At 42.1% G+C, this 72,089-nt stretch overlaps 3 protein-coding genes across 4 annotated transcripts in view; 1 reads left to right on the forward strand and 2 right to left on the reverse strand.

Annotated features, from left to right (window-relative positions):
- Positions 1 to 6,576: 6,576 nt before the first annotated feature.
- On the reverse strand, positions 6,577 to 31,727 carry ca9.L (carbonic anhydrase IX L homeolog). Its single transcript, XM_041570985.1, has 12 exons — positions 31,344 to 31,727; positions 22,740 to 22,769; positions 15,781 to 15,951; positions 15,495 to 15,637; positions 15,302 to 15,394; positions 13,735 to 13,801; positions 12,511 to 12,668; positions 11,963 to 12,104; positions 11,571 to 11,633; positions 11,110 to 11,145; positions 9,310 to 9,403; positions 6,577 to 7,211 (listed from the first exon to the last, which is right to left on the reverse strand). The coding sequence occupies exons 1-12, from the start codon at positions 31,459 to 31,461 to the stop codon at positions 7,145 to 7,147; spliced, it is 1,182 nt and encodes a 393-aa protein (XP_041426919.1). The 5' UTR covers positions 31,462 to 31,727; the 3' UTR covers positions 6,577 to 7,144.
- A 20,481-nt stretch (positions 31,728 to 52,208) lies between these two features.
- Positions 52,209 to 66,098, forward strand: LOC108719266 (inter-alpha-trypsin inhibitor). 2 transcript variants are annotated; one of them, XM_018268026.2, is made up of 6 exons: positions 52,209 to 52,512; positions 61,849 to 62,043; positions 62,244 to 62,420; positions 63,384 to 63,437; positions 64,338 to 64,416; positions 65,937 to 66,098. In XM_018268026.2, exons 1-6 carry the CDS (start codon positions 52,449 to 52,451, stop codon positions 65,986 to 65,988), a joined length of 621 nt encoding a protein of 206 aa, XP_018123515.1. In that variant the 5' UTR covers positions 52,209 to 52,448; the 3' UTR covers positions 65,989 to 66,098. The 2 variants fall into 2 exon arrangements, with proteins under 2 accessions (XP_018123515.1, XP_041426932.1); XM_041570998.1 differs by lacking the exon at positions 52,209 to 52,512 and adding an exon at positions 61,631 to 61,729.
- A 121-nt stretch (positions 66,099 to 66,219) lies between these two features.
- XB5900382.L (provisional ortholog of myosin heavy chain 3 L homeolog) overlaps positions 66,220 to 72,089 on the reverse strand; it is a 54,176-nt gene continuing 48,306 nt past the window's right edge. The window contains exons 25-29 of the mRNA XM_018268015.2: positions 70,310 to 70,503; positions 69,772 to 69,861; positions 69,172 to 69,337; positions 66,551 to 66,787; positions 66,220 to 66,457 (exon numbers count right to left, since the gene is read on the reverse strand). Coding sequence (XP_018123504.1) covers positions 66,425 to 66,457; positions 66,551 to 66,787; positions 69,172 to 69,337; positions 69,772 to 69,861; positions 70,310 to 70,503 — 720 coding nt within the window. The 3' untranslated portion in view covers positions 66,220 to 66,424. The remainder of the gene's footprint in view (positions 66,458 to 66,550; positions 66,788 to 69,171; positions 69,338 to 69,771; positions 69,862 to 70,309; positions 70,504 to 72,089) is intronic.

The following is a 72,089-nucleotide window of genomic DNA, read 5'->3' on the forward strand; positions in this document are numbered from 1 at the left end:
CCAATTGTGTGACCGGTTTAAACGGACCTATCAATGTTGGCAGAATGCACGTAATCCCCGTGATTCAATGCTACATTGGTGGGAGGGTGTTAAGCCAAAAATCAAAGCATTTTTTGTCAAAGCGGGTAAGATAGCCGCAAAACGGAAAAAACAATGGTTTTATATTTTAAATTTAAGATTACAAGCGCTTTTAAAAATGCAAAGTGTCGATATTGATGTTGACCATGATATTTTTTCCTTAAAAGCGGAAATCAAGAAGCTGATCGACAAAAAAGGTAAAGAAATAATCTTTAATGCACATGTCCAGCACCTAGAAGAAGGCGAGAAATGTTCTAGGTTTTTCTTTAAAAAAGTTATGGACAAAAAAGAACTCATTTCCTCACTTGATGGTAAAACTAAAATGAGTGAAATTTTAGACATTGCATTTAATTTTTATCAGCTTCTATTTAATGAAAAAAGTATCGATGCCTCTATTTTAAAAGATTGTTTGAATGTTTTAGAGTGTAAATTAAGTGTTTTAGATCAAGAGCTTTTATCCAAAGATATCACCATTGAAGAACTGCTAATGGTTTTTAAAAGCTTTTTATTTGGTAAAACCCCTGGTGAGGATGGCCTACCAGTGGAATTTTATTTACACTTTTGGGACCTTTTAAAAGACGATCTTTTATTATTGTATAAAGAGGTTTTTACTGTTGATATTTTACCCCCTTCCTGGAGAAGAGGGATTGTGTCTTTAATTTTTAAAAAGGGCAACAAGGAGAGCCTAGAAAACTACAGGCCTATTACTCTCCTAAATGTCGATTATAAAATCATGGCCAAACTTATTGCTTTACGTTTAAAACCTTTTGCTGAAAAGTTAATCCATCCAGACCAGGTATGTGGGATTCCTGGAAGAAGCATGTCTGAATCCCTCAATATAATACGTGATGTTATCTGGTACTGTAAAGAAAGAAAGTTAAATCTTGCTATTTTATCCATTGATTTTGAGAAAGCTTTCGATCGCCTTTCTCATTCTTTTCTTTTTAGCATTTTGGAAAAAATGGCAATACCTGATATTCTTTTAAAAAGCATAAAGGTTTTATATAGGTCCTGTTTTAATCAAATTTCTATTAATGGCTTTTTAACCCAGCAGGTAATTTTAAAGTCAGGGGTGAAACAGGGATGTCCCTTATCCCCCTTTCTGTTTATTTGTGCGATTGAACCTCTTTTAATTCTTTTAAGATCTGATAAAGTCATTCGAGGTATTCATGTCCCCGGTGGAGGAGGACGACAAGCTAAAGTGTTAAGCTATATGGATGATGTCACTGTTTTATGCTCTTCCTCCTACTCCTTAAAAAGAGCACTTTTTCAGACGTCCATTTTCTGCTGTGCGTCTGGTTTTAAGTTAAACTTACACAAATGCAATTGTCTGGGTATAGGGGTGTGGGATGAGTCTCTCACCCCTGAAATCAGTGTTAAACAGGATCATATCAAAATTTTAGGAATTGTTTTTAATGCTGCAAATACAAGCACCCCAAATTGGGATTCAGTTTTAATAAAAATGGAAAGGAAGGTTTTAATGTGGAATTTGAGAAAGCTCACAATGGAAGGGAAAGTTTTAATCATAAAAATGATTCTATTACCTATTATGCTCCATGTGGCTCTGGTTTTCCCTCCTTCTTACTTATACATAAGAAAACTCACCAGGGTATGTTTTAAGTTTTTGTGGGGTTCAACAATGGAGAAATTAAAGAGAGATTATATGTATAAAGAGAAGATAAATGGCGGTAAAGATGTTCCCAACCTTCTTTTATTCTTTTATGTTAAATATTTCTGCTTTTGTTTTAAACTTTTAAATACGGATGGAATTTTTAGTTGCTTTCTTAAATATGCAGCAGGTATGATTTTTAAACATTGGTTCCGGGTTCCTTTGAATTCACCTGTATTATTATGTCCCCCAAAGCACTATGTGGTACTTGAAAAGGCAATTAGATCCTTCCGCCTGAAAGAGGTCAACTCTGAAATATTGGGGAATCAAAAACAGGTTACCAAGGTTTTAAAGAAAAATGATGAAATTGTTTTATCTGTTTCAAATTTTTCCCAGCAAAAATCTAAGAAAGTGTGGCGCAATGTGTTTGGGAAGTATCTTGCAAATGTCCACAAAGACCTCTCTTGGGCCATTGTCCACCAGTGCCTCCCCACGCGTGAATTCCAACATAAAAGGGGGATGTTGGCACGGGGGAAATGCCCGAGGAACTCATGCTGCAATGATGAGACCATATTACATGTGTTTTGGAATTGCCCCTATGCGCAAGAGCTCTGGAAAACAGTAGGACCTCTTTTTAAGCAAGTTGGGGATCTTAAGAATTTTAATTATCAAATGGTTTTATATGGTCTTTTTATTTGTCCATCCATAAAACAGTTTGAAATTTGTTGGATGATAATTAATTGTTTGAAAAATGCTATTTGGAAATGCAGAAATATTTTACTTTTTAAAACTGATGTTATCGATGTTAAAACCTGTATTCGAATTGCTTTTAGTCAAATGTATATTTATTTTTTAAGAGATAAAAAATATCTCGGAAATGAAAAAGCAATGTTAATTTGGGGGTTTAAACAATGGAATAATATTGTCAAGTAATTCTGTCAAATTTACTTGTCAAGAAATGTGAAAATATTATTTTCCTGTTTTAGTTCTGTAATTTATTATTATTGATTTTTTCTGATGATGTAATTATTTTTGTTGTTAATAAACTATTTAAAATCGGAAATCGGCAATGGCTAATTTGCCATAGAGCCTAGGCAAAGGGATATGCGACTGACAGCTCTTGTCATAGAAGGCTGTGGGTCTTCCTATTCTTTGTATGGCAAGGAGGAATCTATAGTAGGCAAAAGGCTATGTTGTTTGACAGGCAGTCTTTAACATGGATTGGAAAGTCCTCTTGTGATTGGTCAACTTTGACCGATATGGAAATGAAGAAGACTTTGCCGTTTTTTCTCTCCCTATGGTATTACGGCATAGCGGCAATGTCAAATTGTCATAGAGTCTAGGCAAAGGGCTATGTTGTTTGACAGGCAGTCTTTAACATGGATTGGAAAGTCCTCTTGTGATTGGTCAACTTTGACCGATATGGAAATGAAGAAGAATTTGCCGTTTTTTTCTCTCCCTATGGTTATACGGGATAGGGAAGTTTAGGCATACTAGGCACATGTCAAAACATGGTTATGTGTTGGAATGTTAGATTTTATCATGGGAGTGCTTAGGCAATGGCTAATTTGCCATAGAGCCTAGGCAAAGGGATATGGGGCTGACAGCTCTTGTCATAGAAGGCTGTGGGTCTTCCTATTCTTTGTATGGCAAGGAGGAACCTATAGTAGGCAAAAGGCTATGTTGTTTGACAGGCAGTCTTTAACATGGATTGGAAAGTCCTCTTGTGATTGGTCAACTTTGACCGATATGGAAATGAAGAAGAATTTGCCGTTTTTTCTCTCCCTATGGTATTACGGCATAGGGAAGTTGAGGCTTACTAGGCACAGGTCAACACATGGCTATGTGTTGGAATGTTAGATTTTATCATGGGAGTGCTTAGGCAATGGCTAATTTGCCATAGAGCCTAGGCAAAGGGATGTGGGACAGACAGCTCTTGTCATAGAAGGCTGTGGGTCTTCCTATTCTTTTTATGGCAAGGAGGAATCTATAGTAGGCAAAAGGCTATGTTGTTTGACAGGCAGTCTTTAACATGGATTGGAAAGTCCTCTTGTGATTGGTCAACTTTGACCGATATGGAAATGAAGAAGACTTTGCCGTTTTTTCTCTCCCTATGGTATTACGGCATAGCGGCAATGTCAAATTGTCATAGAGTCTAGGCAAAGGGCTATGTTGTTGACAGGCAGTCTTTAACATGGATTGGAAAGTCCTCTTGTGATTTGTCAACTTTGACCGATATAGAAATGAAGAAGACTTTGCCGTTTTTTTCTCTCCCTATGGTTATACGGGATAGGGAAGTTTAGGCATACTAGGCACATGTCAAAACATGGTTATGTGTTGGAATGTTAGATTTTATCATGGGAGTGCTTAGGCAATGGCTAATTTGCCATAGAGCCTAGGCAAAGGGATATGGGACTGACAGCTCTTGTCATAGAAGGCTGTGGGTCTTCCTATTCTTTGTATGGCAAGGAGGAATCTATAGTAGGCAAAAGGCTATGTTGTTTGACAGGCAGTCTTTAACATGGATTGGAAAGTTCTCTTGTGATTGGTCAACTTTGACCGATATGGAAATGAAGAAGACTTTGCCGTTTTTTTCTCTCCCTATGGTATTACGGGATAGGGAAGTTGAGGCTTACTAGGCACAGGTCAACACATGGTCATGTGTTGGAATGTTAGATTTTATCATGGGAGTGCTTAGGCAATGGCTAATTTGCCATAGAGCCTAGGCAAAGGGATATGGGATTGACAGCTCTTGTCATAGAAGGCTGTGGGTCTTCCTATTCTTTGTATGGCAGGGAGGAATCTATAGTAGGCAAAGGGCTATGTTGTTTGACAGGCAGTCTTTAACATGGTTCGGAAAGTCCTCTTGTGATTGGTCAATTTTGACCAATATGGAAATGAAGGGGATTTGGTGGGTTTTGCTCTCCCTATGGTTATACGGAATAGGGAAGTCGAGGCTTACGTGGCACAGCTCAACACATGGAAATGTGTTGGAATGTTATATCTTATCATGGAAGGGATTGGGTGATGTCAAATTTTCACAGAGTCTAGGCAAAGGGCTATGTGACTGACAGCTCTTGTGATAGAAGTGGTTCTGTCTTTCTGTTTTTTATTGTGTGAGTGGTTAATCTCTAATATGCAAATAGCTATGTAGTTGGCAGCCAGTTAATTTTTTTTTTTAAAAGGATTGGAAATTCCTCTTGTGATTGGTCAACTTTGACTGATATGGAAATGATGAAGACTTGGTGGGTTGTTCTCTTCCTATTGTTCACGGGATGGGAAACGTTCTAAAGATATTTTTTTACCTTGCCTGGAACCTAGGAGTGCAATTTCATGTTTCACATTCCCTGTCCTGCGAAATACCTCAAAAATCCCTTTCTATTTAGACAAGAACTTGCTTTTCAGAGGAAGGGAGGAGTAACAACACTTTATCACTTGGCTGAAATGTCTGAAGACAAGAAAGTGCTGCTCCTCAAATTCTCTCTGGCAAAGTGACCCAGTGATGTAACAAATCTCTTAGACACACTGAACAGTATTTGTGACGGGCTACTCTTCCCAAGACTCCTTTAACAGATGCAGTGCCCCATGAGACCCATGTCTCCCTTACAATAACTTATAGGGGGAGAAGCTTGTAGTGGCTTGTGGGACTTCTTGGACCACAAAGAGCAGAAAAGGACACCATTTTTTTAGTTTCTCTGTTCAAGAGTCTACAAATTTTCTTAACAAATTCTTTAATTTCCGGTTGAATTGTTCAGTTTGTGGTTGATACAATGAGGTTTTTGTAGACTGTAACTTTAAGAGCACCAGCACCACTTTAATGAGTTTGGACATGACTTTGACCCTAATTTTACCACTTTGTCATACAGTTTGGCAAATCCTGGATCCTCTCTTTGTTTCTTTCTAAAGTCAGAAAGCAAGGAATGAGTTAATAATACACCTTTACCCTCCTGTCTGTCACAAGATATTTGAGATCTCAGACCGGTGACTCAGAAAGGATTTTACCTTCAGTGCCATTTGTAAAACCAGCAAACGTCAACAGGCAGGACAAGCAGAAACTGCTCTAGAACAACAGTCTCTATCACCTGATGCCACTGGCCTCACCTGCTGCAAAAGTCCATCAGCCAATGGGCTAAAACTCTGGGCAAGACTGGTGTGGAATTTGGCTCAGACTGGAATCACTGGTGGTATACTTCTGGTGTATGGCCCAATCTGCCCATAATGACAGACTTCACTTCTTGGTTGAGGTGTGGCTTCAACTCCACTTCTGTCACATATACAGTAGGTTCCCCAGTCAGTCTCTTAGCCAGGGCCGTCCTAATTAAGTCTTGTGAGAGATATTGGAATCCTCATAAAGACAGAGAGTGTTTTATGGCATCATTTCTCTTTTTGTCACCACTGATATTGCTATTTTCAATTTCCCCCCCCTCTTTTTTTATGGTTAGGGTTTTATATATATATATATAAATATATCTAAAAACAAAAATTACATTTTGTTGTGAACATTTGCATGAAATATCCCGTCTCTGGGACTTGCTCAGGAAGAAATAATGGTAACAAAAATACATGAAACCAGGATATTATAGTGTATGTCTGTCATGTACACTCTCTGCTACACCAGTCAGACACAGGCAACAACTAGTTAATCACTGGCCCAGGGTAGTTTACTGGCTGCCCATCAGACCCCATTCTAAAGTCCCAGTCCCTGGCAGTGAAATGGCCCTGCTCTATATCAAACACTCCAGCACACACAGGTTAATTACTGTGAGCACACACAGTTAGGGGTTAATTAACATTAACATGTGAGCTACAGTTCCACACATACACAATGACACAACAGCTTAAGGCAAATCTCCAGACAGGCTGGGGTTAAAGCACATAGACACAAGTTATTCAATTGTATATTTAATGTCCCAAAAAGTGGGCAGTGCACATATATATATATAGATATAAATTACAGGTGACCCTTCATTTCACTGTATCACTGGGGAGAAATAGCAGAAACCAATTATTTGGACACATAATAATTATAGTTGAGTTGCCATGGGCTGAACTTCTATTATATCTCTCAATATACAGAGTTGCTTCTGCGCTCAGGTAGGGACTCGTATACAAGAGAAATGTCACCTGTGTGGGGCACAATTAGATTTCGGGTTGATGCAAAACCTGCTCTAATGTCAGTTTATACAAATTAGCACCTTCCCATATGCTCTAATTGTAGCTTCAAAAGAATCATGAAAACGGGATATATAATAAATATATATAAGTGTCATTTTGGGGGAGTAAAATGATATAATGGGATTTAGATTCATTCCGTAGGGTTAAAGGTCCCATTTAATGCCCAGGAAAGGCAGTTCCTTGTAAAACAGAACATTGTCCCTCTCCAGCCAATGAAACGTCTGCCCTTTCACCCCCAATCTGATTCACCAGCCATGCACCCCCCAACAATCACACTCCCCCCTATGCCAGATTGTCCTCTGCTGTGGCCGCTTTATAGATCACATTGGCTTTGTTCTCACTTCCCAACCTGAAAGACACAAGAGACACAGAGCAATGAGCAACTGCCGACTCAAACTGTGACCCCCACTGGTTCCGAGTGAAATGGACCCGGACTCATTAACTCTTTCATATCGTACAATGCAGGGAAATGGCAGAATCCCCCAGTGCTCAGAGGCAGACACATAGAAGGGTGCGGTGGCTCTACATGCAGCACTTCCAAGAGTAACATAGAGCACCCCAAATTATTATTGTGACAAATACTGAGTGTGACCAAAACCCCCTTCTACTGGTCCCATTTTATCCATAGCTAATTGACTAGTACACATCTAATCCAAGATGGTGTTTCTTCTTTGTTCTACTTTGCCGCCAAAAAGCTTGAAACAAAGGAGCTCCCAGGATAGCCCTCCAGAAGAGCTGGACAAACCCCTCCAAGGTATTTCCCCCTCCCCTTATGATGCAGCAGGGCCCCTGCCAATCAGACCTGCTTGGGTGGGGTTAACCAGAAGCAAGGCCGGCCTCCCAGCCAATCAACCCTAGGGGGTGGGGAAAAGGCCAGGTATACCAGAGGGGAGAGCTAGAGAGTTGTTGTTGTTCGTCTGGGGTGTAACCTGGCTGCGGCAGGTCACCCTCCTCTGCGGTTCCTTGGAGTTTATCCTAGCTGAGGCAAGAAGACTCCCTCCAACAGTTTGGATCTCCCTACCTCCCAGAGGACTGTTTATACCTGGATCCCCTTGAGGTATGGTTATTCTGTGGATTCACCCAAAGGCACTTTGCTCCTTACCCCTTTGAAATTGCCCAAAGGAACTCCCTGACTTTGTATTTGGATTTGCCTGGAGGGCGTGTGCATCTTGTTGTGGACGCTCCAAGGGAGGCTCTTTGTTTCGGACCAGGAGTGTTTTGGACTTGGGGATTTCACATGCTAATTCTGTGTTCCTGATCTACTGCTTGTTGTATATCTGAAATAAACTCCTGTGTAAACCCCTCTTAAAGGTGTGGTATTTCCCTGTGTGTGCTAGTTGGTCATACGTCACACGTTACGTGACAATTATTATTATTATTATTATTATAGTGTATAGGAATGTCAGACTAGAAGAGGGCAGGGGTATATAGTGTATAGGAATGTCAGACTAGAGGAGGGGGTATATAGTGTATAGGAATGTCAGACTAGAGGAGGGCAGGGGTATATAGTGTATAGGAATGTCAGACTAGAGGAGGGCAGGGGTATATAGTGTATAGTAATGTCAGACTAGAGGAGGGGGTATATAGTGTATAGGAATGTCAGACTAGAGGAGGGCAGGGGTATATAGTGTATAGGAATGTCAGACTAGAGGAGGGCAGGGGTATATAGTGTATAGGAATGTCAGACTAGAGGAGGGCAGGGGTATATAGTGTATAGGAATGTCAGACTAGAGGAGGGCAGGGGTATATAGTGTATAGGAATGTCAGACTAGAGGAGGGCAGGGGTATATAGTGTATAGGAATGTCAGACTAGAGGAGGGCAGGGGTATATAGTGTATAGGAATGTCAGACTAGAGGAGGGCAGGGGTATATATAGTGTATAGGAATGTCAGACTAGAGGAGGGCAGGGGTATATAGTGTATAGGAATGTCAGACTAGAAGAGGGCAGGGGTATATAGTGTATAGGAATGTCAGACTAGAGGAGGGCAGGGGTATATAGTGTATAGGAATGTCAGACTAGAGGAGGGCAGGGGTATATATAGTGTATAGGAATGTCAGACTAGAGGAGGGCAGGGGTATATAGTGTATAGGAATGTCAGACTAGAAGAGGGCAGGGGTATATAGTGTATAGGAATGTCAGACTAGAGGAGGACAGGGGTATATAGTGTATAGGAATGTCAGACTAGAGGAGGGCAGGGGTATATAGTGTATAGGAATGTCAGACTAGAGGAGGGCAGGGGTATATAGTGTATAGGAATGTCAGACTAGAGGAGGGCAGGGGTATATAGTTTATAGGGAAGGAATGTCAGACTAAATGGTGATAAGTTTCTCTAAAACACAGATTTTTCATTATTGTGAGAGTGAGTCTAATGGAAGGTTGAAAGGCTCTGTATGTGAGGGAGGGACAGAAAGAGACCCCCTTGGGGTAATTAAGGCCAGATTGTTACCTTTTGCTTCTGCTCCGGGTGCGCCTCACATACACAAAGAAAGCTATGGCAGTCACACAGAAGAGAACTCCAAATATAATGGCCAGCATGTCACCTATTGGGGAATATGTATTAGTGAATAGGTACAAATAGAATTCTATGAACATAGTCCCTGTCTCTGTCGGTGTCTGAACCCCTAAACTCAAGGGATTCTGACAGTCACCAGGCATAGTAGCCCTTCCAGCCTCATTGAGTATATAAAAGGTGTCCAATGAATGGGGATCTACCCCACAGACATTACTCACTAGAGTTAGTGCCACAAGGACTGGCAGAAGATGTGACTGAAGGTACAATTAGATGTTGGTGCTGATATAGTTTATGTTCTTATTTGGCCACACAAGTGCCCAGGACATTTGGATTTGAGAAGTGATACCTGAGTTGTTTTGAATGAGAAGCTTAGTGGACATGGAGCCTGGGCATGATATGGGCACTACTAATGCCTCCCTATGGCAGCAAAGCTTCGTCTACCTCATTGACACCACTTGAAGGCTTTACCAGAATCCACAGCATTAGTGGAAATGTAACTCTGTCTATTTATTAAGGAATGAGATCCTTGCAGTCCAACAGTAAATGAGCCCTGGCGTTCTCACAAATCCATCACTTTCAGCCTAATGGTGCAAATGGAACCTGCCCAACTGCTACTGCTTCTCTGCATTACTCCAATAGTCTCCAATAGTCTTAATAGTCTCCAATAGTCTTAATAGTCTCCAATATTCTGCAATAGTCTCCAATAGTTTCCAATAGTGTCTATAGTCTCAATAGTCTCCAATAGTCTCAACAGTCTCAACAGTCTCAATTGTCTCAATAGTCTCAATAGTTTCCATTAGTCTCAATAGTTTCCATTAGTCTCAATAGTCTCCAATAGTCTCAATAGTCTCAATAGTTTCCAATAGTGTCAATAGTCTCCAATAGTGTCAATCATCTCTAATAGTCTCCTATAGTGTCAATCATCTCCAATAGTCTCCAATTGTCTCCAATAGTCTCCAATAGTCTCCAATAGTCTCAATCATATCCAATAGTCTCCAATAGTCTCAATAATCTCCAATAGTCTTAATAGTCTGCAATAGTCTCTAGTAGTCTCAATCATCTCCAATAGTCTCAATAGTCTCCAATAGTCTCAATAGTCTCAATAGTTTCCAATAGAGTCAATAGTGTCAATAGTCTCAATAGTCTCCAATAGTCTCAATAGTCTCCAATAGTGTCAATAGTCTCCATTAGTCTCAATCATCTCCAATAGTCTCAATCATCTCCAATAGTCTCCAATAGTCTCAATCATCTCCAATAGTCTCCAATAGTGTCAATAGTCTCCAATAGTGTCAATAGTCTCCAATAGTCTCAATCATCTCCAATAGTCTCCAATAGTCTCAATCATCTCAAATAGTTTCCAATAGTCTCCAATAGTGTCAATAGTCTCTAATAGTCTCAATAATCTCCAATAGTTTTAATAGTCTGCAATAGTCTCCAATAGTCTCAATTGTCTCCAATAGTCTCCAATAGTCTCCAAGGGCACTGCTTCCACTATAGTTAATAAGAAAACCCCCTTCTCCCCAGCAGCTCTCTTGCCAGCGAGGGAGGAGACACAAGTCAGTGCAGGTCATGGGTGGAGTCAGGGCAGGATGTGGGTGGGACAGGGCATGGGGCAGGAAGTGGGTGGTAGGATGGGGATATGGGGGTAAACTGGGCCCTTCTGAAGGTTTTTTTTGCACACTCTAGTTATGCCACTAAATTGGAGTTTGTTTATATGCAGCATTAGAACCTTACCTGTACTCATAGAGTGATCCACACTTTCCCCAGTACCTACAAGATAAATAGAATGAGACCCCACAGCAAAAACACCTCTATGACAAATACTACTAATGCAGATATGGGACCTGTTATCCAGAATACTATGGACCTGGGGTTTTCCAGATAAGGGATATTTCCATAATTTGGATCTTCACCCCTTAAGTCTACTAGAAAATCATATAAACATTAAATAAACCCAATAGGCTGGTTTTGCTTCCAATAAGTATTCATTATATCTTAGTTGAGATCAAGAACAAGTGGCTGTTATATTATTACACGAAAAAGTAATGAAGTCTATGGGAGATGCCTTCTTGTAATTTGGATCTTTCTGGATAACGGATCCCATATCCCTCATCTCATAATAAGACTGCAGGTTTTATAATAAGCAGCATGATGGATCTGGGGCACAGGGAAATATTGGCTGCAGGGAAACTTACCTTGACTTGAGTGATTTTGGGCAGAATCATCTGGAGCTGGAGAGGCAGCGGCAGGGTTGGGAGCTGTCACATAGAGAGAGAGTGGCATTATTTGTATAGACAGCTGCATTCTATTCTATACTCTTGAGAGTACATTTCTACTTGAACCCTGTGATCCAGGCCAAGTTCTACTCACAGTCTGTCCTCTGGAGAATGGGGTTCTGGACTATTCTCAGTCTTCACTTGCTCCCTACCTTGTATGGTCCCTGTGATTCCTTGTGCACAACTCTATGGTTCCTTCATTATTCTTCATGCCAAGCAAATTATGTTTCATGTAGGATTTGGGTGTCTCCTGTTCTAAATTAGGGTGTCTAATATCAGGATAGATTTGGTTTCTAAATGGTTTGCAATACCTGCCCCAGGAAGCCTCCGGCCTCCCACTTTTGAACTGAAGCTGCTTAGAACTTTTCGGCCATTTAGACTTTGAGGAGCTCGGAAGTTGTTCTGCAGAATGTGATCATGATCGGCATGGACAGTGTCCTCCAGTAGCTCCATCTGAGGGAGGAGAAGAACAGTGAGTGTTGGGTGATGGGCCAGAGATAAGGTGCAGTTATGGATCAAGTAGAAGTTTGAAGACCTGGATTGACCAGCAGGATTCGATCAGAAACTATAATAACCCAGCAGGTCCAGAGCCAGATTTCATTAGAACTGTGAGGGAAAGTTTATCAATTGAGCCGTAACTACTGAGTTGCAATAATTCTCTATAGGCTTCATGGCAAATTTCGGGTGGGGCATGTTAGTAAGGAGTGAGGATCAGAACTAGAACATATGAGACCTGTAAGTCTGACATCTGTAGTGGCTTATACTGTGCTGTATACTGGGAAGGGTGGAGTTCCCCTTGAATTTGCTGTGAGCTCCGGTAACTGCCCCGGTGGATTGTGGGATATTGCTTGGCTCTCACCTGCTCTTGGGACAAGAAGACGGTCTGGTTGAAGAGAGTCCAGTTGACAGTTTGATAGCATGGGGGGGTAGTGAGGGAGCCATTGTAGCGATAATATCTGTCCAGCCTCTGGGGTAATAAGCCTCGTATATCAAATCCTGGGATTTCTGTTCTTTCACCTGCAGAGACAGTGTCATGTCAGAGTTCTGTTCCTCACCTGGTCTAACTCCTCCCCCAGGGACCTCCCATTAGAACTCACATAACCAACCAGAGCAGGTCACTGACACAAACCAAAGCTGGAATCATATCTGTTCTGAATTTGTCCACTCCCTGCACTCACTCCCTGCACTCACTCCCAGCACTCACTCCCTGCACTCACTCCCTGCACTCACTCCCTGCACTCACTCCCTGAACTCACTCCCTGCACTCACCCCCTGACTCACTCCCAGCACTCTCTCCCTGCACTCACTCCCTGCACGCACTCTCTCCCTGCACTCTCTCCCTGCACTCTCTCCCTGCACTCTCTCCCTGCACTCTCTCCCTGAACTCTCTCCCAGCACTCTCTCCCAGCACTCATCTCCTGTCCCCAAACCCAGCACTCACTTCCCTCCCTCACTGCCTGCACTCTCTCCCTGCACTCACTCCCTGCACTCACTCCCCGCACTCACTCCCCGCACTCTCTCCCCGCACTGACTCCCCGCACTGACTCCCCGCACTTGCTTCCCCGCACTTGCTTCCTGTTCCCACTCCCAGCACTCACTTTTTTCCCTCACTCCCAGCACTCATTCCCTGACCCCACTCCCAGCGTTCATTCCTTCATCCTTTGCATTTACTCTCTGCATTCACTGCCCCAGAAGGACTGTTTTTTATCTGTTTTTTATCATTTAGTTTTGCCGAGTTTTCTTTAATATTCAGCTCACAGACTCCCCCTATTGGATCCCGTATGTCCCACAGCTCCCCCTGACACCTGACTGTCCCTGTGGCCCTTTTCTGAGACTGTCTCTGGGCAGGTGACAGTTGGGTCGGTGGTCGGGTCAGTAGGAGCACTGGGGGCACAAGACACAAGAACATTCAATGAGAGCTGCCAATACTCACAATTGTGACAACAACTGAGTTTCACTTCATAAATGAACCTGATATCAATAGTGAATTGTTTGGAAATAAATGAGAGTTTGGCACAGCGTGGCCTTTAATGAATGAGCCGCTATGAGTAGAATGGGAGGAGTCTCCTGAGTGGCCACTTACCCTCCTCCGTTATGTTCTGCAGGAAGGGAAGCAGCTGCTGAAAGGTGGGATTCTCCTCCTCCCCTTCCTGTATGGAGAACCAATCAGATCAATTCTGCAGCTTGACTGGGTCACAAATAAATGTAGAGAAACCCAATGAGAGAATTCCCACCCGGAGCAGTGGGGCCCAAGGGATTTATCAACCGCATTCCTGGAATGAGACTTTCCTAAATGCCCCCTCTCTCCTGTCCCTTATCATCTCCATTAACCCCCCCCCCACTGCACTTGGGACCCCACAATTCTAGTGGCCTGTGACGCTCATTGTCCTGTGGGGGCACCAGAAGGTGGGCGAGTGGGGGCACCTCGTATATCTGACGTGGGTCTCATGGCACTGGGGGTTTATCTGTTCATCTGATGCCCCCGGAGAGCAAACCAGGGCAAGTCATGGAGGAGTTAATTTGCCCTTTAATAAGGAAACTGCACCAGTGGGGCAACTTTATGTGCTAATTGCCCCCCACTATGTTTATACATTGCCCCAGGTACCCCCCGTGACTCTGAATCAGGGGCAGATTCATCTGGGGGTTAGAGCTGGGGGTTAGTGTTTGGGGTGGGAGTTACTGTATTAGGGGGAGCATTGGGGTGAGAGTGACTGTATTAGGGGCAGCATTGGGGTGGGAGTGACTGTATTGGGGGGAGCATTGGGGTGGGAGTGACTGTATTGGGGGGAGCATTGGGGTGGGAGTGACTGTATTGGGGGGAGCATTGGGATGAGAGTTTCTGTATTGGGGGGAGCATTGGGGTGGGAGTGACTGTATTGGGGCAGCATTGGTGTGGGAGTGACTGTATTGGGGGGAGCATTGGGGTGGGAGTGACTGTATTGGGGGGAGCATTGGGGTGGGAGTGACTGTATTTGGGGGAACATTGGGATGAGAGTTTCTGTATTGGGGGGAGCATTGGGGTGGGAGTGACTGTATTGGGGGGAGCATTGGGGTGAGAGTTTCTGTATTGGGGGAGCATTGGGGTGAGAGTTACTGTATTAGGGGGAGCATTGGGGTGGGAGTTACTGTATTGGGGGGAGCATTGGGGTGAGAGTTACTGTATTAGGAGGAGCATTGGGGTGGGAGTGACTGTATTAGGGGGAGCATTGGGGTGGGAGTGACTGTATTAGGGGGAGCATTGGGGTGGGAGTGACTGTATTAGGGGGAGCATTGGGGTGGGAGTGACTGTATTGGGGGGAGCATTGGGATGAGAGTTTCTGTATTGGGGGGAGCATTGGGGTGGGAGTGACTGTATTGGGGGGAGCATTGGGGTGAGAGTGACTGTATTAGGGGGAGCATTGGGGTGGGAGTGACAGTATTAGGGGGAGCATTGGGGTGGGAGTTTCTGTATTGGGGGAGCATTGGGGTGAGAGTTACTGTATTAGGGGGAGCATTGGGGTGGGAGTTACTGTATTGGGGGGAGCATTGGGGTGAGCGTGACTGTATTGGAGGGAGCATTGGGGTGGGAGTTACTGTATTGGGGGGAGCATTGGGGTGGGAGTTACTGTATTGGGGGGAGCATTGGGGTGGTGCTTAGATTTGAAACCAACCTGTATGAAAACGGCCAAGACCGCAAGTCCCCCCGGGTGGGTCGCTGCCTCAGAAACGCTGTTGTACTCGGCACAATAATGAACCACGTGCATCTGAAATAGAATTGGGGTACAATATGGGGGGTCACACACAGGGTCTTTCACCCGTCACCACAATAACCAAATGAGCACAAATGTGGCACCAGGCCCCCACCTCTCCAGGGAATCTCTGCCCATTGACTGTATGTTCAGATCCAGGGTCACTCTGGGACCCCCAGTGGAAATGTAACTGAGCCGCCCTGTATGTCTGGGAGAGCCCCCCAATAATCAGGAGACTGTCGGGAAGATCCAGGACAACTGGAGAAAGAGAAAATGCGGGATTAATGCGTGGGGGGGTGAGAAGATATAACATTGGGGAGCAACACAAGATCAGGGGGTGCCACACACACACAGGGGATCTCAATAGGGTTTAGGGGGGGAGTTTTAGTGTTTCCACTTACCTGTGTGCCCATTGTTCTCCAGGGTTAACGTCTGCTCGGGGGGCACATTGTACCCAGAAAGGAGAATCGGCCCCAGACTGGAGTCAAATGTGGCGGCACCAGTGACAACATTAATTGGGGACTGTTCTGGGCCCCCGCAGTGCGGATAATCGGAATCCCACTGGTGAATATCTGATTGGGGGAACAAGAGGCGAAATATATTGTTTCATCCAATAGCAGGTTATTAGCCCCCCACACACACTTAATACAAAGTCACTTATGGGGCAGTTAAGATTTATTGATCCCCAATAATAACAACCAATAGAGGCTCATTCCTGAGAATGGGGCATCACCAATAATAAGAACCAATAGAGGTTCATTCCTGAGAATGGGGGATCCCCAGTACCAGACACCCCTCTTTGTCTTCTTCCTTAGCCTTATATATAAAACACCAATAGAGGTTCATTCCTGAGAATGGGGGATCCCCAATAATAAGCACCAATAGAGGCTCATTCCTGAGAATGGGGGATCCCCAATAATAAGCACCAATAGAGGTTCATTCCTGAGAATGGGGGAGACTGTGCGGAGCAGGAGGTTTCTCAGTCGCACCCTAGAAGTTTCCTACACCAGAAGGCAAGAGCCATATGAGGAGGCAGGTGTAATATCTCAGTTATTCTTCCCTCTCTGAGGATTTCATGTTCCTCGGGGCACTTACCTGCTAGAGGCCAATAACCTGGTACATAAATGTTCCACCTCTTGGAGGAGATCAAGTCATTTTGGAAATGAAGGTTTATTTTTACCCCTGAATTACATTAATCTGCATATGCAAATGAGCATCCTGATTCAACGTTGGATTCAGGCAGATCCTTAGAGGAAAATTTGGTATTTGATTGGGGTTGCTAGTGTTTATTTACCTTAGCAACCCAGTAGCAGTGTGAAAGTCAGAATGAAAGGTCAGTAGGAGCCTGAAGGGGGGAATAATAATAATTATGGGTAAAGCCCTCACATTTAGTCTCCTCTTAATTCCCGGGGTCAGTGTCCCCAACAACCAGGAAACATTTCCACTGCAGAGAGAGTTACAAAACGATCATTTAAAAAATAATAATTTAAAATAAATAATGAATAACAAATGAAAACTTGCTGAAAATAGGTCCATGGTGTAAAGGGGGTGCAAACTGAGCTGTAATGTCGCCCCACAGCCCCCCTTAGTTTTCTACAGAGGATGAAATATCCAGTAATTATAGGAGAGCCCCCCAATGACAAATCTACTGATCCAAAACGTCATTAGAAACGTGAAAGAACCGACCAATAAGAAACAAGTCAGGCCTCTAATTATGTGACAGTTTTATTTCTTTATATGACCTGGGCCCGGCCAGACATGTGAATCTCCCGTGTTTATTCTGCTGCGGCAATACAGGGGTTAAATGGCTTGTTCCTTTCCAACACTTTATTCACTTCCCACAAATAAAGACTTTTACCAACAACTTTCTATTTGTGACACTTTTTTGTAATATTGTGTAAATATCTAAATGTATAAATATGTGTAAATATATAAGTGTAAAGTCTCCTGTTTCGCTTCTTATGTGTTTGTGAAGCGGCTGTGGGAGGGGGGTCAGAACTTTGGGCTCGTTCCCTTCCTTTGGATTCCAGGAATTGTGGGGCCGTGTTTGTGTCAGTAAATACATGGAGGTGTGAACATGACAATGGGTGTGTGTCTGTGTGTGTCACTACAAGTGTGTAACTGACAATAGAGAACTACTGAAGGTTGTGTTGTAAGTGGCTGATGGAGTTGAGTAACTGCCGACCCCCAGGAGATCACAATCCTGTCCCTGCAGTGTGTGTTGTGTGGGGGAAAGTGTTTGTGGGAAAATGAGTGGGAGTGATTAGTAAATGTGTGTTAGTATAGTATTTGCTGTGTATACAGTGAGTGTGTGTGTATATATACACTGGTGTGTAGCTGAGTGACTGTGTACACATGTGTATCTATATAACTGGAGGGAGGGGTGTGTGTAGTAGTTAATGTGTATATAAGGGGTGAGTGTTGATCACACACACAGATATAATTGTAGAACAATCCTGATAATTTCTGTACCATTGGTGACTGTTCCTTTAGTCAATGGACCAGGTCAGAATAATGAGAATCTCTGTGTGTGTTGCCTGTGTGACTATATTAATGTGCGACTGTCACTTCTATCTGTCAGACTTTCCTACAATTGCTGTGTGTCAGTTCATGGCCACAACATCATCTCATTAGTTATTTCTCCCACTGTAATCTACAGTTCTGACACTTTAATCTACAGTTCTGACACTTTAATCTACAGTTCTGACACTTTTTTCCTACAGTTCTGACGCTTTAATCCTATAGTTCTGACACTTTAATCTACATTTCTGACGCTTTAATCCTATAGTTCTGACACTTTAATCTACATTTCTGACGCTTTAATCCTATAGTTCTGACACTTTAATCTACAGTTCTGACACTTTTTTCCTACAGTTCTGACGCTTTAATCCTATAGTTCTGACACTTTAATCTACAGTTCTGACGCTTTAATCCTATAGTTCTGACACTTTAATCTACAGTTCTGACACTTTAATCTACAGTTCTGACGCTTTAATCCTATAGTTCTGACACTTTAATCTACAGTTCTGACTAGCCCCGGACTGGCAATCTGTGGGTTCTGGCAAATGCCAGAGGGGCTGCTATAAGGTCCCATAGAAAGTCAGTATTTAGTGGGCTGGTGGGGCTGTTTGGGCCTCTGTGTACCTGAAATGCCAGGGCCTGATTTAATTCTAAATCCGGACCTGGTTCTGACACTTTATTCCTACAGTTCTGACACTTTAATCTACAGTTCTGACACTTTAATCTACAGTTCTGACACTTTTTTCCTACAGTTCTGACACTTTAATCTACAGTTCTGACACTTTAATCCTACAGTTCTGACACTTTAATCTACTGTTCCAACCTGATACTTTGTTTTAGATTAAACACTGATTCTGAATGTTCCCACATGTTCCTCCACAGCTTTAGTCAGACAGGGAGGAATTAATTGACAAACTCACAGTGGAAACATTGTTCCATCTCACAGGGGAATGTGTCCCACAAAACCCAAAACCCAACATCAGACTAGTGCCACAACCCCACATAAATAACCCCACTAAAGTACATCGACTGTTTCCATTAGAGGGTCACAAGAAAAGATCTAGATATCCGGCAGCAGGAGCAAAAGGCCATCAGGTCACTAACAATAAATAAAAATAAGGGGGGCTCAGTTGCCATGGATACAGTGGATCCCATATAAGACGCCCATAGACAGCTGTAGAATAACCTGCAGGGGGTCCCACTGATTTCTAGAGGACATAGTAAATAACTTACCTACTGATATTGGGGGCCCATATAAACACCCCAATTCCCAAAAATCAAGCTCCTTCTACATCATTCACCAAAATCCATAAAGTGGATGTCCCATAATCTCAGGAATAGGGAGACTCACAGAAAATGTCTCAGGGATGAAACATCCAAAAACGACTTGTCTGTAAGGCCCCCCAGTTGCATTCTCAGCACCCACAGACCTGCTCAATAAATCTGCTGCACCCAATGGACCCATCTTGGCTACAATGGACTCCAACACCCCCAGACTCCCGGCTGTAAATTGTACAAAGTGTCCCAAGTGTCCGCACATCTTGGATCTTCATTGGCCGGGAGACTTTCACAATTGTAGCCCCCCTGTACCATCAACCAATGGATTTACTCCCCTACATCTACTGCACTCCCACAAGTCATGTGCTCCCCCTTATCTGCCTGTGTGGGAAACTGCAGGGCTGTATGTGGGGAAGTTGGACAAACCCAGGAGAAATAACCACAGTGTTGCTGAACTTGCAGTCTCTGTACTAAAGGGCAACTCTAAACACTACAGGAGCAGAACTTCAATAAATGACAATGGGGCCTGAGCTGGGCCATGAATATAAATGCGACAAATAACAGCGGATGTGCTTGGGTGGGTGACATTTGACTCAGTGTAATTACTTAGGACTCCCGGCACCTCACAACTAGGTGTTAATGACGTGAGCTCCTGCCTGAGGGACGCAGGTCACTTACTTATGTTACTGTGTAGGAATTGTCCCTTTCTATGTGTATTGCCTGAAGCAGGAGCCTAATGAGTCCCAAAAACTCACATTTCACAATCTGTTTCTTTAGCCAATGAAATACATCACGACTGTATATTGTATAGACAAGTGCACATACAAGAGGATACGTGTCATTTTATACTTGGCCACTAGATGGCATCATTCCCTCAGGTCTGGTTAGTATTCCCCAGTGTGAAGAAGCTGAGAGCCAGTGTATGGGGTGAGACAGGGGAAAGCCCTGCTGGTTATACACTGGTCAGTAAGTGTCAGCTCTGTTGCTTGGCTGTTGGCTTATCTAGTAAGGAAACCTCTGGCCCAATGAAAGTTGCCCAAATTAGACCATGACCAGAGGGGGGGGGCAGCTGTGAGTTCAGGTTAATTCTGGGAAGCTGGAGTTGCCATGCGCTTGCACACCCCAATAACAAATGCATTTGGTTTCCTGCAGAGAGGGCAACTCACTATAAGAGTCATGGTCTTTTACTTTAACATGTGTCCCAACCAGAGGCAGACAAAATAAGTATTGCACCAAGGCCCGGTGCCCCATTAATGCACCCCAACATCACCCCATGATGTGCTGACAGCCCCTCCCTCCACTTGTTTGAACCTTGCACCCCATCCCCCTCACTGAGACGTCACAAACAGACCTGCCATTCACTTGCACAGAGGCCCCCCATGTAGGGTTCCTTCCCCCACTCTATTGTCCCCCCAAATTTGACACAAGGCAAGTTACTCTGCTCTGTACCCCTAATTCTGAGCATCTGTGCAATGCAGAATGGTCTCCCTAATGTAACGGGGTGGGTCGGCCCCTCTGTCTCTGCCCAATGACAGTCAATAAAACTCCGACTCCTGAGAATGAAAAGAAAGTGGAGAGAGACAGATGCTGAGAGGGGAGAGGGGAGAGGGGAGAGTGAAGAGTGAAGAGTAACTAGATTATTTCAGAAATGGTACAGAATTTGTAATTACTTCTATTTAGAAAGTTTTTTATTGTCTATAGTAAATTGTCATTTTTTGTTATAGTTCCCCTTTAATAATCCTTTTAACTGCATGAGTATGAAGCTTGATAAAGAGAGAGAGAGAGAGAGAGTTTCGCTTGTAGATATCAGGAACCAGAGAAATGGGAGAGACAAAGAGACTGAGACAACAGATAAACGGCAGAGAAACGACGAGAGATGATAGAGAGATGAAAGAGATGAAAGAGACACAATACAGAGACAACAGAGAAACTGCAGAGAGAAGATAGAGAGAAGATGATAGAGAGATGAGAAAGACACAACAGAGACACAACACAGAGACAGTAGAGAGAAGACAGAGAGTAGGGATGTAGCGAACTTCGGAAAAATGTTGGCGAACATGTTCGCGAACGTCCGGACAAAAATGCGAACGGTTCGCGAACGTTGCGAACCCCATAGACTTCAATGGGAAGGCAATTTTAAAAGCTAGAAAAGAAATTTCTGGCCAGAAAAATGATTTTAAAGTTGTTTAAAGGGTGCAACGACCTGGACAGTGGCATGCCAGAGGGGGATCAAGGGCAAAAATGTTTCTAAAAAATCCATTGTTGACACAGCGCTGCGTTTTGTGCTGTAAAGGGCAGAAATCACACTACGTCACTCAGGTGGTGTTTCTGGAGACGGTATTATTATTGATATTTAGACAGAATGTGAAAAAGCTCACACAGCTAGGTGGCAGTGGTTTGAAGAACAGATGCAGATGAGAGATCAGCAGCAGGACAGACAGTGCCCACAGCAGCTACATACAGAGCACTGCAGTAGAAGGTAGATTACTAGCCAGCAAAGCTACCCTAAAATGTCCCTCAAATCCCTGCAGAGTTCTGTCCCTCCAATACAGAGCAGTATCAAGCAGATTACTAGCCAGCAAAGTTACTATCAACTGTCCCTCAAATCACTAACAGCTCTCTCCCTACACTAGCTCTTCCAAGCACACACAGGCAGAATGAAAAAACGCTGCAGGGCTTCAGTTTATATATGGAAGGGGAGTGGTCCAGGGGGTGTGGGGGTGGTCCAGGAGGGAGAGCTTCCTGATTGGCTGCCATGTATCTGCTGGTCTGGGGGAGAAATGGCAAAAAAAAGCGCCAGCTAAGGCGAACCCAAATTGGCGAACGTTGCGTTACGTTTGCGAACATTCGGCGGACGCGAACGGTCGATGTTCGCGCGAACAAGTTCGCGAACAGTCCGCGACATCCCTAACAGAGAGACACAGAAAGATAGCAGAGAGATGATAGAGAGACAGTAAATAGATGACAGAGACATGATGGAGAGACCTTCTCTATCACTGGGGCAGATATAATTTGAACAATAAGGAAATGAGGGAAGAGTTTAATTAGTGAGAGATACATTTTGTAAGTGGAACTAATGGACTTTGTGGTGTGGGGGGAGGGGTATTGTTTCTATTATAAGGGAAAGTAATGATGTTTCCTACTAAATCATGTAAACAGCAGTGTAGGACCCCGCACACCCTATAGGAAATTGAGAGACGCCTGGTGCACGATGGTAGAGGCTCGGCAACCTCACGGCAGGATACAAGTCAGCGACATCCAAAGGCACACAGGTCTACAGGAATTCTTCCAAAAATTCTTTATTTACGGATTGCAAATGCAACGTTTCGGGGAACAAAAATCCCCTTTGTCAAGCATGCTTATATCTTTCCCCGAAACGTTGCATTTGCAATCCGTAAATAAAGAATTTTTGGAAGAATTCCTGTAGACCTGTGTGCCTTTGGATGTCGCTGACTTGTATCCTACTAAAATCATGTCACTTTAATTGGCAGTTTTGAGAGAAGCTCCAGTCTCTGTCTGCAGAGGGGGGTGTAAAGGAGACAGGGGGTGTAACATTTATTACCTTGATAATTCCAGTGATGAGACTTGTGACCTGAAAGAGAGAAAAGAGAGAAGTGTAAGTCTCGTGGCCCATGGAGTCTGATCCCCCCCCTAATGGAACAATCCTTGGGTCCCCGGGGTCTTTGGGCTGAGGCTTTTGACTGTGGATTGGGCCATTTATAGAGTCAGGGGAACACTGGGATAAAGAGGGGGACACTGATATGTGGGTGACACTTCCCTGCACTGATGTCCCTCTGTGTATCGATGGGGCCCATAAAGGGAGTTGATATATATATAATGATACTGTATAGGGATTTTTATAATAGCAGTGTTATAATAGTCTTATAAATAGTCTTATAAATAGTCTTATAAATAGTGCTATAAACAGTGGTATAAATAGTGTTATAAATAGTGTTATAAATAGTCTTATAATAGTGTTATAAATAGTGTTATTAATGGGGAACTAATAATGGGGAACTAATAATGGGGAACTAATAATGGGGAACTAATAATGGGGCCCAGTAAAAGTTATGCACAAGAGACAGTCCAAGTGCAGAGAGACCTGAGGATATTTCTGTCCATCCAAATATTCAAATAAACGACTGATGTGACTTTACAAGTTGAATTCAGTGTTTGTTCATATGAACCTTCCCCTTCCAACACTTTATTCATTTCACTTGGTTTCAGACTCTTCCCCAGAAATAAAGACTTTTTCCAATTACTTTCTATTTCTGACAGTTTTCCTAAGACTTAAGTTTAAAAGCTCATTTTATATCTTTCTAAATCAGCTCTGGGAGGGGGTCGCCGACCCTGTAAACTGATCTAAATTGATACATTTAGTTGATCCATTTCTTGTCTTTGTCGCTGCTGAGCAGAATCCTGAGTTTTATTAAAAAAAACACTTTTTCAGTTCAGTTGTTTTCAGATTGTTCCCCAGAAATAAAGACTTTTTTTCAATTACTTTCCATGATTTATTTTTTAGTGTTTTTCCAAAATCTAAGTGTAAAGTTGAATGTTTGTGTCTGTGGTGTTTGAGTGACAGCTCAGTAATTCAGGTGCAGATTCTGTTACAATTTCACAACATTGAGTTGATCCATTTCTCAGCAGCATCTCTGGAGTATCAGTAACTATTGTATCAAGTCTAACAGCTGCCTGTAATGAAACCCAGAGATTCTGCTCAGCAGGGACAAACATAACAAATGGATCAACTAAATGTATCAGTTTAGAACAGGGGGTCGGCGACCTCCCCTCCCAGAGCTGCTTTAGAAGGTGAAACATTTGATTGACACTTCAATATAAAAAGAACAGTCACACATAGAAAACAGAAAGTGATTGGAATAAATCTTTATTTCTGGGGAAGTGTCTGAAACCAACTGAACAGAAACCAGTGTTGGGAGTGGAAATCCCCTTTAAAGGCAACAATTAGACTTGATACAATAGTAACACTTATATTCCCCATCGATCCTACTGAGAAATGGATCAACTCAATATATCAGCCAATCAGAACACAAGCTGCACGTGGATGACTGAGCTGCCCAATGAATCACCAGAGGGAGGGACATTGAGTCTCAGGGCAGAAGATTCAGGAAGTGAAGGAGAAATCGCAAGTAACAATCACATTATACGACTGTTGGATAAAGCTGCACGTTGTGTTTTCATCGTCGTATAATGTGATTGTTACTTGCGATTTCTCCTTCACTTCCTGAATCTTCACAACATCCGACGCGTCACGTGTTTCACCGTATGGCGACATGTCGGCTCAGTCGCACCCCCGACTTCTGCCCTGAAACTTCAATTTTGTAAAATCCTAAAAAATAGAAAATAATTGTCAAACAGCCTTTATTACTGGGGAACAATCTGAAACCCACTGAACTGACACTCTAAATTCTCTACTCAGTGGCAGCACATTAACACACTCACTCACACACTCACACTCATTCACTCACATATACACTCACATACACACTCATATACACACACTCACACTCACATACACACTCATACACACACACTCACACTCATATACACACACTCACACTCACATACACACTCATATACACACACTCACACTCACATACACACTCATATACACACACTCACACTCACATACACACTCATATACACACACTCACACTCACATACACACTCATACACACACACTCACACTCATATACACACACTCACACTCACATACACACTCATATACACACACTCACACTCACATACACACTCATATACACACACACACACTCACATACACACTCATATACACACACACACTCACACTCACATACACTCACACTCACGCACTCACATACACACTCATATACACACACACACACTCACACTCACATACACTCACACTCACATACACACTCATATACACACACTCACACTCACGCACTCACATACACACTCATATACACACACTCACACTCACACTCACATACACTCACACTCACATACACACTCATACACTCACACTCACACTCACACTCACACACACTCACACTCACACACTCACATCCACGCATATAGCCCCTCCCACTACAGGGTGACACAGGGCTGATTTATAAACAAATTAAAGTCGTTGGTTGAAGCTAAAGTGATTTATTTTCAGTTGTTCCAGTCCTGCAGCTGATATGAGCCCCTCACAGTCACTTATTCATAATATTCAACTGCCCTGAGCTGTGTGACTATTGGCCTCGTCCATGGATTTATCAGACTCAGGATGATGAATGGGGGTTGGGAATGTCACATATTTGCCTCTCCCTTTGTATTTTATCTCTCTCCTTTGCCTCATTAATTGATTGGAACAGTGAGTTAAACATTAATCTGCCCTTGGAATCCTTTTTATCTCTATCTGCTCAGTGTTCTAGTTATATAAGAGATAATGCACCCCCTACTGTAAATGATAAGGATATTAGAGGTCACTGAGGGGTTGTTCTGTGACCATATAAAGGCACAAGGCTGCAGGCTGAGTTATACAGGGAACTCTGAGTATCACTCATGTATTATAAGGGATAATGTACCCCCTACTGTAAATGATAAGGATATTAGAAGTCACTGAGGGGTTGTTCTGTGACCATATAAAGGCACAAGGCTGCAGGCTGAGTTATACTGGGAACTCTGAGTATCACTCATGTATTATAATGTATAATGTACCCCCTACTGTAAATGATAAGGATATTAGAAGTCACTGAGGGGTTGTTCTGTGACCATATAAAGACACAAGGCTGCAGGCTGAGTTATACAGGGAACTCTGAGTATCACTCATGTATTATAAGGGATAATGTACCCCCTACTGTAAATGATAAGGATATTAGAAGTCACTGAGGGGTTGTTCTGTGACCATATAAAGACACAAGGCTGCAGGCTGAGTTATACAGGGAACTCTGAGTATCACTCATGTATTATAAGAGATAATGCACCCCCTACTGTAAATGATAAGGATATTAGAAGTCACTGAGGGGTTGTTCTGTGACCATATAAAGGCACAAGGCTGAGTTATACAGGGAACTCTGAGTATCACTCATGTATTATAAGGGATAATGTACCCCCTACTGTAAATGATAAGGATATTAGAAGTCACTGAGGGGTTGTTCTGTGACCATATAAAGGCACAAGGCTGCAGGCTGAGTTATACAGGGAACTCTGAGTATCACTCATGTATTATAAGGGATAATGTACCCCCTACTGTAAATGATAAGGATATTAGAAGTCACTGAGGGGTTGTTCTGTGACCATATAAAGGCACAAGGCTGCAGGCTGAGTTATACAGGGAACTCTGAGTATCACTCATGTATTATAAGGGATAATGTACCCCCTACTGTAAATGATAAGGATATTAGAAGTCACTGAGGGGTTGTTCTGTGACCATATAAAGGCACAAAGCTGCAGGCTGAGTTATACAGGGAACTCTGAGTATCACTCATGTATTATAAGGGATAATGTACCCCCTACTGTAAATGATAAGGATATTAGAAGTCACTGAGGGGTTGTTCTGTGACCATATAAAGACACAAGGCTACAGACTGAGTTATACAGGGAACTCTGAGTATCACTCATGTATTATAAGGGATAATGTACCCCCTACTGTAAATGATAAGGATATTAGAAGTCACTGAGGGGTTGTTCTGTGACCATATAAAGGCACAAAGCTGCAGGCTGAGTTATACTCATATATTACAATATAACCAGTAGAGTAGTTGTAAGTAGGGAGGTTGTATCATTTATAGAGTGAGTCAGACATTTCAGGCTCAGTTGGATGTGGGACAAGTATCGGTTTCTGACACAAAGAGATTTAATAAACCAGTAACATGGAAGTTCTAGAGGTCAGTTTTGTAGACAGAAGTAGGTGGATATTATTATATTAAAAACCAAACAATGGCTGATGATTCATTACAAGTGAATTCTCTGCCTCGGGAAGCACCGACCAAAATGCCTGTTTGTAGATCCAAAATGTAATTGTATTAAAGTTCCTGCAGTTGGTCTTTTTGTCAGGACATTCCATGGAAGGAAATGTACAAGAACATCATTGTTTGAGTGTAACTTGTAGGTGGGACGACTGGGGCAAACTGGTAGTGTAGGGGCATTTGGAATAACATGATCCTATAGAGAAAGGTATTTGCTGTAAGTTACAATAAGTAACAGTAAGTAACTATAAGTAACAGTAAGTAACAGTAAGTAACTATAAGTAACAATAAGTAACAGTAAGTAATAATAAGTAACTATAAGTAACAGTAAGTAATAATAAGTAACTATAAGTAACAGTAAGTAACAGTAAGTAACTATAAGTAACAATAAGTAACAGTAAGTAATAATAAGTAACTATAAGTAACAGTAAGTAACAGTAAGTAACTATAAGTAACAATAAGTAACAGTAAGTAATAATAAGTAACTATAAGTAACAGTAAGTAATAATAAGTAACTATAAGTAACAGTAAGTAACAGTAAGTAACTATAAGTAACAATAAGTAACAGTAAGTAATAATAAGTAACTATAAGTAACAGTAAGTAATAATAAGTAACTATAAGTAACAGTAAGTAACAGTAAGTAACTATAAGTAACAATAAGTAACAGTAATAAGAACTATAAGTAACAGTAAGTAACAGTAAGTAACTATAATAACAATAATAACAGTAACTATATGTAACAGTAACAATAATAAGTAAGTACTAGTACAGTAAGTAACTAATAGTAACAATAAGTAACATAGTACGTAACAGTAATAGTATACAGTAACAATAAGTAACAGTAAGTAATAATAGTAACAGTAACAGTAAGTAATATAAGTAACAATAAGTAACAGTAAGTCAACTAGAAGTAACTATAAGTAACAGTCAATTAATAACCTAATATATAGTAAACAGTAAGTAACAGTAAGTAACTATAAGTAACAATAAGTAACAGTAAGTAATAATACAGAACTATAAGTAACAGTAAGTAATAAGTAACAATATAACAGTAAGTAACAGTAATAGTAACATAAGTAAGTAACAGTACAGTAAGTAATAGTATAAGTAATATAATAAATAACAATAAGTAACCAGTAAGTAACAGTAATAAGTAACTATAAGTAACAGTAGTAATAATAAGTAACTATAAGTAACAGTAAGTAACAGTAAGTAACTATAAGTAACAATAAGTAACAGTAAGTAATAATAAGTAACTATAAGTAACAGTAAGTAATAATAAGTAACTATAAGTAACAGTAAGTAACAGTAAGTAACTATAAGTAACAATAAGTAACAGTAAGTAATAATAAGTAACTATAAGTAACAGTAAGTAACAGTAAGTAACTATAAGTAACAATAAGTAACAGTAAGTAATAATAAGTAACAATAAGTAACAGTAAGTAACTATAAGTAACAATAAGTAACAGTAAGTAATAATAAGTAACTATAAGTAACAGTAAGTAATAATAAGTAACTATAAGTAACAGTAAGTAACAGTAAGTAACTATAAGTAACAATAAGTAACAGTAAGTAATAATAAGTAACTATAAGTAACAGTAAGTAACAGTAAGTAACTATAAGTAACAATAAGTAACAGTAAGTAACAGTAAGTAATAATAAGTAACTATAAGTAACAGTAAGTAACAGTAAGTACCAGTAAGTAGCCAATAAACTGCCACTCTCTGGCCAGTCACTTACAGTCGGGCTCCATGTGGCACAAACAAGAAACCCTTCAGTAGAAGAGACTGTGCCGCCGTATTGTGCCCATTGTGCCACATTCCCTATTAAACACTCGCACCTTGTGATAGGGACCCCCCAGCTGTCATTAACCCACTGACTCTCCCACTGACTCTCCCAGTTACACTCAATATTAATCTCCCAGTTACTCTCCCAGTTACTCTCCCAGTTACTCTCCCAGTTACTCTCCCAGTAACTCTCCCAATTACTCTCCCAGTAACTCTCCCAGTAACTCTCCCAGTTACTCTCCCAGTTACTCTCCCAGTTACACTCCATATTAATCTCCCAGTTACTATACCAGTTACCATCCCAGTTATTCTCCCAGTTACCATCCCAGTTATTCTCCCAGTTACTATCCCAGTTACTATCTCAGTGACTCTCCTAGTTGCTCTCCCTATTACTCTCCCAGTTACTCTATACCAGTTACTATCGCATCGTATTCAGTGACAGTGTCGGACTGGGACACCAGGGGCCCACCAAAAATCCTTAGACCAGGGGCCACTCTCAGTACTATTATTCCTCCTCTCCTCACTCAACCTCTATTCTCCTAGTCTCTTTTCTTTACATACTATAACCTATTCATCCATCTATTTAGCCTCTTTATTCTCATAGAAATAGGGAATGGCCATGAAATAGGCCAAATGTTTAGAAGCAGGGGGGCCACTGATACCTGGGCCCCCCGGGAGTTTTCCTGGTATCCCTGGGCCAGTCTGACGCTGTTCAGTGATATCTTTTGCAAACAGAGCCGGCTTTTATTGTCACACAAGATAACATTAAAGGGGAACTAAATCAATATAGTTTCATTGATGGAATTACTCTGTACTCTAACTTCAGCCTTCCAGGGCCTTGACTTGAGTTCTCACAGGACCTTCAGAACTGGACTCATTCACTCTCTATACCATGCGGCTGATTAAGAATCACTTCCAATTCATGCTGCAGACTGCACTGGAGCAGCAGTAATTAGAGGGAGGAGGTATAATTAAGGGGAGCTGGTGTAATTAGGGGGATCAGGTGTAATTAGGGGGTAAGGATCAGTCACTCCCCTCTATCCCATGATCCCAATTGCCCCCTATGGCCCCCTTAGCATTAGTGATTCATTACCCCAACTTACATCTAGTGCTGGTACAGGGGGTCCCATGTTACATCACAAGATGACAGGGTGGGGGGGGGATATGTGCCAGAGAAGAGGGGCTTGTGTCTCTGTATTTATGGCAACCAGCAGACCCTGTGACTGGCCAATCACTTCTCCTCTACGTACACTTACACCTGTATCACCTGTATGGCAGTTACACACTGAGCACTTATGTTGGATAAGAAATCTGCTGCAGAGATCAGTGTGAGGGTTTGGGGGGATTCTGTGTGACACCCAATGTATGGGGTACTTGCCCCCTGCCCACTCCTCATGAATACAGTCCTGCTCATACAGCTGAATTCATGGGACGTCAGTTAATAATAATACTATTTGCAGCAGTTAATAATATTAAAATAATAATAACGATATTATTATTATTATTATTATTATTATTATTAATAATAATAATCATTGTCATGATCATCATATTTCCAGCAGTTAATAATAATAATAATAATAATATTTCCAGCAGTTAATAATAATAATATTTTCAGCAGTTAATAATAATAATAATAATAATTCCAGCAGTTAATAATACTATTTGCAGTAGTCGGTAGCAGCAGAACTTGAGGAATATACTTAGCAGTGGAAATCCCAGTCCAGTGAAATATACAGGTGAGTGGGGCTGGGGTTGGTAGAACACGTGGGGACACATAACATTCAGAGGAATAACATGAGAACAATACAATAATATACTACACCAGGGATCCCCAACCTTTTCAACCCGTGAGCAACATTCAGAAGTAAAAGGAGTTGGGGAGCAACACTAACTTGAAAAATGTTCTTGGGGTGCCAAATAAGTGCTGTGATTGGCCATTTAGTAGCCCCTATGTGGATTATCAACCTACATTGAGGCTCTGTTTGGCAGTACAACTGGTTTTATACAACTAAACTTGCCTCCAAGCCTGGAATTCAATAATAATCACCTGCTTTGAGGCCACTGGGAGCAACATCCAAGGGTTGGAGAGCAACATGTTACTCACAAGCTACTGGGATATTCCATTAATAAACTATCAGGAGCAGTGATGTAAGTACAATGCAGAATGCACAGAGACTGTGGGGGACAGGGGACCTGGGGGCCCAGATTGCTGTATATTAGTCCCCCCCAATCACTTCTCTGGCTTGAACCCCACTGCCCCCCACAAATAAGAGAATGTGCGAGAGGACAAACAAGGAGAGATGGGGGCCACCAGGCCAAGACATATACAGGAAAATACACTGAATTCTTATGAAAGATAAAGAGACAGAGACATAAAACGATAAAGAAACCTCTAGAATTACAATGAATGAAGTGGGTACCTGGGGGGTGAGTGTCCTCGTGCTTCTCCTCCTCCTCTTCCTCCTCATTGTTACTGCCTGTCCCCAGTCCCACCAGACAGGACCCCAAATGTATGAGGAACAGCAGCCAAAGATCCATTGCCAGTCTGTGCCCCTGTGACCCCAGCACCCCCAGTTACTGCCCCTCTGTACCCAGAACCCCCAATTATTGCCCCTTTGTGCCCAGAACCCCCAATTAGTGCCCCTCTATACCCAGCAGCTCCAGTTAGTGCCCCTCTATACCCAGCAGCTCCAGTTAGTGCCCCTCTATACCCAGCAGCTCCAGTGCTTCTATACAGAGATCCTTCTCTCCTTTATATTAGAATGTGAGTTCTTGCTCTCTGCCCTCTCAGCCCTTTAATCTACTGGGACTTTGTGCTTCACCCCAGACTCTCCCTTTTATCTCTGAGCCCTTCAGTCTCTCTCTCTCGTCCCTCAGCCTTTCTGGGTCCCACCAACTCTCCCCCCTTGTCTCCCTCCTGCACGTCCTCCTTCCCTGACTCTGTGTAATGGGCAGTGTGGGCTGGACGTGGGACAGGAGCTGCTCTGTGTGAGAGGCCACGGGGTGTGTGTGACTCTAGATATATATATATACACCTGTGTGTGTGAGTCTATATAGATATATATATATATATACACCTGTGTGTGAGTCTGTACCTGTGTGTGCCTGGGCTCCTTTGTGTCTGTGTGTTTTATCATTACTTGTGTATCACTACTGTGCGACTATCTGTGTCTGTGCCACTCTCTCTCATTGTACCACTATCTGTTTATATTATTAGTCTTCTGTGTGTTTAATAGTGTGTGGGTGTGTGACACACGCTCTCAATATGGAAAGGACATTACAATCCACATGACAAAAACTGTGTATAATTCATATGTAAAAAGAGGGTATTACTGTCAGGTACAGAGAGAGAGAATGGGCAGGAGATGGTATTACTGTCAGGTACAGAGAGAGAGAGAGAATGGGCAGGAGAGAGTATTACTGTCAGGTACAGAGAGAGAGAGAATGGGCAGGAGAGGGTATTACTGTCAGGTACAGAGAGAGAGAGAGAGAATGGGCAGGAGAGGGTATTACTGTCAGGTACAGAGAGAGAGAGAGAATGGGCAGGAGAGGGTATTACTGTCAGGTACAGAGAGAGAGAGAGAGAATGGGCAGGAGAGGGTATTACTGTCAGGTACAGAGAGAGAGAGAATGGGCAGGAGAGGGTATTACTGTCAGGTACAGAGAGAGAGAGAGAATGGGCAGGAGAGGGTATTACTGTCAGGTACAGAGAGAGAATGGGCAGGAGAGGGTATTACTGTCAGGTACAGAGAGAGAGAGAGAATGGGCAGGAGAGAGTATTACTGTCAGGTACAGAGAGAGAATTGGCAGGAGAGGGTATTACTGTCAGGTACAGAGAGAGAGAGAGAGAATTGGCAGGAGAGGGTATTACTGTCAGGTACAGAGAGAGAGAGAGAATGGGCAGGAGAGGGTATTACTGTCAGGTACAGAGAGAGAATTGGCAGGAGAGGGTATTACTGTCAGGTACAGAGAGAGAGAGAGAATGGGCAGGAGAGGGTATTACTGTCAGGTACAGAGAGAGAGAGAGAATGGGCAGGAGAGGGTATTACTGTCAGGTACAGAGAGAGAGAGAGAGAATGGGCAGGAGAGGGTATTACTGTCAGGTACAGAGAGAGAATGGGCAGGAGAGAGTATTACTGTCAGGTACAGAGAGAGAGAGAGAATGGGCAGGAGAGGGTATTACTGTCAGGTACAGAGAGAGAGAGAGAATGGGCAGGAGAGAGTATTACTGTCAGGTACAGAGAGAGAGAGAGAATGGGCAGGAGAGGGTATTACTGTCAGGTACAGAGAGAGAGAGAGAATGGGCAGGAGAGAGTATTACTGTCAGGTACAGAGAGAGAGAGAGAATGGGCAGGAGAGAGTATTACTGTCAGGTACAGAGAGAGAGAGAGAATGGGCAGGAGAGAGTATTACTGTCAGGAAGAGACATGATATTTGTTTGGTGAAACACAAAGGGGCTCAATTCAAATACGATGGGGCATCAGAAACATCTTGACTATTTATGTCCAACTTATTGCAGTAAGTGGTATCAGACCTGGGCTCTGGTAGTAACAGACATTGATACTGGGGGTAACTACCACTAATATTTATCATGGACCAGTGAGTCTGACACCTGCAGTGGGGGAGAGATTGGAAGTGATGCCAAGAGATTTGGTTCTGGATTCCATTAGACACAGTTTGAGGGCAGTGCCGGGGTGGCACATATAATACAGAAATCAGCAGCATCAGGGGGCACAGCAGTGCCCAATACCCAATACCCCAGGCTGATGTTGGTTGTAAAGAAAAGAAGCACCAGGCAGGGTAGGAGGTTGGGAGGTGGGGAGAATAAATTATACCCTCACCCTCTCTAATTCCTCTGTTCTGCCACTAGATCTACAAAGTGAGGCAGAAGAAACAGTTGGGTGTCAGATCTTCAGGTTCCATCTTTTATTAATAACAATGTGGATTGGTAGAAAGTAAAGGGTAAGTTGTGCTCACTACACAGAAGTCTGGAGATTATGGAGGAATCGGCAGAGAAATGGCAGATGAGTTTTTGGTGTGAAATAATGGAAAGTTGTTCCTATTGATTTGACGGAATTACCTGAATTAATCACAATGATCAAAGTTGGCCATTTTGTCCCAATGCTGATCTGCAGGAGAAACTAGAATTTGTGATTAAACACATCAATCCCTATTCCCAGGTGGCAGGAGGGACCCCAAGGAACCTATGGACAGATGAACAGCCCCACCCAAGGGTCACAGACTAATCCCAATAAACATGAGCTGATCTTTTTGGGGTGCGGCCCTTGTGGCGGATTTGCACCATATAAATATTTACAGCAATATCCTGCGCAGTGACTCATTGTGGGGGGAAGAAAGATTGGGGGGGTTCCAGGGAATCAATTAGTCTCAATCCTTCCCTAAATCCCTTGGCCCTGGGACAAATAACATTCCTTCATTCTGCACAATATACAATGTACTCGCTACTTACTAACAGTGTCCTCCTCCAATCCAGGAAGGGAACAGATAAATATATAAGGGGATATGATCACTATATATAAATATATAAGGGGATATGATCACTATATATAAATATATAAGGGGGATATGATCACTATATATAAATATATAAGGGGATATGATCACTATATATAAATATATAAGGGGGATATGATCACTATATATAAATATATAAGGGGGATATGATCACTATATATAAATATATAAGGGGGATATGATCACTATATATAAATATATAAGGGGGATATGATCACTATATATAAATATATAAGGGGATATGATCACTATATATAAATATAAAAAGGGATATGATCACTATATATAAATATAAGGGGTCACTATATATAAATATATAAGGGGATATGATCACTATATATAAATATATAAGGGGGATATGATCACTATATATAAATATATAAGGGGATATGATCACTATATATAAATATATAAGGGGATATGATCACTATATATAAATATATAAGGGGATATGATCACTATATATAAATATATAAGGGGATATGATCACTATATATAAATATATAAGGGGGATATGATCACTATATATAAATATATAAGGGGGATATGATCACTATATATAAATATATAAGGGGATATGATCACTATATATAAATATATAAGGGATATGATCACTATATATAAATATATAAGGGGGATATGATCACTATATATAAATATATAAGGGGGATATGATCACTATATATAAATATATAAGGGGATATGATCACTATATATAAATATATAAGGGGGATATGATCACTATATATAAATATATAAGGGGATATGATCACTATATATAAATTTATAAGCGGGACATACAATAAATATCCAGATGCTTTATTCACCACTAGCTCCTCCCAGCAGACAGGAGGGAGCCAATGAGATTAGAGGAGGCAAAGGGGTGTTACAGGGAGAGCTGGGAAGTGAATCAGGGGTACAGGCTGATACATTAGATAGGTATAAGGAAGGGTCGGATGCTTTATTCACCAGTAGCTCCTCCCAGCAGACAGGAGGGAGCCAATGAGATTAGAGGAGGGAAAGGGGTGTTACAGGGAGAGCTGGGAAGTGAATCAGGGGTACAGGCTGATACATTAGATAGGTACAAGGAAGGGTCGGATGCTTTATTCACCAGTAGCTCCTCCCAGCAGACAGGAGGGAGCCAATGAGATTAGAGGAGGGAAAGGGGTGTTACAGGGAGAGCTGGGAAGTGAATCAGGGGTACAGGCTGATACATTAGATAGGTATAAGGAAGGGTCGGATGCTTTATTCACCAGTAGCTCCTCCCAGCAGACAGGAGGGAGCCAATGAGATTAGAGGAGGGAAAGGGGTGTTACATGGAGAGCTGGGAAGTGAATCAGGGGTACAGGCTGATACATTAGATAGGTACAAGGAAGGGTCGGATGCTTTATTCACCAGTAGCTCCTCCCAGCAGACAGGAGGGAGCCAATGAGATTAGAGGAGGGAAAGGGGTGTTACAGGGAGAGCTGGGAAGTGAATCAGTGGTACAGGCTGATACATTAGATAGGTACAAGGAAGGGTCGGATGCTTTATTCACCAGTAGCTCCTCCCAGAAGACAGGAGGGAGCCAATGAGATTAGAGGAAGGAAAGGGGTGTTACAGGGAGAGCTGGGAAGTGAATCAGGGGTACAGGCTGATACATTAGATAGGTATAAGGAAGGGTCGGATGCTTTATTCACCAGTAGCTCCTCCCAGAAGACAGGAGGGAGCCAATGAGATTAGAGGAGGGAAAGGGGTGTTACAGGGAGAGCTGGGAAGTGAATCAGGGGTACAGGCTGATACATTAGATAGGTATAAGGAAGGGTCGGATGCTTTATTCACCAGTAGCTCCTCCCAGCAGACAGGAGGGAGCCAATGAGATTAGAGGAGGGAAAGGGGTGTTACAGGGAGAGCTGGGAAGTGAATCAGTGGTACAGGCTGATACATTAGATAGGTACAAGGAAGGGTCGGATGCTTTATTCACCAGTAGCTCCTCCCAGCAGACAGGAGGGAGCCAATGAGATTAGAGGAGGGAAAGGGGTGTTACATGGAGAGCTGGGAAGTGAATCAGGGGTACAGGCTGATACATTAGATAGGTACAAGGAAGGGTCGGATGCTTTATTCACCAGTAGCTCCTCCCAGCAGACAGGAGGGAGCCAATGAGATTAGAGGAGGGAAAGGGGTGTTACAGGGAGAGCTGGGAAGTGAATCAGGGGTACAGGCTGATACATTAGATAGGTACAAGGAAGGGTCGGATGCTTTATTCACCAGTAGCTCCTCCCAGCAGACAGGAGGGAGCCAATGAGATTAGAGGAGGGAAAGGGGTGTTACAGGGAGAGCTGGGAAGTGAATCAGTGGTACAGGCTGATACATTAGATAGGTATAAGAAAGGGTCGGATGCTTTATTCACCAGTAGCTCCTCCCAGCAGACAGGAGGGAGCCAATGAGATTAGAGGAGGGAAAGGGGTGTTACAGGGAGAGCTGGGAAGTGAATCAGGGGTACAGGCTGATACATTAGATAGGTATAAGAAAGGGTCGGATGCTTTATTCACCAGTAGCTCCTCCCAGCAGACAGGAGGGAGCCAATGAGATTAGAGGAGGGAAAGGGGTGTTACAGGGAGAGCTGGGAAGTGAATCAGGGGTACAGGCTGATACATTAGATAGGTATAAGAAGGGGTTGGATGGTGTTTAGCAAGTGGGGGAATACAGGGGTGCAGGAATATAGCTGAGGGGGGTACAATAAAGTGGCCATAGATGCGCAGATTAGTAGCCTATGTCGGACAAATAATCTCCTAACCAGCAACTGACCATTCAGATTAAAGTAAAGTAGTAAAGAGTAGGGATGTAGCGAACCGCCGATTTGATGTTCGCGAATGCCGTTCGCGAACACCGGCAAAAAATGCGAACAGTTCGCGAACTGTTCGCGAACTTCGAACATCCGAAAATCGTTCGATTCGAACGAAAATCCTTCGATCGAACGATTAAAATCCTTCGATCGAAGGATTTTCGTTCGAATCGAACGATCGAAGCCATTCGATCGAATGATTTCATTCAATCCAATGGCTTCGATCGTTCGATTCGAACGAAAATCCTTCTATTTTAGTGATCGAAGGAACAGTTCGCTACATCCCTAGTAAAGAGAAGAAATGAACTGACAGACAAGATTTGTAGGAAAGTGACAGATAGAAGTGACAGTTTCCCAGTGATATGGTCAGACAGGCAATTCATACAGAGATATTATCAGTAGTTGATACAAATCTTTCAACCTGTCCCATCGACTGGACAACCAACCAATTGTCATGGCACAAAATATGATGGGACGACCCACACTCGGCCAGAAAACCGTATGAACCTTCATTTCGTACAACGGTATCTTGTCTATGAGCAGTTTAAGGTACAAGTTGATGATTGGCTTTTGTACCTTTGAGTGGTGATGTCATACTGTTGCCTAGCGACACGTGTATGATGAATCCCCGGTGTATTATTGGGCACTGACAGTTTTATTCCTGGTCCCAACCCAAAATTGTGTGACCCAGACTGACCCAACTTTATCTGTTTGTCTTTGGCCTGATGAGCCATTGTGACTCTTTATTGTCTGACCTGGAGCTGAGTTATCACTGTAGCCAGTGCTCCTCTCTAATACACAGGGTTTTACCCTAGAAAACTACCCATTATTAGAAAGAACAGATTCTAGAGAATCAAAAATGGCTATATTTATCTTTATACTCCAAACTACCAAGTTGCAATTCTTTCCTAAATTTATAATGTTTTGCAGAAATTGGTGAATTTTTTGAAAAATGACCACAAAGCTTCCAATCTACAGAATCATATCTGCCAGACATCATTATGTACCAATGTAAAACACCCTGAATATGAAAGCCTGGGGTCACCTGAACAGTTTTATGTATGATGTTTATATGTGGCATATAGGGACCCCAAAATGTAGACACCCCATTTGATCAGACCCTGCGGAAGCCACAAAAAAAAGAAAACTCAAATTAAGAGACATATTTGCTGTGTGAATGTGTTGCATTCGTGGTGTGTGAATTTTGGGGAGTTTTGAGTTGATTTACTTAAAATCTATTTTTATTTTTACCCAGAAGGTGAGTGATTGCTAGCTCAGTTGCTTCACTTCCTGTGGGCTACAAACTGGCAGATCCCCTCCCCCACACCCGACTGTCAGTTTTTATTCTGTTTGAGCTGAAATCAATCACTTTTTCTGCACAGATTGTGTCTTATTTTGTACTCAGTTTTGTAAGGAGAGAAAGCTCAAATGAGAAGGATTTAAAAATATAAAACCTTTTCTAGTAGCAGTGCAACTCCCAGGCAACTCCCAGGCACCCAGTAACGTAACTAAGAACCTCCAGGCCCGGGATGTGCACCCTGCCCCCCTCTAAATGCACAAGCGCACGGTATTTACTTACTGGCGCAATCTCCGGTGGGCCCCAAAGGGGAGTGGGGGGCAGCGGACTCTGCTGCAATTGCTCCCTCAGTAGTTACCCCACTGCAGGCACCTGCTCACCTTAACCCTCTCCCTGCCAAAGCCTCACAGCTTTGCTTGTTTGTTGATTAATAGAATTAAGTTTCCTTTTGTGTGGGTTGTTTGGTAAAATAATGGGAGGGAATAAAAAGCAAAATTATAAAAAAAAAACACCTCAAGGTCCTAAAGGAAAGACGTGGCTGAAAGACGTGACTGTGTCTCTGCTGCTCTGCTTCTATTTCTGCTGCTGCTGCCAATGTGACCCCTGCTAATCCACTTGCAATAGCCCAAGCCAAGTCACTGCTGGTAGAGAAGTTACAAGGAAGCAGGGGGTTCAGGGGGGATCCTGGTCCCTGCACCTCGTGATGCAGCAGCAGTGGGGGCAGGGAGGGCCGTTACACTAGTGCAGGAATCCTAACGAATCCTAACTGAGATCTCTGCGCTACAAGAGCCCAATTTCCGGTTTGAAAAATTGAAATTCGACTCTTAAAGGGGCGCTGCTGCCTGAGGCGACAGCCTCAACTCACCTCATTGGCGAAGCTCCCCTGATGGGGTTAATGTCTAATGTCGGGGGCGCATGGCATAGAGGCTTACATAAAAGCTGCAGCTGAAGTGGGGGCCCCTCGGCAGTAGTGGCAGCAAGTAAAATGTATGGGAAAGCCATAATATTTGCCCGTACACTAACTGCAGTGCATGCGCTGGTGCAGAGAGGCATCACAGGAGGGGGTAGTTATATCCCTGTAGAACCCCTAGAAGGATTAGACATAAACATAGTCTTATCAAATACAAGACCATTTATTGCTCCCCCACCTGCAAGCCCTTGGGGAAATAAAGTCAACTATATCTAAAATTCCATTGGGATCCAAAAACAACAGACTGAGACAGGTCCTCTCCAGGTACAACCAGGTCTGGACTGGGAACTAAAATAGGTCCTGGCATTTCAGCTACACAGAGGCCCAATCAGCCCCCACCAGCCCACTAAATACTGACTTTCTATGGGACCTTATAGCAGCCCCTCTGGCATTTGCCAGAACCCACATATTGCCAGCCCGGACATGGGTACAACTACTTTTACCTCGGGGTCGACACTATTGAGGGGTCTTTTGGGGTTCAGTTTGGGGTGCTGTATAAAATATTTTACAGCACAGAGGAGGTGAGGTATTTCCTTTGCAGGACCCTGGGGCTAGAGTTACCCCAAAGGGCAATTTAAAGACCACAGAACCTGCTCTTGCCCCCAGCACCTCTAATGTAACATCATAACCTGCTGTAACTATTGTAGCAGCAATTTAAATCCAACTGGCTGATACCTGAGGAATGGGCATTAGTGGTCAATGACGGAGCACCCCCACCCAAGGGCAAAAGGGCAGCAAAACATCTGCTCCTCATGTGGTGACATTGTCTAGTCCAACTGCTGGATGAAGTCAACTGGAGCCTGACCATGGACTCTCACCTCCAGACCAGTAGGAAAGAATGAGGTAAATGGTCTGCAGACCCTTCAACAGGGGAATATGAATCTCCCCACTTAGTCAGGGGTGTTGCATCTGTCTCCAACAAATTTGGAGGACCTTCCCCTGCAGTATAAAAGGACACCTAATGAGACCCCTGCAGTGTGGGCAGTCAATGTCCCTGAGGGGCTGAGCTTTGGGAACTACAACTTGCCTCTAGGGTATTTCACTCCAGGAAATGGAGGGCAGGGAGTCATGTGCTCACGTTCTCAAGTGCCCACCTTCCATCTCCAGCAGATACAGAGATACTTGTATGCAGATCCTTCTCTACAGTGGTGTACCCTAGCATCCAGCTTTTATCACCAGGTACTCAAAATGGGGTATGACCCACAATTGTTTGTTATCGAACCTGAAGGATTTCTAAGAAGCCTCTCACCATTGCCGTCTTACTACCAAGAGGCTCTAAAGACCTGGAGCATGGTCTCTGTGTTAAGGCAAGGTGCCATTCAGGAGGAGGACATTCTAACTAAGCCCTGAATTTACAATCCATCTTTTAAGACTAGGATGTTGGAATCTACCAGCATCCACCACCACCTTTGCCGGGCTCAGCTAACTAGAGTTGGGGATCTCCTGGATTTTGAGAGGTCACATTGGGTGGAAGCTCAAGCAGTTATGCAGCACATGGGATTCCTAATCACTAGGGTTCCACATAGTCTGCTCCTGGACATCAAGGACACCCTCTCTCCTGACTCTAGTACCTACAGCCACCTTGGAACTCTCCACCTCCAGCCATAATAATAGCACCCAAGACCCGTCAATCCCCTGAGGCACCTCCTTCCCCCAACTCGAGCCAGCTGGAGAATTTTGCCTTGACATTTTTTCATGACATGATAACAAAGCTACTGTATTCTCTCTTGCTCCACACTATAAACTTCACCTGCAGTTCTGGTTACTCTTTTCCCCTCATGTTTTCATTTTTGGATGCTAACCCAAGATGTTGCTGCACCATAATGGAGAGCTCTACCTGTGAGGTTTCCACTTGATGAAAGTAGTGGGTGCTCAACCAGAAATCCCCTTCCTTGCACAGGGACAGAAGTTGGTAGAGACAAAATCCAGAAACAAACCAAAAATAGTTGCTGCGTGAAAATAGGTGATTTATTTAGCCCATAAGCATTTCACAAACGAGGCAAGATTTTGGACACCTCCGGGCTCTTTATCAAGCCTAATGAGAACATCACAGTGAACCTGTATTTAAGGAAGAGGTGAGGGGGTGGGGAATGAATTACAAACTCCTCCCACATTCCAGTGTGATGTCATCCCAAATTGATATGCTGAATAATCCACAATGTGCAAATGTCTCTCAGTATAATCCATGTAAAGTCCATATAAAGTACATATCAAGTCCATATAAAGTCCATATCAAGTCCATATAAAGTCCCATGTGGTACTGTAAGTCCATAACACATAAAAGTCTGAAGAAAACATCTCCAATGAAAATCTGGACTTCAATTCATTGTTCATTAATTAACACCGATTTATGTGAATATTTAGTCCTTTAACTATATAATAATCAACATAGCTGAGACGTATAGTTCTGCATCTGGCTCTCAGCACAGTTCCTGAGACACTTTCTATACATGCGGTTGAACTACACTCAGGGGGTTCAATGTCGATTTATTAATATTAATACCAAATTAAAACAGGTGCTTCCACCTTAATTATTTAATGAACTTCTTGGCCGCTTATACTTTTAAGTATTTTCCTATTTAAACGCACTCACCAAGTGATAGATGTGGTTCAGGTGTCACTGCCCCAAACCAGTCGTTATCTTAAATACAGTCTTTACTCACCGCTCTCCATTGCTGGTCTGGGTGTTGCGCCCCAAACCCGTAGCTTGGGGAGAAGACTTTACTTTACAAATCCACCTTGGGAATGAACTCCAGTAACTCCTCGGACGCAGTGTAAAATCAAACAAGAAATCTTTATTCCACACCAGGTAACACCTTACGCGTTTCATGTGTTTCCACACGTAGTAAAAGACCTAAGACTACGAAACACATAAGGTGTTACCTGGTGTGGAATAAAGATTTCTTGTTTGATTTTACATTGCCTCCGAGGAGTTACTGGAGTTCATTCCCAAGGTGGATTTATTAATATCCTTAGAATAAAAAATAGAGGAATAATGTTGAAATACATATTAATGTGATGATATAGAAATGAAAAGACAATGTTAAATACATGTAAGAGACGGATGACTTACTTATGTATGAATAAAAATGGCGTATAATCCCTATTGAGACCCCGAGGCCAAAAAGTGTCAGATTCCTGCAATTAAAACATGGGGAAATGTTTTGGATTGATAAATTAGTCACCCCCTCTTCTGGGAACTTCACCAGTGTCAATGATTTGGAATTTGAGTTGACTGATTGAGTGTTTCACCTGCGGGAAGAGAAAAATGTAAAAAAAACTGCCTCCAGCCTTTAGAAAGAACAAGTGGCTACGCGATCAACTTATCAAAGCTCATATTGGCCCCACAAAACTGGGCAAACAATGTTTTTTACTAAATCCTAAATTGAAACTTTCCCCTGTTTACACTGTACACAATGCAACTCTGTTATAAAAGGCGGTTTTTTTCCATAATCCACAAACTGGCAAGAAATTTGAGATCAAACATTTACGTGCGAATCCTCCTTTGTTATAAATTTATTGAAATGCCCCTGCGGTTTTATTTACATCGGAGAGACCAGCAGGTGAAACACTCGATCAGTCAACTCAAAATCCAAATCATCGACACTGGTGAGGGTCCCAGAACAGGGGGTGACAGACTTCTCCAATTAAACATCGGGAAATGTTTTGGATTGATAAATTAGACACTCTTTGGCCTCAGGGTCCCAATAGGGATTATACGCCATCTTTATTTATACATATGTAAGTCATCAGTCTCTTACATGTATTTAACATTGTCTTTTCATTTCTCTATTTTTTATTCTAAGGATATTAATGAATTGACATTGAACCCCCTGAGTGTAGTTCAACCGCATGTATAGAAAGTGTCTCAAGAACTGTGCTGAGAGCCAGATGCAGAACTATACGTCTCAGCTATGTCAATTATTATATAGGTAAAGCATTAAGTATTCACATATACCTGTGTCATTTTAGTGAACATGAATTGAAGTCCTGATTTTCATTGGAGGTGTTTTCTTCTGACTTTTATGTGTTATGGACTTTATATGGACTTTATATGCACATTATATGGAATTTATATGGACTTTATATGCACATTATATGGAATTTATATGGACTTTAAATGGACTTTATACGGACATTGTATGGACTTTATATGGACTTTATATGGACTTTATATGGACTTTATATGGACTTTATATGGACTTTATATGGACTTTATACGGACATTGTATGGACTTTATATGGACTTTATATGGACTTAAATGGACTTAAATGGACTTTATATGGACTTTATACGGACATTGTACGGACTTTATATGGACTTTATATGGACTTTATATGGACTTTATATGGACTTTATATGGACTTTATATGGACTTTATATGGACTTAAATGGACTTAAATGGACTTTACATGGACTTTATACGGACATTGTACGGACTTTATATGGACTTTATATGGACTTTATATGGACTTTATATGGACTTTATATGGACTTAAATGGACTTTATATGGACTTTATACGGACATTGTACGGACTTTATATGGACTTTATATGGACTTTATATGGACTTAAATGGACTTTATATGGACTTTATACGGACATTGTACGGACTTTATATGGACTTTATATGGACTTTATATGGACTTTATATGGACTTTATATGGACTTTATACGGACATTGTACGGACTTTATATGGACTTTATATGAACTTTATATGCACATTATATGGACTTTATATGGACTTTATACGGACATTATATGGACTTTATATGGACTTTATATGGACTTTATATGGACTTAAATGGACTTAAATGGACTTTACATGGACTTTATACGGACATTGTACGGACTTTATATGGACTTTATATGGACTTTATATGGACTTTATATGGACTTTATATGCACATTATATGGAATTTATATGGACTTTATATGGACTTTATACGGACATTGTATGGACTTTATATGGACTTTATATGGACTTTATATGGACTTTATATGGACTTTATATGGACTTTATATGGACATTGTACGGACTTTATAAGGACTTTATACGGACATTGTACGGACTTTATATGGACTTTATATGGACTTAAATGGACTTTATATGGACTTTATACGGACATTGTACGGACTTTATATGGACTTTATATGGACTTTATATGGACTTTATATGGACTTTATATGGACTTTATACGGACATTGTACGGACTTTATATGGACTTTATATGGACTTTATATGGACTTTATATGGACTTTATACGGACATTGTATGGACTTTATTTGGACTTTATATGGACTTTATATGGACTTTATATGGACTTTATATGGACTTTATACGGACATTGTACGGACTTTATATGGACTTTATATGGACTTTATATGGACTTTATATGGACTTTATTTGGACTTTATATGGACTTTATATGGACTTTATTTGGACTTTATATGGACTTTATATGGACTTTATATGGACTTTATATGGACTTTATATGGACTTTATATGGACTTTATATGGACTTTATTTGGACTTTATATGGACTTTATATGGACTTTATATGGACTTTATATGGACTTTATATGGACTTTATATGGACTTAAATGGACTTTATATGGACTTTATTTGGACTTTATATGGACTTTATATGGACTTTATATGGACTTTATTTGGACTTTATATGGACTTTATATGGACTTTATATGGACTTTATATGGACTTTATATGGACTTTATATGGACTTTATATGGACTTTATATGGACTTTATATGGACTTTATATGGACTTTATTTGGACTTTATATGGACTTTATATGGACTTTATATGGACTTTATACGGACATTGTACGGACTTTATATGGACTTTATATGGACTTTATATGGACTTTATATGGACTTTATATGGACTTTATATGGACTTTATTTGGACTTTATATGGACTTTATATGGACTTTATATGGACTTTATTTGGACTTTATATGGACTTTATATGGACTTTATTTGGACTTTATATGGACTATACTTAGAGACATTTGTACATTACTCAATTTATCAATTTGGGATGACATCACATTGGAATGTGGGAGGAGTTTGTAATTCACTCCCTCCTCACCCCCCTTATATCTTCCTTAAATACAGGTCCCTATGATGTTCTCATTAGGCTTGATAAAGGGCCCGGAGGGGTCTGAAACGTTGCCTTGTTAATGAAATGCTTATGGGATAAATAAATCACCTATTTTCACACAGTAACTATTTTTGGTCTGTTTCTGGATTTTGTCTATACAGTAAAAAGATGTAAGAATTTGGGAAGGAAGGCTTTAGCTGTTGTTAGGGTTATATAAGGAATCATTGTTGTTACTAATGAGACCCACTACTGTTGTATCGTGTGCACATGTTGTGATATAATTGGAGCTGGAGTCGCACAATTGTGTCTCAGCAGAATAAACAACTATGGGCTGAACACTCAACCCTGAGACTCAATGTAAGAATTGCAGAGTTATTATTTTCAATAGAAACACACTGGGTGTGTTGGTCAAGAAGTGTAAAATCCAGTTACATAGGGAGATGTTTACACCCAACATTAACTTCTGTAGCAGCTTCTTAGGGGATTCTGAATGCTCAGCCAGTCACCCCTTTTATCCCAATAAGAGAGGGGCAAATCCCATTGTCTCTAGTCCGGTTTGGCCACAAAATAAAGTGCAATGGATCTAAAGTCTGTGGAAGTTGACTTGTACCTCATTCATGGATTTCATTACTAACCTCTCAAAGCACTTTGTAATGGGCCGGTAATCATTAAAACAGTTAACAGAGAATAATTAAGAAAAATGAAAAAAAGTCCTTTGAAATCACTTTCTGTTGCTGATCTTCCCGCAGTCTCTCAACTGCACAAAAAAAGTATCCAAAAATGCAAATACCGATCAGCACCTACACATAAGGGTTACACAAAGGATCACATCGATGGGAGGGATAGAAACGCCGACCAATCACAGGTAAGGGACAGACAAATGGGACACGAGGGAAGCACAAAGGAACACAAACCCACCCATAATAAATAATAAACACAACACAATGTGGGGAAGGAAAGTTCCCCAAGAATAAAAAATCAGAGAACAAACTACCACAGCGAAAACACATGATGGAAGAAACCAAGAAATATAGAACAAAGAGGGGAAAAAAGGGAGGAAAAAAGCAAAAGCACATGGAGGAAACAGGGATCTCTAAAGAAGCATTAGGAATTTTCAATTTAAGTGATATCACTTTAACCACGAATGAGCACAAAATGTCAAGGATTAACCTTTGTGCCCACAAATAGACTAAGCAGCTTTCACCTATTTGTGGATGCGGAAAAATGTATCAGGAAACTCAGACTCGAAAGATTGATAAACAATAGTGAAATCATAAATAGGGAACCACCAATACAATCCACAATACAAGGGGGACCCAAATATTATCATACTGGTTTAAAAAAGAAGTCTGGTGATATCCCAAAAGAAGAAAAGGGACCTTATATACAACTATATGAGGAACTGGTAAAAAAAAGACTAAAGGGAACTTGAACAAAGAATGTTAATTAAACCAATTAAGCAAAATTTAACTAAAGGGGAAAAGGAAGCCCTAGAGAAACTGAAGGAAAATACAAATATTACCATAAAACTGGCAGATAAGGGAGGAGGTAATGATGGACACCCTGAGATACTTAGGAATGTGCCGAGAATGAATTGAGCAAAAGATCACCTATAGGAAACTAACAAGAAACCCAACAACAGTGTTTCATTGAACCTTAAAGAAAATACTGGACCGAGCCACACGAGAAAGGATTTTAGTTCAGAAACAATATGATTATTTATACAAAAAAAACCCCCAAACATACCAGTTTTTTACTGCCTACCGAAAATTCACAAGGATATAGGAAATCCACCTGGAAGACCGATAATATCGGGAATAAATTCAATCTCATGTAATCTATCGGAATATGTGCATAAGATATTACAGAGATATGTAACAGAATTACCCACATATCTAAGGGACCCCACCCATGCCATCCGAATCTCACAGAATAGAAAAATACCCAAAGAAACGTATTTATGTACACTAGGGGGCCATTCACTAAGCTCGAGTGAAGGAATAGAGGAAAAGAGAGGAAAAAAACTTTGAATTTTGAATGTTTTTTTTGGCTACTTTGACCATCTAATTGGCTACTTCGACCTTCGACTACGACCTTTGACTTCGAACTAAAAATCGTTCAATATTCGACCATTCGATAATCGAAGTACTGTCTCTTTAAAAAAAACTTCAACCCCCTAATTCACCACCTAAAAGCTACTGAGGCCAATGTTAGCCCATGGGGAAGGTCCTCATAGGCTTTACAAGGTTTTTTTGATCGAAGGAATTTCGTTTGATGGATGGATTAAAATCCTTTGAATCGTTTGATTCGAAAGATTTAATCGTTCAATTATTCTTTCGATTGTTTGATCGAACGAATTGCGCTAAATCCTTCGACTTCGATATTCGCAGGATTTCGCAGTCGAATATCGAGGGTTAATTAAGTAAATGTGCCCCTAGATGTTAAAGCCTAATATACATCAATCCAACATGAACTGGGGCTTAAAGCAATATCGCACTTCTTACAACAAGATGAAACTCTACCAGACAACCAAAAAGGATTTATACTAAATGCAATTTCTTATATTTTGAAACACAACTATTTTTGGTTTTTGAGGATGGTTATTATTTGCAAGTGCGGGGCGCTGCCATGGGAACGAGATTCGCGCCCAGCTATGCAAATCTCTTTATCGACCAGAGCTGGGGCGAGTCTCGTTGCCTGGAAACGCTTTATAGACGATATTATATTTGTGTGGCAATGAAGCAAATCAGAACTTTTGCAATTTGTATTGACTAGAACGATCTGAAATTAGAATTCACATTTACATATGATTCATCAACTGTGAATTTCTTGGATTTACACAAATACACATAAATGAAGAATTGCTCAATTTTAAAACCTACTTTAAACAAGCGGATGTATGTAATTATGTACGTTGCGCCAGTAATGATAATATGGATAGATAATATCCCATACGGACAATTCTGTAGACTGAAGGAAAATTGCTCTGATCCGAAGGAATTAGATAACCCTAACCCTAACCCTAACCCTAACCCTAATTAGATCATGTAACAAATAGATTTAAACATACAGGAACTAATAAAGAAATCTAGAGAAAAAGTTAATAAATTACACAGGGAGGATTTAATAAAAGGAAAGGAGAGAAAATTGGCAAAAGAAGAAAATACTTGCACATTTCTCACTACGTTTACTCCATATGCAAAAGAAGTCAGGACAAGACAATGGAATAAACTTAAAGGAGATGAACAACTAACAGGGAAATTCCAGATCAGCCACAAGTAGTTTATAAAAGAGCAAGAAACGTAAAAGAAATACTTGGACACAACTATATTTCCCCTGAAAAAACAAAAAGTAAAGAAGAGAGAAAAGAATGGCTTCTTCTTCCCCTGTGCTCTATGCAAAGCCTGTAAATACCGGCAAAAAAAGAAAGATTTTAAATCTAACATCACAGATAAAACATACGAAATTAAAGAGTGTATAAAATGCAATACGGAAATGTAATATATTGTCTAGAATTCCCTCCTGGCTTCCAATATAGAGGAAAAACAAATAGAAAATGAAGGGAAAGAATTACTGAACACATAAGAAACATAGAGAAGGGGATAGAAAATCATAGCCTGTCAAAACACTTAAAAATTGTCACAATAAGAACACAAAAGGGTTAAAATATTGGGGTATCAGTGTCGTTAAAAATGACTGGAGGGGCGGTGATATAATTAGGAGAACGTTACAAGAAGAAAGTAATTGGATCCATAGTATTTAAACATTTACCCCCCATGGATTAAATATTGATATAAACCTAAGGGCATGGTTATAAAAAAAAATAAAAATAAAAAAAACGAAAAAATAAAAATCACAAGATCAATAGGAGAACTATAACTCTCTGCACATGGAGTCAAGAGTGAAACCTGTGCAAATATCTTTTCCTATGTGAGATCATTCTTTACACTAAATGTGAGTGCAAATTTGTTTTAAATTTTTTTATACTTTTTAATAAACGGTGTTACACTATCCTGGATTTCTATGTCTCTATGGGAACACGAGGAGCTGACAGGAGAACGAGGGAGACACCTGCTAAACAGCCATAAACTACACCTACACCTTGTGAGTAGCCAATCCCGCCAAACGCTGCTGGAAAAATTGCAAAAACTTTGCATGTCACCAATAACAGTGGCAATTTAAAGGGGAAATACACCTCAAAAAAAAAAAAACCTGGACACTGGGGGGCCAATTCACCAAGCTCGAGTGAAGGATTCGAAGTAAAAAAACGTAGAATTTCTAAGTGTTTTTTGGGCTACTTCGACCATCGAATGGGCTACTTCGACTATGACTTCGACTTCAAATCGAAGGATTCAAACTAAAAATCGTTCGACTATTCGACCATTCTATAGTCGAAAAAAAACTTTGACCCCCTAGTTCGCCATCTAAAAGCAACGAACCCAATGTTAGTCTATAGGGAAGGTCCCCATAGGCTTGGCTGAGATTTTTTGATCGAAGGATATTCCTTCGATCGTTGCATTAAAATCCTTTGAATCGTTCGATTCGAAGGATTTAATCGTTTCATCGAAGGATTATTCCTTTGATCGGTCGATCGAACTATTTGCGCTAAATCCTTCGACTTCGATATATAATTAACCCTCGATATTCGACCCTTGGTGATTTGGCCCCTGGGTGTTGGTGTGATATAGAAAGATATTGCGCTATTTTTTTCTGTTTCTTTCTGTGTTGCCGTCGGCGCTGATCTGCAGATACACGTTTCAATCATTAAAACAGGACACAACTGACTTTTTGTTTTGTTTGTGTTTGGAATAATTCTGGTCGGTATCATGATGAATAAACACAGAATTGTTATTGTCTCCCTGATCTCTCATCTGGTCAGGTCCCTCCTATAATTGGATCCCATGAGATTATTTATGGGGTTATATATATATAAATGTAAGATATATCTTAGCTAATATGTTGGCGCTATATAAATACATGTTAATAATAATAATAATAATAATAATAATATCTCTATCCTGGTTTAATAAATGGCAATGGGGAACCTTCCTTTTATGTTATTATTCCTAAAACAATCTCCCTTATAGTGGAATTGGGGGGTTACTTATAGGGATGTAGCGAACTGTTCGCCCGCAAACTAGTTCGCGCGAACTTCGACCGTTCGCGTCCGCCATATGTTCACGAACGCTTGGGAACGTTCGCATTTTGAGTTCGCGTTCGATTCGAATACAAATCGTTCGACCATTCGTTCGACCATTCGAATTCCTTCGACCGCTAAAAATCGAACGATTTCCATTCGTTCGAACGATTGTAAGCATTCGATCGAATGAAAAGCATTCGATCGAATGCTTCGATCTTCGATTCGAATGAAAATCCTTCGATCGAATGATTAAAATCCTTCGATCGTTCGAATCGAACGATTTTAGCGGGTGTTCGAAGTTCGCGAACTGTCCGCGAACGTTCGCATTTTTTGCCGGCGTTCGCGAACACCAAATCGGCAGTTCGCTACATCCCTAGTTACTTATTATAAAGGACTGAGTCACATAATTGGTTGGTTATTTTTCTGGCATCGCTGTCCATGGAAAGAATAAAGTGAGATTGTCCTGAGAGAGTCCAGTGTATCCCTTGTCTATTGGGAGCAGAAGTCTGGAGAGTCTGAGGAACCAGGAACAGTTCTGGGCCCTACACCACCCCAAGCCCTTATATATATATACAGTATATATACACCCCCTCCATACTGAACTGAGGGGACCTGACATACCCCAGCCTTTAATTACACTGATCACCTGACACTGTTCTATCAATAACAATGTGTCCCACATAAAGGAGCAGACGTCAAAGCTGGTGGGGCCCCTCTAAGTTCTCCAACCCAAACATTCGACCTCAGAAAGTAGAACTTACACAGACGTTTTACCCTTTTCCATGGATTTCTACTTGTGTAGTTATTGGTACCAGACGACACAGGAGCCGATGCTCTTGGTTCTGTAGATCCCGCCAGGGATATTGGGCTAAAGCTTGTGGCACATTAACGGGGCACCTCCCTGCTCCCATGAGCACCCACATTTCTATCTTGCTGGGTGAGCTGGTTTGTGATTTCAGAAGGTGCTGACAGAGCTGACACCTGCCCATTAATGAACATTTACTCCTATAAAAATCCCCTCTTTGTATCTGAAACCTTCACTTTGACTCCCTGCGCGGGTGTTGCCATGTGACATAAAGATACTGAGCAAAGTCTGACTCCATTCACTTCTGTATCTCATCACCAGGACCCTAGCAACCAGCATTTAGTACAAGTCTGTGTCACCAGGACCCTAGCAACCAGCATTTAGTACAAGTCTGTGTCACCAGGGCCCTAGCAACCAGCATTGTGTCACAGGGACCCCACATGTTCCCTTTGCTTGGGGTGGGTTTATGGTGTCTCACCTGGGTGGCAGGTGACAGGTTAATACAGGTGTGGCCCCAGCAGGTGAATTACTGACTGTTATCATTAGGGAAGGGCTCAATAAATCCTCCCAGATCTGTCCCTGTCCCTCTTATCAGTGGAGTTTGTCTCTTCCGTCTCAGCAGGATCCAAAGAGCAGCAGCCGAGAGACACAGAAGGGAGAGGCCGACGACAGGGACACGGGGAGATATTGAGAGGGAAATACGCAGAGAAATACCGGGATACAGGGAATAAACTCATTGGGAGTCTGTGCCCCTTCCCACAATCCCGTCTGTTGGGCCCTGTGGTACCTGATCACTGAACTCTCGTTGGATCTAAAGGAAAGACAAAGATGGATTCAGTCCCAGTCCTGCTGGTTGTTCTCCTGGCTCTTCTGAGTGTCAGTTCTGCACAAGGTGAGTGAGAATCTCCTCATATTCTTCTCTCTCCCTGTGTCACAACATGAAGAGATTTCTAGTAATATTCCTCATGTTTCTCCCAACTCAACCCAACCAGTAAGTCTTAAAGGTCCCCTTTTATAAAAGGTTTTCCCCAAATGGATTTTCTACTCAACTCTGAGATGTTCCTGGAACACAAAGATACCAAAGTGTCGCATTAGTCCATCTCTTTATTAAAGGGAAAAACAAGGTTTAAGTCAATTTACAAATCCTGAAATGTAATTAAATATAGACAAGAAAATATACTACAATTGCTTCATAGACGATGGAAAGCCGAAAGCAAAGAGCTTAAAGGAGAAGGAAAGGCTAAAAGTAAGTAAGCCTTATCAGAAAGGTCTATATAAATACACCAGTAACCCCTCAAAGTAATGCTGCTCTGAGTCCTCTGTCAAACAGCACATTTCTTTCCTTCTATTGTGTACTCATGGGCTTCTGTATCAGACTAACTGTTTTCAGCTTAAACCTCCAGGGCTAGGGCTTGAGCATGCTCAGTTTGTTCCTCTCCCCTCCTGCTGTAATCTGAGCCCAGAGCTATGAGTGAGCAGGGAGAGACTCAGGCAGGAAGTGATGTCACACCAAGCTAATATGGCAGCTGCTATCCTAAACAAACAGAGAGATTCTAGACAGTAACATAACTAGAGGGGGCGGGGCGGGGCGGGGCGGGCCCCCTGCCCGGGCCCCCTGCCCGGGCCCCCTGCCCGGGCCCCCTGCCCCCCTCCATACGCACGGAAACACTGAAGAAGTCAGTGGCGCGCGAGCTGCTGGGGGGCCCTGAGGGGGTCAAGCCCTGGCCCAATCGCACCCCCTGCTTCCCTGGCAGTTACGGCTCTGATTCTAGAGGTGATTACTCAGGTATGATAAAGCTTTCTGCAGAATAAATATAATCTTATAGTTTGTACTATTGTAGTTATTGCCAATAAACTGCTCAGGTAACTAACCTTCTCCTTTAAACTAAATCCCTTTTACAGAGACACTATTGTCACTTGAAATAATGGCAGTTGAACAGAACCTTCCAATTACTACTAATATACTCCTTCCCTTGTGATACAAACTCACTATACATTGCTTATTCTTTGCTTCTCTTATGGGGATAGAAGCTTTATATAACATGATAGCTTAGAGTGTAAGCTCTACAGGACAGGGACCTCCTTCCTAATGTGTCTCTTTGCTAGGGATGTAGCGAACGGCGGAAAAAATGTTCGCGAACATATTCGCGAACTTGCGACAAAACATGCGAATAGTTCGCGAACGTCGCGAACCCCATAGACTTCAATGGGAAGGCGAATTTTAAAAGCTAGAAAAGACATTTCTGGCCAGAAAAATGATTTTAAAGTTGTTTAAAGGGTGCAACGACCTGGACAGTGGCATGCCAGAGGGGGATCAAGGGCAAAAATGTATCTGAAAAATCCATTGTTGACACAGCGCTGCGTTTTGTGCTGTAAAGGGCAGAAATCACACTACGTCACTCAGGTGGTGTTTCTGGACACGGAATGTGAAAAAGCTCACACAGCTAGGTGGCAATTGGTTAAAGACTGGGCAAATAATGCCTGCAAGGTCAACGTATACACTACAGCCGTTGGATACGGAATATATTATTGCTGCTTGAAAAACGTCACTCGGGAGGTGTTTCTGGAGACGGTATTATTATTGATATTTAGACAGCTAGGTGGCAGTTGTTTGAAGAACAGATGCAGATGAGAGATCAGCAGCAGGACAGACAGCTGCCCACAGCAGCTACATACAGAGCACTGCAGTAGAAGGTAGATTACTAGCCAGCAAAGCTACCTAACCTAAACTCACTGTCCCTCAAATCCCTGCAGAGTTCTGTCCCTCCAATACAGAGCAGTATCAAGTAGATTACTAGCCAGCAAAGTTACTATCAACTGTCCCTCAAATCACTAACAGCTCTCTCCCTACACTAGCTCTTCCAAGCACACACAGGCAGAATGAAAAAACGCTGCAGGGCTTCAGTTTATATATGGAAGGGGAGTGGTCCAGGGGTGTGGGGGTGGTCCAGGAGGGAGAGCTTCCTGATTGGCTGCCATGTATCTGCTGGTCTGGGGTGAGAGGGCAAAAATAAGCGCCAGCTAAGGCGAACCCAAATTGGCGAACGTCGCGCGACGTTCGCGAACATTCGCCGAACGCGAATAGTCGATGTTCGCGCGAATTAGTTCGCGGGCGAACAGTCCGCGACATCCCTACTCTTTGCATATGGACTAATCTCTGTGTATTATTATTATTACTATTATTATTATTACTATTATTATTATTGCTATTATTATTATTACTATTATTATTACTATTATTATTATGCTTCTTGCTTCTTTTTTGTCATCAATTTGACCCATTTTTATTAAAAATCCGTATCTGTCCCTTAGAATGTTAATTGAATGTCATTCTTTCAGTTCACCCTAAATCTGGAGTGAGAATAAAGTTGTTACCCAATTGCTATTTCATTGGCCAATCACTCGCTAGGGCCGGTATTGAGAAATAACTGGCATTATATTAGCCAATAAATGTACAAGTGTGTGACAACTCTGCCTATAAATCCCTCCCTTCACTCCCCTCTCCACACGGCCCATTTTATTGCTCTATTTGCCCTTTGCTGCCCAACCCCCCCAACCCCAGGCCCATTCCGTCATCACCGCGCCCCAAATGACATCAGCACCTGCCCCCCCAACCCAGGGCTGATCCTGGGCAATTTGCCGCCTGAGATGACCTTCCTTTTGCCGACCCCACCCCTCCCCATGGCCCTCACCTTTTCAGCACCGGAGGGGGTCGGGGTCGGTCCAGGTCACTAGGGCAGAGAGCACAATCTGTACTAGAAGAGTTTCTGGTTTGACAAACGGAAATTTGGCTCTTAGTTACCAGGAGTGGCATATTTGCCGCCCATAGCAACAGGGGGCTGAGTGTCTGAAGTGGCCTCATTGGTGGAAGCCCCTGCCCCAAGCTGAAAGCTGCTGTTATCAGCGCAGAAATGGCGCAACCGTAACTGAGAATGAAAATGTGGCCCGACATTACAAGTAGCAGTGGCCCAATAATCAGTGAGAGTCATTTGCCACAAGTTCTGAATCATTTCTACAGAGAAATCCTGATTGATATAAACTATTTTATGTTTTCCCACATTTTCTTTCCTCTGGTGCCCTCGGCAATTTAAAATATAATGACAGTTATGACGTGACAGTTCAGATCAGACCAACACCCGTAGGTCGGACTGGGGGGCCCACTGGAGCTGATGTCTCTGGCCCCCCAGCCCTGACCCTCCTGACCTTTGCTGCAGCCCCTTTGTCTCACCCCCTGCGCCACATACACAGATTTTGATGTGACCGGGCTGGAGACATCACAGCAGAAAGGACAGGGAGCAGTTTGGGGGCAGTTATGGGGCAGGGGGGGCACATGAGAGAAGAGGCCCCCCGGGTTTTTTCCCTGCGTCCCACTGGCCCAGTCCAACCCTGGTCAGAGTTGGATTTTAATGTGAAGCATCTCTAGGCCACTAGCACCTCTACCCACCCCCACACACCCGTGTGCACCCCCATCCCCCCATTGTGCACACAACCCCCCCCTACTGCTTCACTTGTTCCCTGAGCTGACAATCACCAGGACTGGGCAGGTGGGAGATTGAGATAGTCCAGCCCCCAGTTCACATGCCGTCAGGATTCCCTGGTCCCCCCAGAGTCACTGTAGGTCCGGCCATTAGTGGCCTCATCACAATCCAGGCCTGGGCTCGGGTGGGCTCTCCTCACCCAACCCCTCACACTTCCAACAGCAACAGCCTCAATTTATAGCCGCGCACCTGCCCTGTCCCCTTTTGTGCCGTCAAAGACGAGCTGGTGGGACGCGGGTCGGTCAGTAGATGAGCCCCACCAGAGGGGGAAGGGTAACGTAGAAGGGATTGGTCAACCCTCACATCATGACTGACAGTCACTTCAATGTGGATTCTCTGCAGCTAAAGGAGACTCTCATATTTCATGTTATAAGTCACGTGATCTTGTGCTGCGGGGTCACTACACTGCTATACGGAAGAGCAGATTCATCCCTTAAAGGGATTGTTCACCTTTAAATTAACTGTTAGTATGATGTAGAGAGGGATAATTTGAGACAATTTGCAATTGGTTTTTATTTTTTATTATTTGTGTTTTTTTTACTTATTTAGCTTTTTATTCAGCAGCTCTCCAGTTTGCAATTTCAGCTATCTGGTTGCTAGGGTCCAAATTCCCCTAGTAACCATGCATTGATTTGAATAAGAGACTGGAATATGAATAGGAGAGGGCTGAATAGAAATATGAGTAATAAAAAGTAACAATAACAATATATTTGTAGCCTTACAGAGCATTTGTTTTTAGATGGGGTCAGTGACCCCATTTGAAAACTGGAAGAGTCAGAAGAAGAATTCAAAAATTCAAAAAGTTTAAAAAAAAAAATAATGAAGTGCCTTAGAATTAGCCATTGTATAACATACTAAAGGTTAAGTGAAAGGTGAACCTCCCTTTTAATATCCAATATATTCTAATCCCAAACCCTAAAAATAATAATGTCCCATTGTCTACATAAGAAATGGAATGTTATGGGTTCAGATTAATGAATCAAATTTCCCTCTTGGAAAAGAAGAGCAACAAAAAAGTCTCCATTTCTCAATACTAATTTCACCCAAATATTTGCTTTTTTCTTTGGATGTAACAGGGAGATACACAGAGAACAACACTGTCACCTACTGCATTTGGCTCAGGGAACTTCTCAATCTGAAATTAACCAATCACATTGGAGCTTTATGTTCCAAATGGGGCTCATTTATCAACACTGGGCAAATTTGCCTGTGAGCAGTAACCCATAGCAACCAGTTACTGGATTTTTTTTTAGCCAGTTAGAAGAACAAATGCAAGAATTTAATAGTTGCCGTGGGTGACAGCCCATAGACAAATTTGCCCCGTGCATATGGGTGTGTCCTAAAATAAAAAAATATAAATAATATAAAAATCTTAAAAGGGGCCCCCAACCTGCCACTCCCTGCATCCCCTGCTCCCCAACCCCAGATAAGAGTGTGACTAGGGAGGCAGGAATCCTTTACAACTACCTTGTGGCCCTTCCCCCCCCCCCCCCCTGTCCTCCAGGCTTCCTCTATAGTTACACCAGCGGATATAGTAATAGCACATGTAGACATGAATTCATGAAAAGGAGTCTCTTTATTTTACATTTCTTGATAATGAAGTCATGCAAAACATTTCTCTTTTCCAGTAGAGAGATTTATTTATGTGCAGGAACCTTGATTCTGGGATGGCAGTGGATGTGATTTACTTTTGCTAAAGCATTTGATACAGTGTCACACAGAAGGTTACTGGTTAAATGAAGGAATGTTGGCCTGGAACATAGTATTTGTACCTGGATAGAGAAGTGGCTGAGGGATACATTACACAGAGTGTGGGGTGGGGGGTAAATAACACGTATGGCAAGTCCCAGGTGAGTGACTGGATAATGGTCTATGGATCCTCTTCTGCCTATAACAACCACCTTCATCTTAGGGCCTGGCCCTCAGCTACTCCGGAGCCGCGCTAGGCTTGAAACGTTGCAATTGCTGCCCTGCTGTCTGTGAATGAATACATTTTTACTTTATTCTGGAGTGCTGCCCATTCTGATTCGTGATACCTCAGCTACTCGGGTGCTGCAAGGACTTACCTCTGCGGGGCTGTTTGGGTTTCTGTGTACTGGAAATACCAGGGTCTATTTTGTATCCCAGTCCAGACCTGGAGAGCAGCTCTTTATAGCTTCCAGCTTGAGATTCAAATCCCTCCAGCAGAAATGGTTTAGGGCATAAATACTAAGTGTACCTACCTGGGCCTACTGTGGTCCCTTCCCTTTAGGCCAGTGGTACCCAGGGGAGAGCTCCCTCCAGCTGTCAGTTCTTGGGTGGAGCACAGGCTCAGGGTGAGGAGATGGGGGCTAAAGATGAAGTATTGCCCCTTTCCCCCTTTGGGCTGGGGTGCTCCCCACAAGGGTGACTGTAGGAGGAGTCTTTGTTAATGGACTATCACACCCTCTACCTCAGCCATATTGATCTCTACAGAGACCTCCTCCCCTCCGGATGGAACCCCTCATAGTTCTGCTCAGTGGGAGGCAGTTGCTCAGTATTAGGGTGTCTCCCCTGTTATTGTTGAGTGTGTGTCTCCTGTTACAGCTCAGAAGAAACTCATGTAAGGACTTGTATTTTACAAGATGTTCATTATTTGTTTATTGTTCCTCTGCTGTTTTACCCGCTGCCTCCTCACTGAACTTCTCTGTGTTTGACCACCATTGGGTCAGCAGTGAAAGTACCAGCAGCTCTTCAAGGGCTTCCATAGATGGGTGTTGTAGTCCGGTCGTAGCCCTGAAAGTACCAGTCCATATAAGTGGCTGGCCAGTGGCACACCAGTGAGTTAAACAGTAGTCCTGCCCTTCTCCTGAGCAACAAGCAACGTCCCACAAAACATCTCAAGGACAAAGACTTCTGGACCCAACTGGGAGATTTGGTGAAGTCACATTGCCCTTGGGATTCCCAGTTTGGGTGGAACAATGATCCAATGGGCAAATAGCAAATACCTGTGCCATAAACACACACATCAGATCCATCTACAGGTGTCTGTTCCACAGGGCCCCTAAATAAATAAAGTAGTGAAGGACATAGTGAGAGGTCGGGTTGGACTGAGAATTTGTGCCCAAGTCTGACTGTGCGGCAATCTGTCCTGTCCCTGCCATAGACATGTAGGGATGTGTAGAATAGCCGCCCCTAGTATTATTGTCAGGCAGTCCCTCCATGTTATGGACACCTAATTGGGTCCTAAAATACAGTTGGGAGGGGTACTGTTTGCTCTTTCTGCTCTAAGCTAGGCCCCTGATACTTCTAACAGTGACCAGTAGATGGCATTGTGCTAGAATATAAAATCTTCTGAAGCCATGCTTTCAGGGTCCATTTTGTGCGAGTCCTGGTCTGAGGAAGCAGACAGGACCCCTGTGGAACCTAAACTTAAATAGAGTTTAGTCAGTGTAGTTTATATCTTTAATAGATCACTCTAGGAGTGATAGTCAGTCAGATTATTTAGCTGAGCAGTCTGAGGCTCCTACGAGGATTGTAGTGGGATTAAGATCCCAGGGTACTCATTGCCCAGAAGTAGGGACTAAGTGTACAGACCTAGGGTAGATAGATTCCCCTCAGGTTCCACTTAGGGAAAAGGCTGAAAACTGGGTGTACCTCCTCAAAGCTGCATGTATTGTTCCTATCTAAGGAGAATCATACTGACCAAAGGTGCTGTGAGTACTGCCTATTCAATGTACTGTATGATCCTGTATGTGCTGATTGTACACTCCACTGAGGATTGTATACTGTGCTCAATAAATCTGTTCTATGGTTAAGTTATAAGAACCACTGGTGCCCAATTAATTGCACCCTGAATACAGTTACAGTTGCACTACACCCTGCTTCCACATCACTGCGAAGGCTCACTCCCTAAGATTTTAAGGTCTCATCCAGAGCATATGTACTGGGAGTGAAGCCCATAGTAGAGTTAGGTGCACTCAATTTACTATAGCGCTACAGACATAAGAAGTTCTGCAGCAGCTCCATGGTGTCCAGTAATTCCATTTAAAACCTGGAATGGCCAACTGGTGCCCCAGTGCTGGGAGGGAACGGCACCCTCAGTGTATATGGGAAAACAGGACTGGCACACAGACTCACTGGCAGCGGGATCTTCCCTGTTAGTCAAAAGTGAAAAAACAACATTTTGGAGGAAAGTCCCCTTGTTGGGCACTGACACCCCTGCAAGTGCTTCTGTGTGCCGGTCCTGTTTTTATATATATGCCAAGTATTTGATTTGTGGCTTTCTTACCCAACAAATGGCTTAAAGGGGAAATTCACCTTCCAAACACTTTTTTTAGTTCACTGAGTTTCAGATTGTTCCCCAGAAATAAAGACTTTTTTTCAATTACTTTCCATGATTTATTTTTTACTGTTTTTCCAAAATCTAAGTGTAAAGTGTAATGTTTGTGTCTCTGGTGTTTGAGTGACAGCTCAGTAATTCAGGTGCAGATTCTGTTACAATTTTACAACATTGAGTTGATCCATTTCTCAGCAGCATCTCTGGAATATTAGTAACTATTGTATCAAGTCTAACAGCTGCCTGGAATGAAACTCAGAGATTCTGCTCAGCAGGGACAAACATAACAAATGCATCAACTAAATGTATCAGTTTAGAACAGGGGGTCGGCGACCTCCCCCTCCCAGAGCTGCTTCAGAAGGTGAAAAATGACACTTTACACTTCAATATTAGAAAAATAGTGACACATAGAAAATAGAAAGTCATTGGAAAAAGTCTTTATTTAGTTGAAACCAACTGGTTGTTTGAAGGTGAATAGACCCTTTAAAGGAAAACTTTACCCTAAAGCAAGAGATATATCATATCAAGTGGCATATTAAAGAATCTATATATATATTTAAGTACATTTTCCCTTTTTACATTTCTTACCTTCAATGAGATGGTCTGTGAGTCCCCAGAGATGAGCTGAGCACAAACACTGAGGGTCTTACTGTAAGTGTGGGACAAAAGACACAACCCTGTCCATTCATTGGCTCATGTGATCTAACAAGTGTGTGTGTCCTTGCTGTGTTAGTGCGCACTGTCAATCATAGGAGCCCAGGGGGTGGCCCTTAGTTCTTAAAATGGTTTTCTATTTAGGATTTCCCAGTGGCACATGCTACTACTAATATATATTATTATGAAAATCATTTATTTATATGCAGCAGGGTTTTACATATCAGCTGTTTTATTCAATATATTTTTTATAGACATCTACGTTATTCAGGGGTATAGTTTTCCTTTAATTGCCCTGGCTGGGACGACTTCATTTAAATGATATTCTGTGCATAATCTCAAGCAAATAGGACTGAGCAGTTTATTATACAAACCGTTATCACTTATTGGGGTTCTCTAGTCGGGATGAGAGCTCCATCTGCTGTCTGAGTGTGAGCGCTGAATAGTGATTGAGGCTGTAGCAGTGTCACATGATCAGATCTGACCAATCCACTGCTTGTACAGTTCAGCTTCTTGTATCCCTGCTCCATGTTTGATCCGTGACATTTACATGACATTTACATGACATTTACATGACAGAGCAGATGTTCTATTGGGGCCCAATGGGGCCAAAAACCAAGGCACGAGTTCCCTCTATATAGAATAATGGTCTCAATGTTTAGGGGAGACAGTAGTTTTAGGGGTGCAATTACTTTTGCTTCCCTCCACCCTCACAGCACCCACTGTGTTTTCATTTCAGATTACGACTGTAACGAGCCAATGGAATCGAACGCTAAAGGGGGGAAAGTGATCAGATGGTCGTATGACAAAATGATGGGGAAGTGTAAGCCCACTGTACAAGGAGAGCAACGCGGGACTCGCAACAGTTTCACCAGCGAGAAGCAATGTCTGATGACGTGTTCCAGTGACTACGACAATATTTACCCACCAGGGGGTGAGAGTCTCCCCTAAATACAATATTTAGTTGTATCTACCTGTCCCCCAGTTCCACCCCTGCCTCTCAGATATAAATATATAATATATCCCAGTGACCTGTGTCGTATGTTTGTAGTTCAACCTTGTGCTCCCTATAGTTCTCTCATTGTTTCCCTTCCATTAACCCTGACTGTTTCTCTTCGCTTGTTGCCCCCGCAGATGCCGTGTGTGACCTCCCAGTCGAGTCAGGACCCTGCTTGGCCTTGATACCCATGTGGTCTTATAATAAGGAGCGTAAGCTCTGCGAGTCTTTCCTGTACAGCGGCTGTCAGGGAAACGGCAACCGATTTGAGAATAAGGACAACTGCACCAGTCTGTGTATTAACCCCAAGAAAGGTGGGTGTAGAGGGACCCTAACCCTAATACAGAGGAGCAGCCAATCAGTGCCCTGAAATAGATCTGCATTCAAAAAGAGACCAAAATATTCCAAAGCAGAGATGGACCCAAGTCCTAACCCTTTCTGTCTCCCTAACTCTGTCTTTATCCCTAACCCTAATTTTATCCCTAGACCTTTCCCTATCTGTATCCCTCACTCTTTAGGGGTTTAACCCTAACCCTGTATCCCTAACCCTATCCATATGCTTTAGTCTGTCTTTATCCCTAACCCTATACCTAACCCTAACGGTATCCTAACCTAACCTAACCGTATATCTAACCCAAACTATATCCTTAACTGTAACCTTATCCCTAACCCTAATCATGTCCGATCCCTAACAGTATCCCTAACCCCTCTAACTATGTCCTTAACCCTAACTGTATCCCTAACACTAAACTTATCCCTAACCCTACCCATAACCCTAATTGTACCCCTAACCCAACAATACGTGTGACATGGGCCTTTCCTTGGGTCCCCCAGAGATTCCTAGTGGATAATAGAGGGACCTGCTGTTCCTAAAGTGACTGACATGGGGGGCTTGGCCCAATGTTTAACCCTCCACTAACATGTTAATCTGATATGGGGGTCACTGGTCTTGCAGCTCATATCTGACTCAGTAGCCAAATCCATGTCCAGCTTGATTCCTTTGACAGTCTATAGGCTTGGAGGGATAGCAGAGGGTTAAAGTTTCTCATTACTGTTATCAGAGGGTTAATGTTTCTCATTACTGGTTAGTAGAGGGTTAAAGTTTCTCATTACTGGTTATAAGAGGGTTAAAGTTTCCCATTACTGGATATCAGAGGGTTAAAGTTATCCCAGTAGAAAGGTGTATATATAATATAATATATAAGTAATGAGACAGACTTGTATGTTCCTGGTGAGACAGTGAGAAGTTAATACTGATTCTATATCTCGTGTATCAGGAAGAACTGGGGGAGCAGATGTGAGTGGGGAGCAGGCGTCGGAGACAGACGCAGGTAAGTGGCCTCTCAGGTGTCGCCCCTAAATCTCCAGTATGTCGTTTGCTTTAATCCCCACGTTACACTGGGAGGGGTAATACACGGGGGAGGGGGGTACATCCATAGATACCACATCAAGTCATAAGGGCACGAACTGAACCTTAAATCCTGCACTGCTGGGAACGACTCCAGAATACGAGAGAGAAACGGCCCCAGGGTCTGCTACTGCCTTGATTTTGGGAATGTGGATAATTTGTGTAATAAATGGACTGTGTGATGTGATTGTGTTACTGATTCATGGGGTGTCGCTCAGGGGCTGGAGGAATGTTTTGTTTAATGTGTGTGTGACATTGTGTGTGTGTGACTGTGTGTGACTGTGTGTGTGTGTGTCTGTATATGTGTGTGTGACTGTGTGTGTGTGTATATATATATATATATATATAATACACAAAAGCCATGAATATCTTGTAAATTATATCCTTATAAACGGTGAGTAGTGATGTCATCAGTTATAAACGGTGAGTAGTGATGTCATTTCTGTCACATGACTCACTAAAATTTGTGTATTATAATTAATAAAGTACCCCCAGTTGTAAAATATGAGGATATTAGAAGTTACCTCGGAGTTCCATGACCTGTATAAAAACACTCGGCCTTCGGCCTCGTACTTTTATATGGTCATGAAACTCCTCGGTAACTTATAATATCCTTATATTTTACAAGAGGGGGTACTTTATTCACTATATATACACGTGTGAGAGAGAGAGTTTATCTTTAGGGTTACGATTCTCTTTGATAAAAGTCCCCAAGCAAAACATTGGATTCAGATGTAAAACTGGGACCATTGATATATACGAGAGGCTGGTGAATCCATGTTATATACGGTATATATATATCTCTATACATTGTGTCTCTCAGGTCTGGTTATTGGAATTATATGTGGAGTCGTATTCGGGGCGGCGTTCCTGGTGACGCTCTCGTTATACCTGGTGCAGAGGTGAGTTCCCTCTCCAGGGTCACTTACTGTTCCTCTACATTTCAGGTCTCATTTAATAACACAAGTCAAAGCTAAAACCTGTACAAACCTCTATACCCACAATGCACTGTTCTTTCCCACAATTCCACCATAACGTCGGCTGCAATTTGCATGTCATTTACTAATGTGACGCAGAATTCCACGCACTTTATTTCTCACTTCTGATTAAAGGCCATGTTCACCTTCCAACACTGTTTTCAGTTAATTTCCCCAGAAAAAAAAACTTTCCCAATGACTTTCTATTTGTTTTTCTAATATTGAAGTGTTAAGATTCATGTTCCCATTCTTATGTGTTTGTGAAGCAGCTGTGGGAGGGGGGTCAGCGACCCTGTAACTGATCCATGAGTTGATCGATGTGTTTGTCCCTGCTGAGCAGAATCCCTGAGTGACATTAAAGGCAACTGTTAGAATTGATACAATAGTTACACTTATATTCCCCATAGATCCTACTGAGAAATGGACCAACTAATTGGAACTGATTGTAAGAAATTGTAACAGTTGAGAAGCTCCTGGGTCACTGATCTGACAGAAACACCAGAGACACAAACATTAAACTTAAATCTTGGGAAAACAGTAAAAAATAATGAGATTTGGAAAGTAACTGAAAAAAAGTCTTTGTTTATGGGGAACAATCTGAAACCAAATGAACTGAAAAAATGTTTGGAAGTTGAACTTCCCCTTTAATTCTCCCTCCTCCTCATACAACACATCCACCAGCCCCACTGACCCCAATATTAAATATATTTTCATTACCCCCCCCCCCTTTCCCAAGTAACACAACAGGGAGCCGCGCTCAGCCCCACTCTTCTCCCAGGCAACACAACGGGGACAAACTGGGGTAACACAACGGGGACAAACTGGGGCAACACAACGGGGACAAACTGGGGCAACACAACGGGGACAAACTGGGGCAACACAACGGGGACAAACTGGGGCAACACAACGGGGACAAACTGGGGCAACACAACGGGGACAAACTGGGGCAACACAATGGGGCTTGTCATGTAAATACATGGCTGGTCAGAACGTTCCAGTGAGGCACAAATGTCCCCTACACCCCCGGGGGTCTGTGTAATGTTTGTCTGTGGGGGACACTGGGGAAAGGTGCCAAATACTTATTATATACTTGTTATATACTGGCACCCATTCCACTCAATCTGCTGAGTCAGGGGTACAGGAATATATACAGGAATACATCGGGGAATATATAGAGAAATATACAGAGGAATTTATAGGGGAATATATAGAGGAATATACAGTGAAATATGTAGATTAATATATATGGGAATATATTGGGGAACATATAGAGGACTATATAGAGAAATATGCAGAAGAATTGATATGGCAATATGTAGAGGAATATACAGTGAAATATATAGGGGCATATGTAGATGAATATATATATATAGGGGCATATGTAGATGAATATATATATAGGGGGAATATACACAATACACTCAATCTCCGTTGTGTCGTTTCAGGAAGAAGCTGAAGAAGCAACACAAGCCGGTCCCAACGGTGGAGATGACATGAGATTTGAAGCCCAAATTCTGAGCAGACGAGGGGGGTTTTATCTGTGAAATTGATTTTTTTTTACTTTTGGTTCAATGAACTTTAAGAAAATAAACATAAATATAACTGTATTTCATGGTTCTTGGTTATTTTGTTGAAATTCTTGACCTGCTGGGTCCCCCTTCCCAAAGACACCCCAACATTACGGAGCTGCCCCCCTAGAGGGAGCAGATAATAAACCACTTCTCTGTGTATAAGAAAAAAACAACCTATAGATTTATTTTTTGCATAAATTGTCACCAGAAGAGCCAAAGTTGCTGAGTTATATTTATATATATTTATATGTGTTTGTGTCGCCCCAGTGAGGGGTCGGCGGAGGTAGAGTCTCTTCATTTGGCTCAAGCTCCATTCTCTTATGTTCCCACCATGAAATTCTCTCTCATTCACAGACGGTTTGTCAGGAGTCAGAAATTGGGGGGTATGGGGAGACCTGTGGGGATAAAAGACAAATGTACCTCCAGTAGCTTCAATCTCAGCTGCCATAAAGCAGGACAGGACTGCTGCACAGAGGGGCGGGGCTCACCTGTTGGATCTCCCTCATTGCCAATCGAATTGATTTATGAAATCTGGGGAGGGAGCGAGAAGATTCCTCACTTTGCATTTTGCTGTATCTTTGTCTATTCACCTTCTCACAAGCCGACGCTTTATGGACAGAACTTGGGGGACTGGTCTCCTCTTTGGACAAATCATTCTCATCCCCCAGTGACAGGGTCCTTGTCAAAAACTTTAACTCTTCACAGTCTGGTGTCCAGTGATTTACCTGCAGAGAGAAGACGATGATAAACTGTAAATACATAGAATTTAATTTATTTCATTATCCACAAATGCTTTTCTGTTTCCTGTTAGTGATCATATCCCCTTATATATTTATATATAGTGATCATATCCCCCTTATATATTTATATATAGTGATCATATCCCCCTTATATATTTATATATAGTGATCATATCCCCTTATATATTTATATATAGTGATCATATCCCCTTATATATTTATATATAGTGATCATATCCCTCTTATATATTTATATATAGTGATCATATCCCCTTATATATTTATATATAGTGATCATATCTCCTTATATATTTATATATAGTGATCATACCCCCTTATATATTTATATATAGTGATCATATCCTCCTTATATATTTATATATAGTGATCATATCCCCCTTATATATTTATATATAGTGATCATATCCCCTTATATATTTATATATAGTGATCATATCCCCTTATATATTTATATATAGTGATCATATCCCTCTTATATATTTATATATAGTGATCATATCCCCTTATATATTTATATATAGTGATCATATCTCCTTATATATTTATATATAGTGATCATACCCCCTTATATATTTATATATAGTGATCATATCCCCTTATATATTTATATATAATGATCATATCCCCTTATATATTTATATATAGTGATCATATCTCCTTATATATTTATATATAGTGATCATACCCCCTTATATATTTATATATAGTGATCATATCTCCTTATATATTTATATATAGTGATCATATCCCCTTATATATTTATATATAGTGATCATATCCCCCTTATATATTTATATATAGTGATCATATCCCCCTTATATATTTATATATAGTGATCATATCCCCTTATATATTTATATATAGTGATCATATCCCCTTATATATTTATATATAGTGATCATATTCCCTTATATATTTATATATAGTGATCATATCCCCTTATATATTTATATATAGTGATCATATCCCCCTTATATATTTATATATAGTGATCATATCCCCTTATATATTTATATATAGTGATCATATCCCCCTTATATATTTATATATAGTGATCATATTCCCTTATATATTTATATATAGTGATCATATCCCCTTATATATTTATATATAGTGATCATATCCCCTTATATATTTATATATAGTGATCATATCCCCTTATATATTTATATATAGTGATCATATCCCCTTATATATTTATACATAGTGATCATATCCCCTTATATATTTATATATAGTGATCATATCCCCTTATATATTTATATATAGTGATCATATCCCCTTATATATTTATATATAGTGATCATATCCCCTTATTATATTTTATTATATAGTGATCATATCCCCCTTATATATTTATATATAGTGATCATATCCCCTTATATATTTATATATAGTGATCATACCCCCCTTATATATTTATATATAGTGATCATACCCCCCTTATATATTTATATATAGTGATCATATTCCCTTATATATTTATATATAGTGATCATATCTCCTTATATATTTATATATAGTGATCATATCCCCCTTAACTGTCTCTTCTCCAGTGTAACAATCACAACTTGCCTTTTCCCATAACTGATCCCTTCCATTCCCTTTATCAGCTTAGTCGCTCTTCTCTGTACTTTCTCTATTTCATTACTGTCCCTTATATAACTAACCCCCCCCTCCCCCAATAACGAAGCAATCAATCCATTATGGCTGGTGACTGATGGTTTAGAATGTAGAGAGAACTCCATATAATCTCACGTATAAGAATAAAGTGTAGCAGCAGGAGTTGCCATGTAGCTGCCTATAGTGTCCCTTTGCAGATAACGGATGTGGAGCAGATAAACCAGTATGAATGTGCCAAACCTACACTTCATGCCACCCTCTCACCCCCACAGGAAAGTCCAGACTCACCAGTATCTACTTTCCCATTCCTGAGAATTTATTTCATTCCCACCAGCAGGAAACTGGGCTCGGGGAACCCCAACAATGAACCTTCCTCTCAAACCCAACCTCCCCCCCAGGAGACAAAGGCTAAGGTCACCCATATATACAGCTTCAAACCTTCCTTTAATTGGCACACTATAACACCCCAAAACAACATGCAGGGTACCCCAATAACTCCTCCCCCAATATTCCTTCCATTCCTAAGCAATGTTACCCCCCAGAAGAGCAAGTGTAGGTCCCACAGTATCCCCCTCCTGAACCCTCCTTTCATTCCCAGTCTATAATCATTAGAGGGGGCACCTCACGTGCCAGTTCTGATCCGTATAATCCAGAGCCCCGCAGGAGCCCAAGAGCTGAACCCTCCTTTCCCCCCATTAGATTCCCCCGCAGGCGAGTGAAGTTACCTGCGCGCAGGGATGTCTCAGGACTTCTCCGTACGGCTGGATTCCAACCCTCTGGTGGAAGTGAATGAGGCCACTGAGAGACGAATGGGCCCGATCCTCACCCACAATCACGTAGCACTCGTTAGACTGAACACACACCATGTAGTGGCGGCAGCGAGACTCCCCCCTGCAAGAGACGGACTAGATCATCAGGCACCCACTGAGGCCATTGGTGAGGGTGCTGGGTGCTCTAGTCATGGGACTGAAGGAGTTGTTGGAGCTCAGACACATCTCCAGCCTTTGGGACTAGAGGTTCCTATAGAATCTCCTCACAAGGGGGACCCTCTTGTTATTCATTACCTGACAGTTTAGGGTGTTGGTCTGATCACAGCTGCTATAAGATGACAGTCAGTATAGTCTGGGCCTATGGGGGCAGTTGGGGTCTCTATGGACTTGGAAGGCCAGGGCTGAACCCCAGTCTGAAGCTGCTGCTCAGCAGAATGTACAGAAGTCTGAGCTGGGGGGTTACGTGTAACAGGGGCCTAAGTCTCCCCCTCTAATTAGCAGCCCCGCCTACAATTTCCCATAATCCCACAGTACAGAACTCCCAGCACCTCTGACCTGTAAGTGAGGATATACCCTGCGCGGGTCTGGCTGATCCGAATGAGAAAGTCTCCGGGTTCTTTATCCAGCAGTAAGTTCTCTGCCTCTCTACAAATAAATCAAATACAGAACAATAAGGGCAAATAATGATTTATAGACTGAGGGGAAGCTCACGAAACTGGGCTAAAAGTAACATCTTCAACCCAAATACTAAATATAATAATAATATAAATAAGCCCCCCTCACCACAACTCTCCCCTCGGGCACAATCAGAACCAAAGCTCAGAGTTCCCCTGTATATCTCTGTCCAACTCCCAGATACCTCCCTGTATATCTCTGTCCAACTCCCAGTTACCTCCCTGTATATCTCTGTCCAACTCCCAGTTACCTCCCTGTATATCTCTGTCCAACTCCCAGTTACCTCCCTGTAGATTTACTCCTGTATATCTCTGCCCAACTCCCAGTTACCTCCCTGTATATCTCTGTCCAACTCCCAGTTACCTCCCTGTATAGCTAGGATCCCCCGCAGAGTACAGAAGATTAACCCTTGCAGTACCTGCGTGAGATCATGCCGTGCAGCCACAGGGAGGTGGTTCCGGTTCCATCATCAAGAACTTTGCTGGCCTGGGTCTCTTTAAACCACTGCAGGGTTTTGCGTCTCTGAAGCCTCTTGAGCTCACGCTCCCCACCTTTTACTGCTGATAGTGGGGTTCCCACAGCAGCTGCTTTAGGGTTATCAAATGGGGAGAGCTGCAGAATGGAAACGTATAATTAGTGGTGAATAAAGTGCCAGCACATCCCTTTCATACCCCTATATCCTTTATGCACAGGGGCAGCTGAAATACCCAGACTATTATATACTCAATGGAGATATATGGGACAGAGCTACAGGCTGAGCCCGAGGGGAAGTCTTTCATCATAGAGAAAGGACAGACAGACCTTCCACACACACTGCCCCTAAATACCACCAGACATGAACAGAAATCTACCCCCCGACATAATGGCACCTCCTGCCTCGGAATACTGGATTCCAACACCCTCATGTCACTGAGAAGATTCAGGTACTCGAGTAACAATGGGGGTGATAATGGGCCCAGGGTTCATGGACCCTCTCACCTGAGCAAAGGTTTGGGGCTCATCCACAGAAATGGACTTTACATGATACAGGGACTTGACATGTACTTAATGGGGGGTGACCCACACGTTCCTGGGTGTCTCCATTGCAACGAGCCACTAAGGGCCCCACAGTCCCAGTCCTTCTGCCAATCGCACAATTAGATGTTACTGGGCCCCAGAGCAAATGCAATTTAGGGCCCCAAAACACTGGTAAGTTGACCTATTGAATTGGCTCATTAATCAGGGCCTTACTGGGCCCCCTACACCCCTGCCCCACCCCCCTGCAACTACAGGGTCTGCTCCCTCTCAACAGACCCCCATTCTGCCCATTATTTTCTTTATTTCATTGCTGGGGTGCAAATTTAAAAGTAGGATTTTCCCTCAGAAAATAAAATGTAATTCTAAGCAGTTTATATCGCCATTAATATACATTTACTAATAAATACTGGAACATTTTCTTTGTATTAGGAAACACTTGGCATTTAAGCTCAAGTTATCTGTAACGAGTCACATGGGTCCAAAGTACAATAACGACTATTCCGGAGGCAGCTGAGCAAATACGTCTCATTCCCAGACTGGGGGGGCAGGAATATTTAGTGTCCCTGGGAGGGAGGGAAGGAACTAGAAACTGGAGCCCAAAGTGCCCTGGAGGAATATTCTAGATTTAGGCTTGTGACACACGGGCAGATTCGGGGAGATTTAGCCGCCTGGTGACTTTGGGCGACTTTGGAAAACGAAGCACCGCGTGTGCTTTAACGCAGGCGACTTTTCACTATAGCGGACGGGAAGACACGCGAAGGCAGTTCGGGGAGATTGTCGCCAAGAAGAAGAGGCGATTAGTTGCCAGGTGACTAAATCTCCCCGAATCTGCCGGTGTGTCACAAGCCTAAATGTCACCCAGAAGCCAAACACTTAGACAACATCCGTCCCCCATTCTAACCCCTTCCCTTTCCTCATTAGCTACTGTCACATTTATATCAAACATGTGGGTCGAGTCCAGAAGGAGCTGTTTAATGACCCGGAGTAGAATTCTATTCCAATATGACACTCAGTGGTGCCCCTTCTTCTTTTTCTCACTCGCACGTATTTGACCTATGTGACCTGTGTGTGACACTCTACATCACTACTATACAGTGTTGCACTGCTGGGCTTTTTTTTATATATTTGTATATGTTTTATACAATCTTCACTCACTGTCACTAATTAAATAATATGGTTTA

Source organism: Xenopus laevis, chromosome 1L (genome assembly GCF_017654675.1).
Source record: "Xenopus laevis strain J_2021 chromosome 1L, Xenopus_laevis_v10.1, whole genome shotgun sequence".
In the NCBI taxonomy this organism is placed as follows: domain Eukaryota; kingdom Metazoa; phylum Chordata; class Amphibia; order Anura; family Pipidae; genus Xenopus; species Xenopus laevis.

Excerpts from the sequence above, each read along its gene's own strand:
- ca9.L (XM_041570985.1), bottom strand. The coding sequence starts at position 31,461 with ATGGATCTTTGGCTGCTGTTCCTCATACATTTGGGGTCCTGTCTGGTG. Across the intron at positions 15,638-15,780 it reads GGAGAACAATGGGCACACAG|TTGTCCTGGATCTTCCCGAC; the intron begins GTAAGTGGAAAC and ends CTCTTTCTCCAG. Across the intron at positions 12,669-13,734 it reads GCAGAACATAACGGAGGAGG|GTGAAAGAACAGAAATCCCA; the intron begins GTAAGTGGCCAC and ends CTGTCTCTGCAG.
- LOC108719266 (XM_018268026.2), top strand. The coding sequence starts at position 52,449 with ATGGATTCAGTCCCAGTCCTGCTGGTTGTTCTCCTGGCTCTTCTGAGT. Across the intron at positions 62,044-62,243 it reads CAATATTTACCCACCAGGGG|ATGCCGTGTGTGACCTCCCA; the intron begins GTGAGAGTCTCC and ends TTGCCCCCGCAG. Across the intron at positions 63,438-64,337 it reads GGCGTCGGAGACAGACGCAG|GTCTGGTTATTGGAATTATA; the intron begins GTAAGTGGCCTC and ends TGTGTCTCTCAG.